Source organism: Salvia miltiorrhiza, chromosome 4, assembly GCF_028751815.1.
Source record: "Salvia miltiorrhiza cultivar Shanhuang (shh) chromosome 4, IMPLAD_Smil_shh, whole genome shotgun sequence".
Classification (NCBI taxonomy): domain Eukaryota; kingdom Viridiplantae; phylum Streptophyta; class Magnoliopsida; order Lamiales; family Lamiaceae; genus Salvia; species Salvia miltiorrhiza.
In genome coordinates this window covers 5,624,438-5,682,060 of record NC_080390.1, presented here as the reverse complement: position 1 = coordinate 5,682,060, position 57,623 = coordinate 5,624,438, and the positions used below count along the sequence as shown (strand labels likewise).

At 35.4% G+C, this 57,623-nt stretch overlaps 4 protein-coding genes across 16 annotated transcripts; 2 read left to right on the top strand and 2 right to left on the bottom strand.

The window, feature by feature from the left end:
* Positions 1-8,727: 8,727 nt before the first annotated feature.
* On the top strand, positions 8,728-11,304 carry LOC131022397 (DNA-directed RNA polymerase V subunit 5C-like). The gene is made up of 4 exons (XM_057951853.1): positions 8,728-9,139; positions 9,818-9,994; positions 10,394-10,507; positions 10,954-11,304. Exons 1-4 carry the CDS (start codon positions 8,906-8,908, stop codon positions 11,077-11,079), a joined length of 651 nt encoding a protein of 216 aa, XP_057807836.1. The 5' UTR covers positions 8,728-8,905; the 3' UTR covers positions 11,080-11,304.
* Positions 11,305-12,788: 1,484 nt separating this feature from the next.
* LOC131022395 (kinesin-like protein KIN-1) lies at positions 12,789-17,185 on the bottom strand. 4 transcript variants are annotated; one of them, XM_057951849.1, is made up of 16 exons: positions 17,043-17,185; positions 16,799-16,923; positions 16,053-16,155; positions 15,908-15,951; positions 15,613-15,642; positions 15,402-15,524; positions 15,295-15,320; positions 15,111-15,192; positions 14,454-14,495; positions 14,346-14,379; positions 14,123-14,198; positions 13,842-14,049; positions 13,671-13,762; positions 13,334-13,448; positions 13,082-13,261; positions 12,789-12,986 (listed from the first exon to the last, which is right to left on the bottom strand). In XM_057951849.1, exons 2-16 carry the CDS (start codon positions 16,910-16,912, stop codon positions 12,939-12,941), a joined length of 1,317 nt encoding a protein of 438 aa, XP_057807832.1. In that variant the 5' UTR covers positions 16,913-16,923; positions 17,043-17,185; the 3' UTR covers positions 12,789-12,938. The 4 variants fall into 4 exon arrangements, with proteins under 4 accessions (XP_057807832.1, XP_057807833.1, XP_057807834.1 ...); XM_057951850.1 differs by having other exon boundaries at positions 16,799-16,952; positions 17,043-17,169; XM_057951851.1 differs by having other exon boundaries at positions 16,799-16,919; positions 17,043-17,167.
* Positions 17,186-24,627: 7,442 nt separating this feature from the next.
* Positions 24,628-36,391, bottom strand: LOC131022394 (protein LNK2). 10 transcript variants are annotated; one of them, XM_057951846.1, is made up of 9 exons: positions 35,907-36,391; positions 30,856-31,219; positions 30,652-30,781; positions 28,760-29,069; positions 28,532-28,618; positions 25,961-26,650; positions 25,726-25,877; positions 25,013-25,404; positions 24,628-24,914 (listed from the first exon to the last, which is right to left on the bottom strand). In XM_057951846.1, exons 1-8 carry the CDS (start codon positions 35,928-35,930, stop codon positions 25,047-25,049), a joined length of 2,115 nt encoding a protein of 704 aa, XP_057807829.1. In that variant the 5' UTR covers positions 35,931-36,391; the 3' UTR covers positions 24,628-24,914; positions 25,013-25,046. The 10 variants fall into 10 exon arrangements, with proteins under 10 accessions (XP_057807829.1, XP_057807827.1, XP_057807826.1 ...); XM_057951844.1 differs by having other exon boundaries at positions 25,961-26,668; positions 35,907-36,373; XM_057951843.1 differs by having other exon boundaries at positions 24,628-25,404; positions 25,961-26,668.
* Positions 36,392-46,666: 10,275 nt separating this feature from the next.
* Positions 46,667-47,917, top strand: LOC131022897 (uncharacterized). The gene has a single exon (XM_057952439.1). The coding sequence runs from the start codon at positions 46,667-46,669 to the stop codon at positions 47,915-47,917; it is 1,251 nt and encodes a 416-aa protein (XP_057808422.1).
* Positions 47,918-57,623: the final 9,706 nt, after the last annotated feature.

The following is a 57,623-nucleotide window of genomic DNA, read 5'->3' as shown; positions in this document are numbered from 1 at the left end:
CTTCCCAGTAGGTCACCCATCTTACTTGTGTTCTAAGTCAAGCACGCTTAACCTTGAAGTTCCTTTCGAGTAGTCGCCAATAGAGAACACTCGTATTATTGATATATATAATACCTATTAATTCATTTAAACTCTAATTCAATATAAAATATCACTAATCATTCATAACCTTATAATATGTCGAGATAATAACTAAGATTTGTGGTGTCCGCGAAACATTGACGATAAATATAAAAATAAAAATGAAATTTAAAATTTTTAAAATTGAAAAAATAAAATTAACGACCGATTATTCGGTCGTTAATAAAAAAAAAAAAATAAATAAATAAAATAAAAATAAATAAAAAATATAAAAAAATAAAAAATAAATAAAAATAATTTTAACGACCGAAATATTCGGTCTTTAAAAAAAATAATTAAAAAAAATACTTTTTTTTAAAAAAAATTTTAAAAAAATAAAAAATAAAAAAAAATAAAAAAAAATAAAAAAAATAATTAAAAAATAATATTAACGACCGTTAAAAAAATTAATTTTAAAAAAAAATTATTTAAAAAAAAATTTAATAAAAAAATAAAAATATATATATTAACGACCGAATTTTCGGTCGTTAAAATTAAAAAAATAATTAAAATATAAAAAAATAATTTTTACGACCGAAAATTCGGTCGTTAAAAAAATAAATATTAAAATATTAAAAAAATAATTAGCGACCGAATTTTCGGTCGTTAAAAAATAAAAATAAATAAAAAATAAAATCGATCGTTAAACGGTCGTAAATCGGTCGTTAAGGCCGCATAATTAACGACCGAAATTTTCGGTCGTTAATTTCGGTCGTTAAACGCGTGTTTTCTTGTAGTGATAGGGGAGCATTCCATAAGAACACACTTATATAGAGTCTTTAGTCTTAATCTAGGTCGTTGAATAGGAATCAATCAATGGACTAGATTACAGTATGTATTAAATGTTTAAATCAATTGATATACTTATTTTAATCAAATATGTATTCGCAGGGTTAAAATAGTAAAAATATATTGAACGAGATCTGGAAAATAATATGCTATACAACGAATCCCGCAACTTCCGAATACGTATGATATCTTTTTAATTTTTATATCATTGGAGATGATGATTTGTTTTTTTGTTTTTATATGACATTAGTCTCTCTGTAGATCTTGTTCATCAAATCCCTCTGTCGCCGATAGTCTATTCACAATCAATCATCCGTTTGCTCCATCTCGTTCATTGAAAACTCAAGGTACAGTATTATGTCGCATGCTATACGTGTTATATATTCCTGAATGTTGACCTTCATAGGTAAAGAAGATTAAAAACCCATTTGAAAAATATGCAAATTCATTCGTTATTAGGTTGTTTCATTCGTTAGTCTGTAATGTTTTCATTTTTTGTTTTTTTCATGATACTGTACTAGATAACAGGTTACATACATTCTGAACAAATATATGTTCATTGAATTTTTGAATTTACACGCATACTATTTTTTACGAACGTTCGAACATATATTCTATTATAAATAAAGATTAATTCTGAAGTTCATACAATTGTATATCTTAAATTATGGATCTATGTTAATTTTAAAAAAAAAGGATACATTATTTGCTTATTTTGATCTGCTTTTATCAGATATGGCTCATGTTCGACGAACTAAAACTATTGTTCCAGGTAATTAGGATCAAAATACAGGGATTTGTGCGATCTGTTTATTCTCTTTATTTCTTTAATTATGATAAGTTATGTTGCAGACACTCCAAGCGATTCGTCTATTTCTCCAGGTAAGAAACGCAAAATATTGGTTATTAATAAACGAACCAATGTAATCAAAGGTACAAAATATATTTGATATAAGTTCAATAACAACAAACTAAAAGTTCATTGAACTATATCTACAAGTTCAATAAAATTCAACACTCAATATCTAAAAGTTCAATGTTATTCAATGGTATGCAAGTAGCAGGGGAATAGACCGTGAAGATCAGCTCAAGCTAGAATAACATATAAAATAAGAATCTGAAACCTATACTTGCTGATTTGGACAATATCAAGAAAATTAACTATACGTTCATTGGACTATATCTACAAGTTCAACAAAATTAACTATATGTTAATTGGAATATATATAGAAGTTCGGGGGGGGGGGGAGGGGGGGCGACGATTCTCGCCTTTTGGATATTTGAAATATCATATTTTATTATAAAATTATCTAAGTTATGAATTATTAAATTCCTACATTAGAGACCAAGAAATTTTATATTGTATCGAACAACTATATATACAAGATATATTCGAATCACAGTTTCTTCAAAGTTCAAATTATGTTGTAAATATGTTCATGTTCGGGACACTAAGCTGATAAGTTCGGAGTATAAAAAATTATAAGTTTGCTGGCATAGTAATATGACGCTTATGGACTTTTAATATATTATATTTTATTATAAAAACATTAGGGTTATATTAAAGAATTTCTACATTGAAGGCCAATTTTCTGATTTATTTTATTTAAAATTTATATGTAGAAGATGTATTCGAATCATATATACTCAGAAGTTCAAATTATATTGTAAACATGTTCGAAAATAGAAAACATGAAGTTAGCTTTAGACTTTGAGTAAGGGTCCATCTAGTGTTTGCAATAAAGACACATTTATTATTACTTAAATACATTTGTTTAAGGTATACATAACTACAATTTTATATGATAGATTTAAATTTCATAGACTAATAAAAAAATGATTTTATTTTAATAAAGTTAATGACAACTAGGAGTTCCAATAAGGAACGTGATTTTAACAAATATTATTTCATTCGTTTTTTTATAAATAATTTAATACCTTTATGAGTTCAGGAGATTTTCGATGAATCAATAAAGTTGGTGGTTGGTATCGCCAACAAAATTATGATCATTAATTGCATTTATGTAATGTTATTATAATACCTTTCTGCAATTGTTCTTCAATGGAGTATGAAACTGCTATATGTTGTGAAAGACGGTAGGTTTACGGTTCGCACCGTATGAAATACGAGTTAATTGTCAAATGTTCAATACCGTATCTATCGAGCAAATCTATCATAAGAAAAAAAGATTTGATATGATATAATGATAGTAACTTACGGTTACATAAAATATCAAAATACCAAATTGTCCTTTAGCAAATAAACGTATGCATATAAAGAAATTTAATCACTACCGTCAGATCTCACGAAATCAACGAACGAGATTGTGACTCTATACTTTGCAATTACTTGTGTTCTTGTTGAACCCGTTCATATATATATATATATATATATATATATATATATATATATATATATATATGTTTTGTTAAGAAAAAGATTAATAATCTCAATATTGATAGAGATTTAAAAAAAGCTTTATGCAATATACTTCTTAATGAAGAAGAACAAGAGGACTTGTTATAAATTATAAACCGCTTAATAAAGCTCTCAAATGGATATATAAAGCATCTGTTAGGTCCCTTGGGGTCTCGAATAGGTGTATGGGAGGGGGGATACACCTATAGGCTATTTTTCAAACGAAAACAAACTGACACAATCTTTTTCAGTTAAAAGATATTAGTGAAACTTTGGTTGGCGACTGATACCGAACACTCTTCAGTAAGATATATTAGTTAAGTCAAAGACTTTAACTGATCCACGTAGGCTTCAGTCGAGTTTGTAAAACATATGAGTAATATGAATCTTACTGACTATTCGCAAATATATCAGTTCGATTAATATTACTGGCAGCGGAAAACTTTTCTTTCGAAATAGCCTTTGTGATTAAGCAAGTTGTCAAGATTTGAGTTTTACTTTGCTATTAATCAGTTTTAATTGATAAAACGTTTGTGCACAGATAAGGAAAGTAAATATTGAAAGCGATAAACAACAAACAGATTTTTAAGTGGTTCGGAAAACACTTCCTACATCCACGGTCAGTTGATCATACTGATAACTTCACTAGGCTTGTGCTTACGGGTGCACAACAAACCTAAACAACCGAAAATCCAATCTTCAGTACCAACACACTGGGTTGGATTTCTCACTCTTAGCTTCACTGAGACAACATTATGCCTTTCTGCAAAGACTAAGATCTCTTGGAGTCAGAATACTGGTCTGAACTCCTCTCGACTCAAACTCTCGATTCGGTCGGTTGAAAAGAGGTTCGAATACTTGCCAACTAGATTATAAAGAACAAGTTCTCTGTAATCAGCTATAACTAGGCTTTGGATATACAATATTCGCCTAAGTTCTAAGAGAATGTATGTAATCAACAGTGATTGATTTTTGGCTTTGTGATTCTCTTCTTCGATTCAAACTTTGGAATGACTTTGAATTACTGAATAACGAATTCGACAGCGTTTCAGCTTGTGTAGTTGAATCGGTGAAGATTGAATTGATCCTCGAGCTCTATTTATAGGAGAGGTCTTGAATAGATCCGTTGGCTGAAATGGTCTTCAAGAATTCATCCGTTGGAAATAGATTTGAACTTTGCTGAGGCTTCAATCTTTAAGGTTCCTTTGTTTGATGAGAACGGCTACTTTGAGAGCAAGAGATACGACGCCTCTAAAAAGATAATCACCAAAAGGGAAGGCTCTGCAGAGAAAGGACGATCTTTGAAATCTCTGCATTTAATGCGGTTGTACTTCTGGAGTGCGTGACTTCCTTTAAGCTTTGGAGCTTCAGTCCGAGGAAGAATGTTTAACTGATACTTGACTTTAGTATCAGTCCGCTGAATCCACGTGGCTCGCATTAAGTAATCAGTTGTAACTGATTCTTGTGCTAGTTAGTCAAATATCAGTATTTAACTCTGTCTTTCATCGTTACATCCACCGGCTTCAGTCTTCAGTCCACCGGCTTCAGACTTCAGTCTTCAGAACAACAGTTAAACTAGAAAAAGAACTCTAACAGTTGAGTTCGAGCAGTTCTAGTCTATTGCAATTGAAACCTAAGGATTTTGGTATCATCAAAACTAGAATTAGGATATTTCATTAGGTTTCCAACAATTTTCCCCTTTTTGATGATGCCAAAACCACACATCAGTTCTAAGATAAGAAAAGACTGAACAAGAACAACAAGTTACTAAACAGGGTGAATACTATTCCCCCTTAACAAGATAACCTATTAACTTGCATTCGAAGGAAAAACACAACAGTTCAAAAAGAACAAAATGAAAACATTACTAAAGTAAATAATCAGAGCCTGGACAAAAAGGTATTGTCTTAAGGTTGAGATCAAAAGGGAACTTCATTTCATTTCTTTTAAGATAACTGATGAGAAATCAGTAGAGGTACAGAGCAGAACATACAAATGAGTAAAAGCATAAAAACACATGGAAACCCATGGACTCCAGCAGTCTGCCTGTTTGCGCCTTGTACTTCGCCTTTGATCTTCATCTTCATCTTCATGTTCCTAAGCTTGTTTCTTTTTTACTTGTTTTCCATTGACTCGAGGTCTTACTGGTTTGTCATCCTTGAACTTCTGGTGATCCTTTTGCTTTACCAACTTCAGCCTTTCGAGAAGATGCAGAGAACCAACTTTGAGAAGATTTTTCTCTGACTTCTACTTTCCCTCTTTTTGGCAACATCAAAAAGAGAGAGCTAATGATGGAAGCTATGATAAGAAGGTACCCGACTCCGAGTCTCAGAATCTCGTGAGAGGATTCGAGATGAGTGTGAGTACAGAGATGTAGAAGAGGAAGACGCTAATGGAAAGGGAGATGATGAGGGAGGCGGAGAAGAGGAAGAGGCTTCGAGATGGAGAAGATGAGGGTTGATGAGGAGAAGAAGAGCGTGGATGTGGGGAAGAGAAGTGTTTGTGAGGAGAAGAGGGGTGGGGAAAATGTAGGTATGCACAACTCTTTGGAGATATTCATGTAAAGCGGCTATGCATACAGACCTTAAAGGGAGGAAGAGGGGCTTAAGATGGAGAGAGAGAGATAAATAGGATAGAGAAAGAGGGAGAGTACGTGAGATGGGTGTGAGAGGCGAAAATCGAATCAGTGATATTCGTGAGGACTAGCACTGTCGATTTTCCAGTACGAGGTCTATGTTGAGACGACCATGTGCGGTTGGAGATGCCGGCAGACAACGAGAGAGAGCTCGTTGTTGTTGCATGCCATGGAGGTGGGCAAGATATGTGAGATGATCTTGATGACCTCCTGAAGCTTAGAAGCTTCTTGGCGCCTGGCATTAGGATGGAAGACACTCTTGTCGCTGGATACAAGTGAGAGTAGAAACAAGCTTGACTTCAGAGAAGTGTTGTGATCCAGTAGAAAGGTCCGGCGTTGACCAAGTGTGCGAGCATCATTTTCCCACTCCATGACTTCGTAGTCATTGATCTCTCCATTGTCGGAACGAAAGTTTTCTGCAACTTTTGAAAAGTGTTCTCACATAAGTGTCTATGGAGAGTTGTTAGTTGTGATGAAGAAAAGTTGCAAGTGTAAAGTATATAAAATACTAAGTAAGGAAGATGAAATGTTGTTCGAATTTTGTGCCTAAAAGCATTTTGAAGAAATTTTTCACGTCTGCCGTCACTGCAGAGGACGAAAGCTTAAAAAAGGTAGAAAAAAGAATAAAAATCATCGCAATTTGTTAAATCAAAGAGATTTTCAAGATTTTAATTCCAGACGCACAATAGTTGGATTTGATCAAAATAAAGGATCAGGACAAGTTAAAATATTTTTAAACATAATTGAGGTACTTGTCCTTCTCGGATATTTCATTTTACTTTCCAACAATCAATTAAAGCATTTTAAAAGCAACTGATCAGTTAGAGAAATATTTTAAACACTCATAACTGAATTTAACTGATATATAAAGATACTTACTAGTCGACTGATCATTGTAGCCAGTCGATACCACGACTTTTGTTGACTTTTCTAAAGAGGTTCTCCCTCAGATGAAGACTTATCTTCTTTGGTTGCCACATCATCAGTTGAGGAGCACCTGTTGTCTGAACAACAGTCGTCGTGATTGCAGTTTGAAATCTTCAAGAGCATCGTCATTCTTCGAGGTTGATGAGGCCGATCCTTCCACAAAGATCGTTGAACCTATCTTTTGGAAGAGCGTTGGTCAGCAAGTCTGTCTCTGAATTGCGGTCGGAATCCATTCAACTGAAACGTTATTCTTTTCCACATGGTCACGAATGAAGTGATGACGAATTGCGATATGCTTGACCCTTGTGTGGTGAACTGGATTATGAGATATTGCAATAGCACTAGAGCTGTCGCAATAGATGGGAACTTCTTTTTCGTCGATCCCGTAGTCCTTTAGTTGTTGGACTAGCCATAGGAGTTGTGAGCAGCAACTTCCCGCAACAACATATTTAGCTTCAGTTGCAGAAGTGGTGACTGAAGTCAGCTTCTTTGAAAACCAAGAAATGAGCTTGTTGCCTAGGAACTGACATGTTCCTGAAGTTGATTTCCGATCGATTTTGCATCCTGCAAAATCTGAGTCTGAGTATCTGGTAAGCTTGAAGTCATCGTCAGCTGGATACCACAGTCTTATGTTGGGCGTGCCTTTGAGATATCTTAGAATACGCTTTGCAGCGTCCATATGAGCTTCCTTGGGATCATATCTCGCACATACCAAATTCTAATTTTTTTTCCCTCTTTTCATTCAAATTGTAATAATTTTTATTTTCTCTATTTTCTATTAATGTTGAACATACTTTTCTTTATTCTTTTATTATTAATTTTAGTCCATCTCCCAAAATACCATTCACTTCGTAAAAATTGTGAAATTTGATTTATGAAGTAAATATTCAATATACATTTTAAAGGTGAAGGAAAACATATTGATTCATTTTATAACATTCTTGTAAAAATATTTTTTTGTATTAATTTTAATATAACATTGTAGATTAATAATTATATATATATATATATATGTATATATATATATATTAAAAATATAATTTTAAATATGACTTTTAATTCATGTTGGTGTATGAAAATATTTATTTATTTATTATGACACATAATACTCTATACTAATAATGTGTAATGCTAATTGCATTATCAAATAATTTTTAATTGTTTGATTGCTATAATTATCATTAAATATTATACAAAGTTGAAAATTTACATTTTCAAATTCGGATTTTATTGAGTAGTTGATGTAGATTGTTTTATTTTATTTTTAAAATATATTTAACATTTGCTTATATTTTGATTCTGTTCAATATTTATATTTATTTATTTAAACATGTCGTTTAATTTTGATGATCGCCATGTATTGCACGTGAGAATGTACTAGTTGATTAATTAAAATATAGAGGATTTGAGGGATTTAGTTTGATTTTCAGTGTGTACATGTTTTATGAATTGATTAATTAAAATATAGGTTATTAAAAATTAAATTGATAAAGAAAAAGATAAAGTCTATTTTGATATTGGTAAAATAAAAATATTTTTTTTTGAAAATAAAACTAAAAATAATTAATAATTCTTTAATCACAAATTTAAATATTTGGACCACACCTTTTATTCACCTAATTTGATTCTCCTTAATTTCTGTATCGAAGAATAATGTATCATGAATAGCGGAACCGGAACCGGAACCGGAATCGGAATCGATAGAGTAATTATTATTTTTAGTATTTTTATTTAGACCGTAAATATAATTATTGATGTGGCATCAACGTGACACCGAATTGAGATACCACGATAGGGCATGTACTTAACTTACCGCCAAAAACTAAAAAAGCACGCAGCGAAATTTTTATATGGAAAGCTGAAACGACATACTCTGCAGTCCCGCCGTTGATCACCCTATCTTTCTCTACTGCACCTCCTCTTTTATACTCTTTCCTCTGCACACACACACAAATAGAGTGAGAAAGAGAGAGAGAAATCACGGTTTCAAAAAAAAGAGAGAGACATCAAGCAAAATGCAGAAAGTGTGCATAAAAAGTTTGGTGGAGAACGGCAGCGTAGAGAGCCGCCGCTACTACCTGGCGCGGCGGACTATCATGGAAATGCTGAGCGACAGAGGCTACCAAGTGCCCGACATGCACGCGGAACTCCGCCGCTCCCTCGCCGACTTCCGCGCCGAGTTCGGCAACCATCCGGAGGCCGACCGCCTACGCATCACCGCTCACCGTGCCTCTCATCCTTCCAGAAAGGTATATTACTTTCTTAGGTTTATTTCAAAATATTTGTCTGTGCTGCTTTCTGTATTTTACGAAAAAGAAGAAGAAGTTATCAATGTGTTTTTGTCTATGATTTTACTCATTTCATTTTTAAAGCTAGAGTTATGATTTTGTAATTTTTAAAAAAAAGTTATGGTTCTTAGGTTTGTAATGATGCTTTGTGTTTTGGTTGAAATCTGTTGTGATGATGCTTAAGGTCTAGTGTTCCGTTGTATTTCACGTTTATTATACACAGCCATGATTTTGAGAGGGAAAAGGGTGAAGCCAAACGGAATTGGTGATCTAAAAACTCTTAAAATAAAATAAAATCGCAGGATCTCAAATCGAAGCTTCTAGACAAAGATCCAGTGATTATAAATTATTAGTTGTATGTTTTTGGATTTAGAAGGCGTTAAAAATTTCAAGGTCCTATCACAAAATGTTTAGGATGGTAGTAAGCTTTTAGCACTCAAATGGAAAGCACATTTAGGAAATACTAAGATATTTGTAGCATGCAGTGATGCAGGTAATAAGTTCACTGTATGTTCATAATCTGGTAGTTTTTGTCAGTAAGTAATTAATAATTATTGAGCTCTTTGAGTAGCTTGTTTCGTGACTAGCTTTTTTTCTTGTATGGTGCATTTGCATTAAGCTTTTTCCTTTTTGGTTTAGATTCTGGCCATATTCTGTGAAGGTTTTCAGACGAGAAAACAACATGCCGTTGGTATATTGAGTCAGATTGTGAACAAAGAAATGCTGGATAAGGTGATACTAATCGTGCAAAGCAAGATGAATTCCTATGCTCAAAAGGTTTTGGACGAGTATCCGGTGAAAGTGGAAACGTTTCTGGTTCGTTAACTGCAACTATATACTATGGGTTTGAGTATGGTTTTAAGGCACAAATAGGAACACCAGTGACATCATGCAATGTTGATAAGATATACTCCTTCCGTCTCACAAAAACATGAACGTTTTTCCATTTTGGGGTGTCTCACAAAAACATGAACCTTTCCATTTTAGTACATCATGGCCCACCACTACTTTTCCGTAATTAATTCATTACTCTCGCAACACCTTTCAAAAGTGGGACCCATTTTCCACTTTAACTCTCAACTAACATTTCTTAAAACCCGTGCATTTCTCTTTGTTCATGTTTTTGTGAGACGGAGGGAGTATAATGGATAAATGCTTTGCAGCTCAAGCTGAGATTTGTATATCTATTGTCATGTGATTCATTGCCCTTTTCAGATTACTGATTTGTTGGTTAACATCTCAAAGCATTTTCTGGAGCCGAAATATGAGATTCTGTCTCTTGAGGAGAAGAATAAGCTTTTGAAGCAATATGAGATTGAAGATAAACAGGTATATCTTGGATTTTGGTTATTCTATGGTTATTTTGATACGTATAAATCCAATCAAGACGTGGAGTTCAAAATACTTTTGCTGGTTTACAACTTAGGGAGAAGATATTTACACACTTGCAAGCATTCTAAGTTTTCTTGGGCTTGATTATCATTGAAAGTTTTTGAGAGATGAAGCCTGCTTTGAAAGTATAGTGATTAGTGACAACACTATGTTGCTCGCTTAGGTGCGGTCTATCTTTTGTTCAATGTCAATTTAGGACTATCCCCAATATGCCTCAAGGTTGTTAAAAAATTGCACATCAAGAAATGGCTACGATATTTATTAACATAACAAGTTTTATATGATGATCAACTGAGTGTACATGTTTTGATGAATGTTTATACATAACTGTATAAGTGAGTTTATCATGGTGGCTAACTGGTTAGTGTTGGTGTGTTTGGCAGCTTCCTATGATGCTTGAAAGTGATGCAATTGCAAGGTACTATGGTTTAGAGAAAGGGCAGGTGGTGAAGGTGTCTTATGCTGATGGCATTCCTCATTCTCTAGTATCTTATCGTTGCGTCGTCTGATCCAAAATCTCGCATTTTGCAGTTGATAATTACTAGTACTATGAAATTTTAGTTGCAAACTAACATTCGTCTCTATTAACTATAATTTATAATAGATGGGTTTTGATGCTTGCTGTTGTCAACGGCTGTTTTGGTATGTAATTATCGGCCATATACTGTTTGGGCTTCCACATTACTTAGTAGTATGGGCAATTGTATTTATTGACTTGATGATCTTGTTGTTGCTATTATTTTGAGATGCTATTGTCACTATAAAGTATAAATCCATGTATGGAATACATGTATATGTATATAAGAATTTTCCACGTATTATATGAACGACGTCTTTTGCATCACGATCCCAACGATTTTAATCTAGGGGTATTAGTTTATAAATACTCCAATTTTGCTCAAATTCTGGTTCTACATTTGAACTATTGAATTTGTTTCAGAGGACTTCAATTTTAAATTCTTTCCAATTTTGCACGCGGTAAATATTTTCGATGAGTCAAATTTGACATGTTTATTACTAAGCACATTTATATGGTGTTTTGAATAAGTAAGAAACGATGCAGTTGCTTTGCTCTATTTTTTGCTTTAGTTCTTAGCTCAACTCTTTACTCTGTTCTGCAAAATATGCTTTGAATTGTAGCTTAAATGCTCTAAATACTGAAACTAAGAATTTAAAATAAAACGGCGTTGTTTCGAAAGTATGAAGCTACATTGTTTCTATAATCAACCAATCATGCAAAATCATAAAGAATATAAAGTTTAAGTATTTGGAGTTAGATTTTGAAGTTGGAATGCAAAATCAAAATTTGAGTAAAATTGAGATATTTACAAACCATTACTCCTTTAATCTATTAGGAGTAGTATTTATAAATGAGACCGTATTGCAATGTTCAAAATGTGAAACTACCTTCTCATAAGGGTGCGTTGTTTTTTTTTTTTTTTTTTTTTTTTGTAAATTTATCATGGAAAAATAAGAGATAATTCAAATTTTACTCTTTAAATTCTTCAGTTATTTTCCCTCATTTCCTACTTAACCCTTACTCATTTCTCATTTTCACTACAAATGAGAGATAATCCCTCTTTTGTAATGTAAATGAAGAATGAGTAAGTGTCAAATAGGAAATGAGGAAAAAGAAAGGAACGATTTAAATAGTGAAATTTTATTTATCCTTCATTTTCCCATGATAAATTTACAATCAAAGAGAACACACCCTAAAAAGAAAAAAGAAATAAGAAAAGAAAATCAAGACCAATGGTCTTGCAAAGTAGTTTTGAATGAAAAATATGCAATTTGACATTAGTCCTATTAAAATTCATTTTTTTTAATAAATCTATGCTCTCTTACTTCCAGCGGCGACTCTTTCGATACTTTAGGTTTTAAAATAAAATTACTGTAATTTTTAAATAAAAAACTTTTCTCTTTTTTTGGTAAATTGTTTAACATCGAAATGATGACTTCAGGCGTTCAATTTTTTTTTAGTTCTTATAGTAATTTATAGAAATCAGTTGTAATTATAAAAAGGAGAAAAAGAAAACGGATAACTTATTTGGTTGAGTCCCTAAGGAAACATAGACTTCAACCTGTAAACAATGAGGCTTAAGGTTTAAATTCTACTGCTCCCTCTTCCCAAATTAAAAAAAAAAAATTATTTGGTTGAGAAAAACACAACCATGCCTAAATTTTTCACTAGTGAAAATCATAATTCGAGCCGGAGAGAGATTTCTAAAGTTATTATTATTGAAGCAGATTCATCTATCATATCAGATCAGCCAAAAAAAAGCATCCTAGAGCTCTTGGAAGGAAGCAATAGATTCGAAATTCATACAAGCTACCGTGTTGAATAATCCCGGATTCAGCAAGCATGTAATCAGCAGGCTTTGATGAGGCCTTTAAGAATCTCGTTCTCCTTCTTAAGCTGTCAAGAATTTAGAACATCAAATCTCAATATTTTACCAACTTAGTTAATCATAATCTCGACTAGATGTGCAAAATGACATTCATGGGCCTCACCTCGTCAACTGCAGTAACAAGCTCTTCAACTGCTTTTTGCAGCGATGAAATTGTTCTTGATGTAACATCTTCATAAGCTGACTCCACTTCTTCCACTGAGTTGGGATTAAAGAAAATTCCTTCCAGAATGAATAGCTGCTCAAGTAGTTGGACATCTTCTGGCTCCAATCTCTCAGCCAACTGGATTAAAATGATGAAAAATGAAACTGCTTCGATACAGTAATGTATATGAATCTGCGACTCCAGATATACCTTTGATAATATTCTCTCAGAAGACTCATTTTGGGTCGAGGACACGTCTGCAGGAATGCTGGTATCTTCATCTTCTTTTACACTAACATGTGCTGATTGCTTTATGTGCTTTGCCCTGCTCAAGGAAACGTTACTACATACTAGGAAATGTGGAGCTAACACACAAGTTATAACCCAAAAATTCAAATCAATAACTTATACGGAAATTATCTACATGGTGAATTATATGAATTGCCATCTAGACTGGTCTACTTGTGTTTTTGAAATGCAATATTTATTCCTTGAGGACTAAGGATATTAACAGAGAATAGAAATCATTACAGAAATATTTGCATACCTTGCACCAAAGCGTAGAGTGGAAAGGGTTTCTGATGCATTTGAGGGACTAGGCGAGCAACAACAAAGTAATGCAGTCTGGGAGTTTCCTCCCTGCAAACTACTAGGTAAGTTTATCGGTCTGATAAATTGCCGCACTAACAATTAGACGAGGCTAACATGAAGAACTAACAAGAGCATCCTGTAGGATCCGCGTTAGCTTTGAATCACGATAAGGTATGTGGTTCCCCTTCCCTGGTGAGCTTAATGCATTTATCACGTTCCCAAGAGCTGACAATGATTTATTGATGGTTTTTGCTTCTTCAAGGACTCTTCCTTCAGCTCCAGTCCTCTCTGCTTTCTCTGATCCCGCCAAGTCCACAAGGATCAACTTTCCATACCTATGAGTTTATATGAGTACACATCAATACTCATGCCAATTATCTGGAAATTTGAATTTTGGTAGTATGTTACCTTCTCTCCTTCTTAATTTCCTGCTGGATTACAAAGATATATATGCAATGACTTCTACTGCTGGCCATATTCATTTCTATACATGTTAAGAGTTACTAAATACAGACTACACTAACAGATAGCAATTGTATCCAGAATTAAAGTGCAAATCTGCTCCTTTGAGGAATGTAAGAAGTTAACTTATGAACACAGGGACCAGATTTAAGTGCAAAGATAAGGATACGAGTTTCTCCCACAGCTCTGTTTGCTATGCCGGTCTGCATAGTGATGTCTTGTCAGATTTGTCTTATATTGACAAGGATAGTAGGGAGTTGAGAAACTTTTAACTTACAGAAAGAGTTCGTAGGGCCTCTACAGAATCTGAGATGGATATCTGCAGAGTTTGATGAAAGTTTTGAACATAAAAAATTAGATAGTCGATTATAACATCCAAAATGGATGAAACTCACAGGAAAAAAAATAAAATAGCAGCACAACAAAGAAAGCAATTGTTATCTTTCTTTGAAAGTATAAAGTATATACTTTGACTCATGTCACTCATTCTGCTTCCAGGCAGTTAAATTTGAGTTTGTTATCATGTGCTTAATGCTTTTCTTTAGATCCATATATATTGGTATTTTGCATATAAACAATTATATAGAACCTTTTTCTGCCCCATTCTGATATAATACCGTTCAACAACTTGAATGCTAATACATACATCTATATACCTAAACAATTCGAGAAATTAACAGCTCTGTCGCTCATGAATACCCCAGTATATAAAACCATCCATCTCAGTTAGTCGTCACAGTGAGCTAAACATGTGCTTGTAGGCAATACAGCCGTTCAGTAAGAATTTGAAGGTCAAACCACAGACAAATGATCTTTTTCCCCTTATCTCCTTGAAAAGAAACCCCATCACAGGATGGACCACCAAGTATGCAACCGGAAAAAAGTTAATCTTGTGCTAAACCAGTTGGGAGTAGGAAAGGGAAAGGAATACTACCTCTGTAACTCCATTCACAAATATACCCTGCAGTTTGTTCTCCTTGATCAGTAAATTGTCCTTTGATAGATCAAAAAGGTCCCTGAGTAATCAGAAGTACAGAATGAATGTGATTTCCATAATAAAGTATCCGAAAAAAGGAGGGCAGGGATGTGGTTGCTCATGCTTTGGAAGTAATGCAAACCTTACTCTCTCCATGTATATTTCTACCTGTAGGTGTAACAGAACATCAATAACATGACCGGGAGCATGTAGTAGTACTAAGAGAAAGTGTTTAATCAGGATTCATACCATTGATAATTTGATTGTGGACTTGATTTTATCATCTGAAGGCTTGATAGCATTGAAAATCCCATCCACCACTCTTGGTAGTAAACCTTTTCGTTTTTCATCACAGTCAATGATGTTTGGTCCCTGAGGGGTTAAAAAAGAAAAAAAGAGGCCAGCAGAGAGTATCATATGATGTATCATTGGATTTTCTGTGCATTATCAAACATATTACCTCCATACTGTAAGTCTTTCCTGCCCCTGTCTGATAACATACAAACAAAGATAAGCTTTTGACACATGAAAACAGCATAAAAAAATGAGTCATTGAACTATAATGAGTTGTCCGTTTTGGAATTCTATAGTATACCGTTCTGCTTTCCACCATATCTTCTCTACATTTAACTAGAGATAAGGAAACTAGAAGCGCCCAGGCCAGCTGAAAGGATTACGAATTTTCATTTATACCTAGACTGATATAAACAGAGAATTCCTCGACAAATTTTCCCATATCAAAGCAGAAAATATACCTGTCCGTATGTGATAATTGCCCCATTCACTCCACTAGCAACACCTGTTCCATAAGAGTTAGTGAAGGGATTTTGAAATCAGTTGTAGACAATGTAATACAAAAAGACGAAGATGTTTCACTAATAAAATTCAGTCATAGATTACCTTTAACTATAGGTAATGCAAGGAATTCATATATGTCAGCTTGCTCTGATCCTTGAAAGAACACCTTGTCGAAGTGGAACTCAGTCTCCTCTTCCTTCTCATCCTACAGTGGATTATAGAACGTAGCATATGTTCAGCCATGACTCATACTTATTAGGGGAAAAGATATAGCAGTATTAGCAGTATAGCACATCAATATCTGATGCACAACTGTTGATCTACAAAACGTTCAGAACATTTAGGATGCATAAACACAAATGTATCATTACATGAATCTAATAAAAGCAGGCCTTCTAAGCATAAAAGATAATCATCTCTCTCTCTCTCTCTCTCTCTCACACACACACACACACACACACACACACATACACAAACACACGCGCAGAAACTATTAGTTTTTTACCTTCATGATTATGATCCATATTAGTTCGCATCTCAAATTTTACAAGGCACACATGAGCATGCTAACATGAATAATAATCGCAGTTAGCATTCCAATAGCATCTAGTAACAGAAATAAATTTAGGTGCCTAACTCAAGCTGTTGTTTAAAAAGAACAAAGAGTGTCTATACATCTCTCTCTATGTATATACATATCTTTTGTGTGTGTTATCTCATCATGCATTCTTCCGTGACATAGAGATAAAAAAACTATAGAAGCAATTAAGAGAGGCGGTTACCTCACTGTTACAATTAGGTAAAGTAATATACAGAGGTAATCATAGGAAAGGTAACAACCGATCTACCTTGAATACAAAAGAATCAGAATCAATGCCGTGAATGCTGGTGGAATCGCCGTGGTCGGACTTTTCCTTCGAACTCAGAGGTCTGAAGAGAGCGCAGACTCTTATGCTAGGCATTTGCCTCCTTCCTTTTGGAGATCACAGATTTAGACAAAGACTATCATCGATCGACGGCGATCAGCTCGCCCTCAACGTGTTGCTTTTTGAACAAAAAAACTTGACGCTTCAATTGCTAAAACAGCCATACCTCAAATTCACTCGAAATTAAAGCACAACTACTGCTAGGCTGAGAGAGAAAGAGAGAGTTGATCTGCTGGAGGTTTTGGTGAAGTTTCCCGCCAAAAACTGGAAGAGTCGTCTTCTGAAAGCAGTTGTGAAGGAACGAGAATTTTGAAGGCGTATACACACACACACACACACATATATATATATATATATATATATATATTGATCGTAAATGTAAAATGCCGCAGCGGTGATTAAAATAAAAAAGGTAGATACGCCTACGCAAGGACTTCATCTTCTTCGAGTAATAAAGTACTATTATAAAAATAGTTTACTTTCTTTTGAATTGTTGTAAAAAAGTCTCTCTTAACTGAATACCATTTATTTTTAAAGCAACACTATCATAAGAAAAATAATTCAGATAAGTAAATAAATACATACAACAGTAATTCGATATAATAAAATACATGAATTACGATACTTAATAGTATTTAGCCTTTTTATCGTTTCAGAAAAAAAAAAAATTACTGTACGTTTTTTTAGGAAATACTAGTGCGCAACCCGTCGAAATTCGACGGGAAATTATTTTAACTTATTATATAAATTATTTTTAAATTTATTTAATTTAAGTTAATATAGTTGAAATTATATTAATTTAAATCATATTCCTCAATTAAATATTAACTTTTTGTTAGAATAATAAATATTCTTTTTATGTAGATTTTTACTTAATAATATTTTTAAAAATGTATCGATATTGAAAATTTTATTTCATCTGAGCATCATCTCGTCTGAACCTTGTAGGATCATATCATAATCTAAATTTTGGAAGACGACAACTAACATTTGAACATTAGACTTTTGATTATCATCTCGTCTAGACCTTAAAAAACAAAAAATGAACTTTTATGCGTCAAGTTTTTTTAACATCACTATCTGGAGCTTTAAAAATCAAAATTGACTTGTGAGATTGTATGATTTGGAGCTTCTAACTTGTAAACATCATTTTGTATGGAACTTGAAAAAATATTGACAAACTTTTATGCATTATTAGTTCTAAATATTATAATTGTGTTCCAAGAATCATCTCGTTTGAAGTTTAAAAAAACAAATTTAACTTGTGAGTATCATCCCATTTGAACTTTGAATGACCACAATTAAGTTACAAGAATTATCTTGTGTGTAGCTTTAAAGATCATTATCATCTTTAGCTTGTAAGATCATAATTAACTTCTAAACATCATCTTGTATGCAGCTTGAAAAATCATGACAATTTTTTGTGCATGATTTTATGTGGAGCTTGAAATATCATAATTGAGTTTCGAGCATCATTTCGTTTGAAATTTGAAAGAATAAAATGGACTCGTGAACATTAATTATCTTCAAATCTTGAGTTTTAGCATCATTCCGTCTGAAAATTGAAAGAATAAAATTGACTCGTGAACATTATCTCGTTTGAAATTTGAAAGACCATAACTAAGTTTTCAAAATCATCTCGTGTGTAGCTTAAGAAAGTTGACACAATTTCAAATTGTATTAATTTATTTAGTAATTTAATTGATATATTTTCATAAAAATCTATGTTGAATCCAAATTTTACTTTTAAAATTTTATACACAATATATATATTATTTATATGAATTCTTCACTCGATTGAGATTATTATAAATTTGATACATGATTAAAGATTTCTAATATATTTTAAAATCATATCCTCTATTGTTCTTTATCTATTGTTCTTTATTATTATTATTATTATTATTATTATTATTATTATTATTATTATTATGGACGAACAGAAACAAATAAAGTATGCAGAAATGAAAAATATATTTTTCTTCCCTATATAAATAAAATCTATGGATTTATTTTATAAAAAATAAAAATAAAATTTTAATTATTTTGATAGACATAAAATAAGATTTTGTTTTAAAGTAATCAGTTTATAGAATTTGTGCCTTATTATGCAAACATGTAAATCAATGATCGGACCCGTTTATAATTTACATATACGTGCATGTCTCAATTCAAACTTAATTTAAAATTAATTTTATTGAAAATTAAGAATATAAATATTACTATATATATATATATCTATATATATATATTCATACAATATAATATATTGCAACATATACATATAATATGTACGCTATTGAGAAATATAAAATTAATAACAAATATACATCTAATCACTAACATTCAATTAAAATAATTTATCGTATATAGATTATAATTTTTTTCTTATCAGACATGTAAATCTAATTTTTATCTAGAAAAAATAAATAATAAAATTTATTAATTTAAATTATATGTAATGTTAATATTATTATATATATATACATTTATTATTAATTATATTTATTATGATTAATGAATCTTTATATAGAATGTAATAGTTAATTAATTAATAAATGATGAAGATTATTTTTTTTTTTTTTTTTTTTGAAATGTAAATTTTGAAATGGTGAGATTTTAGATATGCCACATAGGTTAAGGCTTAATCTTATTATATAATAGACTAGTGATTAAAATCTACGTTAACTTCAGCGATTAGTGTATCTTGTCCGATACCATTAAGAACTCAAACCATTCTTTCACACTTTGGATATCAACAGATGTCCTACCAGATTATTTGAAAAAAACTTGTTTTATTAATTTCACAAGTTTCTTTTAAATTTTATTCAATACTTTTTCATCTTATATTTTTCACAAGTTTCTTTTAAAATTTATAAGATATTAGATGTTATTGATATAAATTGTTGGAGTTTCGTTCGGAAAATGTGCAGTAAGATGAAATAGCTGTTATTTTACAATCATTTAAAAACAATTTATTGTTTTTCTTTTGAGAAAAAAATACTCCCTCCATCTCCATGTTCATGGCTCATTTATTTTCGGCATGAGTATTAAAGAAAATTATAAGGTAATTCTATTCATAGTCACCGTTTTACTCAGTATAGCCCTCCAGTTAAAATAATAATAATAAATAAATATAAATTTACTATTTCACCCAACAACCCATAACTCCTAAATTAAAGTGATAAAATACTAGTAGTAAACAATTAATCACCCTGCTCGACACTATCCTTCTCTACAAGCACTACCATTCTTCCTTTTCTCCACCACCGATTTTCTTACTAGTATGGGCTCTGGAGTCTCCTTCCTTTCAAGAAAGCACTACTCCCTACATCACGACGCTTCCAAGAGTAGAGTTACAAATGCAAACACAATCTCCACATTTCTGTGTGATAAGAAATATGTGTTGATCATGGATCAGGTCTCCAAATCCATCCATTTAGAGGACCTCTGAGTGAAAGAAAAAAACAAGGATAAGAAGGTGATGGTTTGTTCATCGGAGAAGGAGGTGCTCCACTAGATGACGGAGCACAAGGTGGAGATACGGAGGCTGGAAGAAGGCGAGGCGATGGCGCTGATCGATTACGTATATGGGAAGCTGTACGGCCGGAAAAGTGAGATCACCAAGACAATTATCAAGTGCTGCGGAGGGAAACCACTGCTGATTCACCTTGTGGCTGTTGGGTTCAAGACAAGAAAGATGATTACTCATGGAATAATATGGGCTGTAGGACATTTAATTTGGGGCTATGAACTTTAGTCTATAGGGTCAAATAGTAAATTTATATTTATTTATGAGTAATTTTAAACACAGCCCCCAAATTTCTTACTATAGCCCTTTATTTTAAAAAATAATACAGATAATTATGATTGTACTATTTTACCGTTATAAACTCATTTAAAATTTATAATGAGTTAATAACTTTATCAATATTAATTTAAAGGAATTATGCGTATAATCTAGAAGTCATAGCCCCCATCCTAAATCTAATCTAATCTATCTATATATATATAAAAGTAAAATAAACTCTATCCTACGTGGCGGCATATAATCGCTTTATTTCAATTTTTCTCAATTCTCATTCATTCTTATATTTTTCAATATCTCTAATCAATCTCCAACTCTAATCAAACTCCATCTATTAAAAAATTTATAAAAATCAATAATATATAAATCTATAAAATCAATCAATAGTATCACTTATATAAAATATGTAAGTTACTCCAACGAATATAACATTAATATGCATTTTTTGAGTTTCAAGTTGTACAATTAATAACAATATAATGCTCCAACGAATTTTACATTAATATGCAGAATATATACATCAACTTATTCCAACGAATTTTAGATTCATATGCAGATCATATACATCATCTATTAAAAAAATCTATATATATATAAAAGTAAAATAAACTCTATCCTACGTGGCGGCATATAATCGCTTTATTTCAATTTTTCTCAATTCTCATTCATTCTTATATTTTTCAATATCTCTAATCAATCTCCAACTCTAATCAAACTCCATCTATTAAAAAATTTATAAAAATCAATAATATATAAATCTATAAAATCAATCAATAGTATCACTTATATAAAATATGTAAGTTACTCCAACGAATATAACATTAATATGCATTTTTTGAGTTTCAAGTTATACAATTAATAACAATATAATGCTCCAACGAATTTTACATTAATATGCAGAATATATACATCAACTTATTCCAACGAATTTTAGATTCATATGCAAAAATAATGGTCGTGGTTGATAGTGGTGTAGGGAGGATTTTTCTTTCTATATGGATATAGTGGTATAGGAAAGATACATATTTGGAACACCTTATACTCGATCATACGTAGGAAGGGTAGTACTCCAGGTAGCTTCGAGTGGTATAGCATCAATAATGTTGTCTAGGGGCAGTACTACACGCTCTAGATTCGGTATACCATCTGTTGTGACATTATCAGAAGACATTCTTATACGTGATGCAACAAATCTTATTACAGCTATAGTGAAAAACACATATCATGCATTTGACCTATAAATGTTTAAGAATAGAGCTATCTTGGCCCCCACCAATGAGATGGTTGATACGATAAATGATGACGCCATGTCTTTAATGTCTATCAAAGAAAGGGTTTGCCTAAGTTCAAACAACATTTGCAAAAAAGATGGACAAGTGGACCTCGATGAACAGGTATTCTCGGATGAATATCTAAACACGATCAAGTATTCACGATTGTCGAGTCATGAAATTAAGAGGGATGCATAATCATGCTTTTTAAAAATATTGATCCATCTAATGAGCTTTGCAACTAATAGTAACTAAACTTGGGAAACGCGTAATTGAAGGCAAATTCATTTCAGGAAAAAAAGCGGGCAAATAGTTTCCTATAGCTGGAATGATTATGAGTCTATCAGATTTCACTAAATTTTCAATTCGATTTTAGAGAAGACAATTCTTTGTGAGTGTTTGTTTTGCTATGAAAAAAAATCAGGGACAATCTCTTTCAAATGTAGGATTATATCTACCGAAATCTGTTTTTAGTCATGGACAACCCTACATGTCAAATTTAATAATTTATTCAAACTTTGATAGTTTAAGTCATTAATGATTTTATTTATTTTATTTATTTTTCTTATTTTTTTTCAGTTATTGGTTCCAGCTATAGGCATCTAATTTAGGTACGTTTCAAATAATTGTTACAATTTCTCTTTTAATATCTTGTGGGTTGAAACTATGCTTACATATAAATTTCATAAAAACATTTAAATTAGATCAATTTCAAATAAATATTACAGCCTTTTACTTTAAAATAATTTTATTAAATTCTCTATTTTAGTGAAAAGAAATTCATAAAACAAAAAATATAATATTAAACAATTTTATAAATTTATATTTTAATAGATTCCGTCGAAATTCGACGGGTCATTTACTAGTACATATTAAAAACAAATGAAATATATTTCATCTGTACAGCCCCCCATCTCAAAATCTAAGAACATCAAGGATGGAGAAGAACATGAATGCTCAATTCCACCGTTTATCACGTTCTCTCTCTAGCAGATGTGGAAAAAATTGAATATTCCACAGTTTTCATATCATGGAATGAACATCAATTTCCACAATTCTAAAATTCTGAAGATCCCCCAATGTTGTCCATCCCTATTATTTAACTACAGGAATCTAGAGGCATGCCAATTGTCCAAAACCAGTAGCTCCGACAACGGCGCCCGAAACGAAGGACTCAACGAACCGATCCGGATGTTGCAACCCGATAAAGAAGTCGAAGCCTATGACGTTGGACAACATTTTCTCCGTCTTGCGCGAGAAGAAGGAGAAGCAAGAATTCAGAGATGTTTTATCTAAATATATTCCATTCCTATTTCTCACCTTGTTGTCATCCCAGTAATTGATCTGGTAAGTTAGAATAAAAAAATAATTATCCATAATCACAATCTTAGATGAAATGTTGTTTTTGAAATCAAAATTTAAACACATAATGGGGTTGTGGATGACCTTAATACATAATAAAATGTCAATACTTGTTAGCTTTTAGTCGTGAAGGAAGCCAGAAGTAATGGTTGAGTGCCTTTGTTGATCGATGAAAATTGGGTAGAGAGCGATATAGGAAATTTGACTATTTTAGCGAATCACAATCTTATGCAAAATCATGTTCTTAAATTTTTGTTGGGGGCTATACTGATGGAGTTATTAGGGTTATTTATTTGTACTTTTAGATCAGGATGATGTTATATGATTTTATCTGTGAAAAGATTATATGTATTATGTTTTCAAATTATTTTTTATAAACTTATAATTTGTTATAAATTTTTAATGGAGGCTGTAGGGGTAAAATAGTACAATTATAATTATCTTTATTATTTTTTAAACCAAGAGGCTATATTGATAAAATTGGGGGCTGTGTTTAAAATTACCCTTTATTTATTATTAATATTTTAGTTGGGGGCTATGAATAGAATTACCCAAATATGATCCATATGTTTATTGTAATTATTAATTGATCTTATATATTGTTAATAAAGAAAAATTTCAATTTCCTCTAAAATTCTGCTGCCGCCACCACCGCTCTCAACTCCGACGAGGCCACTGCCTCGCCTTTCCTTTGCCACATCCGTCCTCGTTGTCTCCCTCCACCCCCTACACACCATCATTCAAACAACCAACAATTATCGAACAGTACTTCAAATTAAAAACAACAAAGCAACCGCTTCCTAATTTCTGGGGTGAAAAAGAACAAAGTAACCGAGCCCTAATTTCTGGCGAGGGTGGAGGCAGGCAAACCAGTGGAAGAAAGGGGAGGCGCCAAGAAGAGTGGAGGAGAGGAAAGGCGGTGGGAAGAGAGCCGGCTATTGTAGAAATACTAGCTTTTAAGCTCTTGATATCTTTGTCGCCAACTATTGCTGATCAGCTTTTTATATCAATTTTTTATCATTGATGTAAATGGATTCTTATAGATCCATCCCCTCACACAACTGGATACAATTCTCTCTTTTATTATCCAAACCGAGCAAGATTGAAATGAAAGCAATGAATCAATAAATGAAAACTATATATCTATGACTATACGAATGCTTCAGGATAGGATGTGTAACATAGCCACTAGAAGTTGGACAAAACCACATAAAATAAAACAAGGATGCTTCACAGACATAGAAAGTGATGAATGTGTGCTAAAGCAAAAACAATACAGATTCACACACCATAACAATTAACACAGAAGCTAGAAACGACAAAGCCAGGCCCTTTGTGAAATGAAGTTTTAGTAGCTTCACATATCAAAGCCTTACCAGACGACGTACAAACTAAAAGACGCACACACAACATAAGCATGGCTGGTTGGCTGACTCCTCAAGACAGGTCAAACAGAGAGCAGTTTCTCGACAGAGGTGTAATACGAAAGCATAGACACAAAGACTTGTAACTGATACTGCCTGAAATGATACATAGATTCTTTCACAGTTGCCAAGTGCCAGGTATTCTGCAACCACGCTTGAGTAAAACCAAGTGGCTGACAATGAGAAGTAAGCACCTCATTACTAGAGTATTGATATAGTAAGGTGTAAATTACATATTCAAATTGGTGGAATAGATAAAGGAAGGAATTACCCAGATCAAATGGGTTTTTTTCCACAGTTTTTCTTCAATTGGAGGTTTCAACCTTTCCCCGTACCCCATCTGTATTTTCAGTGTTGGACGCATTCTCAAAAGTGACAAAAGCAGGACAGTTTTTGGACTGATTGCCTTCAGAAAATGTGCCTGCTGTTTTCGATCCTGGTGGAGATGTAATCTGAGTGTTCCCAAAGCTCTCAGCAAAATGTCCCCTGGTTAAGCTTTCTGTCGGATTTGCTTTCTTTTCAAATGAGAGCTTGGGAGACAAAGGCGAGTCAGGTGCATCAGAAGGTTTTCCAGAAAAGTCAAGCGGCCTATGGAAGAGCAAATGCGCCACCATCCGATCTATTGGATTGGTGTCTGTCTCTACATCCGCCATTGTAGTGAATCTGCAGTAAAAATGATTAAGTAAGAGAATAAAGGCTCTAAAGCAGCCAACTGAATTACTCTGCAATACCATATTATGCTTGCTTGTGTATCATAACAGTAACAAGCTTAGGGGTGAGCAACAAAAATTAAAACTTAAATCTGTATGTCCCACTTTAGTTGCCACATTAACCTACCTAGGCATTAGGCAAAACATTCTTGCTGCCTTTAAATTATCCAAAAGAGGTAAGAAGCAAACCTATGATATTTTATGATTTGAGTCATAGTATTACTAAATACAGTGATAGGAAAGATTATTCATGCTTTGAGATGCGTGCAATGACCTCTCATGGCCGACTAAATCTTTGTTACCAAGAACTTCATCTCTGCTGCTTGTGCAGGTACTGCCTGTATCATTATGGTATTGCCTCTGAAAAGCACTTTGGGCAAGTCGAGACAAGCTGTCTCGGATGCAAAGTCTTATTTTATTGTCCAACTGTAGAAGGGTCAATTATTGTTGATAAGTTTTCCCAGATTGTCAAGAAAATGACGAATATTCAAAGAAAATGTACGACTAACTTTAGCTATGGTATCTTGAAGGTGATAGAGCACCGATTCCTCCACTGAGCAGTTGTCAAAGGTCGTGCTGATTGTATTAGAATCATACTGTTCAGCAGGCGAGCTTGGTTCCAGGGAAGGAAAAGTCCCAAGACTTTCATTAACTTCGTTTTTCCCTCCTTCCATGCCAGTATTTTCAGAAACAGATACCTGGTTACCAAATTGCAGCTGCTGTTTCTGAATTGCAAGTATTGCTCGCATTTGCTGCCTCCTCCTTAACTTTTCAATTTTTTCTCTTGGTGTCATTGCTGGAGGCTTCACTGCAGCATCGTCTGAATTCTTTATTGAATTTGAACTGGAAGGTGGGACTTCATAGCTAGACGACATTAGTTCATGGTTTTCATCCCCAGGATGAAACTGTGGCAAGACAGAAGTCATAGGATAGTGATTTACCATACTCCCATACAAAGGAGTACCTAAAGGTGCCCCTGAGAAGTATTTTTGTTGAAACGGCTCAGGCCTTGGAAGTGAGCTTTGCTGAGTGAGCACCAAAGGTGGACCTGGGTTGATCACTGATGGTGAACACTGGCCATTAACTTGTTGCAACGTGCTTCTGGATGATGACCATGTACCACTTAAGTTATGAAGTTGTCTCACTTCGTTCTTTTTGTCCAACTTCTGTCCCTTCAGAGACCTCTTTTGCCTATTAGCCTGAACACGCAAAAACAACTAAAACAAGAGTTTGATGTTCAAGCTAGAACAGAGTAAAAACGAAAATGGACAAAGCCAGATCAGGTAAAAAAATGTGTTTTGTTGAGATACTCAGCAAGAAGAGAGCACCTTAACATAAAACGCACTCCAAATTTCTAGCCATGATAAAACCATTTCATTGAGATTGTTACTGATGTGGAGTTTCAAACTACCAAATAAGTTTTAAGTCAATATAGTGTTTATGTTTGGTTTCACACAGTTCAAATGCTTTCTTAAACAGCTAAGATGTTGAATATATTCAAGCATAGGATATCTTGTCCTGTTCAACCTATCTGACAGGAAAAGCTCAAAGAATGAAAAGAATTTCATGAACAAAATGGAAGTCCTTCTAGATATTGAATACTATAGAGTGAAAAGGCTCGAATATATATTATGATTCAAATTCACAGACACAAAAGAAACGAAAAATGTTCCAATTCTTTTCTGAAAAAAACAAAAAGTAACAAAGATTATTCAGATCATAATTAAACAACTAAATTAGAAAAGTTACAGGAATAGAAAAGAAAAAACTAATGGCAGAAACATTAAAACATTAGAAGAACTGTTCTATAGTCACTTTTAAATATGTTCAATATGTAAGGTTCAAAGTAAAGTATAGTAAGTAGAGAAAATGAGATTGAAAAATATAATGAAAAATTAAGAAGGTATCAGAATGAGGGAACGGAATTAGAAGTGAATGGAATGAATTTAGGAATGGAATCATGGTATGAATGGAATGATATTTTCTTTGATCGGTATACCCATGGAATGAAGTATGGATTCAAATATTAGTTTATATTGTTTTATCTTATATCAATAATTTTTTTATGATCAAAGTTTCTTGTTATTAAATAAAGTGCAGTGACTAATATCTTGCTTTTTATGATCAAAGTTTCTTGTTAGTAAAATCCCCCTTACATGTCTAGACTACATTTGTTGCTTTGTTTTTTTATCATCTAATGAACCCCAAAAAGTTCATAGATTTAGATAATATATATGTAAATTCTTTTTTATGATATGCAAATGAATTAGATTTAATGAACACAATTTCATGTATTGAAATTATTTTAGAATGAAATCAAAATAAATAGTAAACTTTTAGTAAGAAAAATAAATAACAAAAGTTTGAGATGTTTTTCTAATTTTATTTTAGCAAAATTATAGTTTTTCAGTTGAACTACGAAAACCAATACAATTTTATTCCATAATAGCAATGCTGAATTAAAATTATAAAATAATACTAGTATTTAACTACAGTTTCATTTGAATATATTAAATAATTAATAGATAATTATTTTTAAATTTTGATAAGCATATATTATTACTTCATTTATTTTGGGAATATTCATTTTTTCTTCAATAAAACTAAAAAATATGAATTTTAATAGATCTTTTTTTTTCAAAGAAAATAAGTAGTATAAAATTAATCACCAATAATATTATAAAATTATTATTTAAACTATTTTTCAGAATTTGTTTTTGATATAAAAAATAATATACATAATTATATGCAAAAATATGATGTATTAGTTGTTTTTTGACTCAAAAGGAATGACTAAACCCATTTGGGTTGGAAGGAATGGCTATTCTCTCATAATTAGGAACACGGATTCCATTTGAAATGGTAATTCCCAATTTCAAACATACTAATCATAGGAATGACCATTCCATTCCTATCGCATTCTATCATACCAATCAACTCCTAAGAAAATAAAAGGAAATTTAAAAAATGTTTTGGAATGATAAACAAGAATGTATGGAAACTTGCACATGCAAATGATAAAATGAAATCTTAGCAAACTAAGAGTGCCATTGTACATGAAAATGTGTGGAGAAAATTACTTTGCCCGGGAATTTAGTAGGGGTGGCAGCAGTTCCATCATTATGTTGTGCTAGGCCTGCTTGGACTATCCCACTTGTTGCTGGTGACTGAATAAATAAGCAAAAGGAGAAAGGTGAGTCCATAACTAAGTCAAGAGTAAAAGCTAAAGGCACCCAAAGAAGCTCGTGAGTTTGTGAAGTAAAGAGAGAAAAACTACTAAATAATATCAAAGACCTAGTCCTCTGTACCTTTTCTTTCCCTAATAGGTTACTTTTACCTCCGAAATGTTCAATATCTAAGCTTGCCTGTACATCCTGTGGAGCATGAGATGTGATCTCGTTCAGTTTTTTGTACCCGAGTGTCTGGCTGGAATCTAGCATGTATTCAGCCTTAACCTCAGATTGACCAATTGAGGCTCTTAGTGCTCCAAACTGTGGATCAGAGGAGTCTCCAGATAAAGGAGTAGTGCCTAGAGGGCTGCTGGTTACATCTTTGGAAGGGGACCATAGTTCATCAGCGTGTCCAGCGCTCATATTCCCAAATAATGGATCTTGGTTGCTGCAAAATATCACTTGTGAGGATACTAAGTCAGATGGACATAGTTGAGGAAAATATGAAACCTATGTTAACATTAACAGAGCTCTATGTAAAATACTACATACAGAATGGTTAAAAGTCTGACTTCATGTATCCTCAGCTCATAGTTAAATGGTCAATTTTATGACAGGCTACATAACCAATCCAATCCATAAGCCAGGGAATTGTGCAACATGTTGAAAAATATATGACACTGAATACAAAAGATGGAAACTAGGGCTCTAGGAACTCTGAATAGCTGTTTGACTAACGAATTGCATTTACATACCATTAGTGCCAATCTTGGCATGTTGGAAGTGATGAAAGAAATACTAACAGATTAATCTTTCTACTTAAAATCTATAATCTATTAACTTTATCTACTATAGAAAAAGGCATTATTTTTACTTCTTTTCAAAAAATAATTAAGAAAGCTCAAGTTTTATGTATTCAGCCATAAAGCAGGCCACACTTGTAGTACATATTTAATAATAAAAAAAGTAGCTAGAAATATTTTCATGTTTCCTTAAGAAGCTAACTGTCATTTGAAAGCATAAATTCCATTTATAAATTGCACATTTGACCAGATAACAATGAGAGAATAACATATACACAAACATATACATGCATATATATATAAATACAAAGGGAGGATATGATCAGCTTTATCCCACACCAAACATGACTGCAAAGAGTTTGAATTTATGATGATTTCAGGTGCAAGGAAAAAAGTAATATGTATTTTAATATGCTATGAAGATCAATTAATGAATTCAGCATTACTTGACATGGTCTAAGGTATTACTCTTTCAAGAGAAATAGTTGGCTAACCACAAAAGATTTTTCTACATGTTATGAGAATATATTTTGGAAAATGAATCAAGTATAGGCTTATGTCTGCTAGCTAAATCTATATGGATTGGAAGGGATGTGCATTGCTAGCTGAATGATATAAGTCCAGAATGTCACAATTATGCAATTTAATACGACATGCTTCTGTCACAGCTTACAGTGATATTAGCATTCTGACTTCTAGTTTTGCTGGTACGATCGTATCTGTATGTGGAAGACATCACTGCAACTTTTTCCAGTTCCATTCTTCATTACTTTATCTTGCTTGCTATTCCTCCCTTAGACCTTTTAATTTCAGTGTTTTATTCAGGGACGTTCCATCTACTAATGAATAGTCACAAGAACCAAGGCCATCCTTTTTCTCTTGGAAGAAACCTTCTGATTGATAATAAGAGGCACAAATTTCTATACTTAGTAGCAATGAGATCCTTTTAGGCAAACCTTTCTAGGTTTAGCATAAGAATTAAAGGGCAGTCCTACAGATCATGAATGGATATTGATTCATTTGCAAAGTCAGGACTCAGGAATGCTCCTTTGGGTTTTCCGTTCTTATTGTTACATACTTGATGGGTCCGCAGACTCTTGACCACAAGTACAGAAATTGAGATGACACACGCATCATGTGAAATGTTCTACTATAATAACAGGATTTGGTATAAATAATGCTAAAAATGGATCTTAATGAAAATATCAAAATAAAATTTCGAATTACCTAAATATCCTATCCAGATCATCAAAACTTCCAATATTGGCCCAGCCATAGTCAACAAAGTCACCTTGTTCTCCATCTTCTGGGGGATTTTCAAATATTTCAGAATCTTTCTTGAATTGAGCTGTCTCATCTGTTGAAATATTAAAAAATATCAGTATGAGGCATGTATGAATTAATAAAATCAACACTATTTTGATGCATCACCAATTATGGAGCCATGTTCTGAACTCTTTGCTATGTTTTTTGTAATCATGGCACCTGCAGTATCTGGTTCAGCTTTTGCAACATTTGATAATGATGGATCGGGGCAATCAGACCACGAAGTATGATCAAATCCTGTCTCGGGATCACCAGTATCATTAATGCAATTACTATCTAGTTCAACCCCATCTTCAGCTCTGGTGGGAGAATTTTTCACTTCAGGAGGGCTAGCATTTGAAATTCGCTGATTTTTTTCTTTCTTAGGGGGATCGCCAAATAAAATTGAAGGTTTCTCCTCAACTTGATCAGGATATGGAACAATATGATCATCACTTTCCCCAGCCTCATCCCATATTATGTTTGTTAACTGAAACAAAACGGAATAAGCAGAAATATAAGACCACGACTACCTAGTTCGGAGAAAGTAAAGAGAGGATGCAGAAGGGTACAGTTTTCAACAAGAAAATTTATCATGTGTCCAGTAACACAAGGGAACTCATGAACTGAGACCGCATAAATTAAATTTAGGTGTAGGCTTTTATAAGGACAGCCAAGCAGAATATTGCCAGTCAGGTAAGTATATTCAGAAGAGTAATATACTTCTTTTGCACAGAAAATTCGAACTTGTAAGCAACCAGTCATAACAAATAACATAATCATGAAACAGCCAGAATGAATTGTGACATAATACAAAACAAAAAAATGGGTCATAATACAAATTGGAACAAGACACCCAACATATTAATATGAGTTCAGAGAACAAGCCATTTGAGAGATTTGTGTCATGGAATTCAAAAATAGTGTAAAATATTGCACTCTGTCATCAACCAGAGTCCACTGACTTAAACTTTCCCCTTTCTTCATACATTACTATATACTATAAAACTGTTGGCTCCTCTTACCCTAACTTCCAAGCATAAGCTCAGTAAAAGGATGAAATTCGTCAAAAATACTCATGCTTTACTCCAAGAAAAAAGAGCCTTGTTGATTCAAGACTGCATTGCTAGAATCATCTGCCAAACTCATCCAAATTTCATAAGCCAAGCAAGGACATGACACTTCATTCTGTTTGGCTAGCAACAGGGTCAAACTGCACATTTATTCAAGATGATGTCCACAAGGGAAGAGAGGGCTGCACTATAATAGAAAGGATCTTTTGTAATTTAATATGAGCTATAAATTTTTATTAGAAGACAAACAAAAATAGTACAATGAACAAGCTGTCCCTTGAATGTTGAAACATTCTGATTCTACAATATAACTCCAAGAAATAGGCTTCAAACTCTATATGATTTGAAATTACCAAGCAACCCTGAACTTAACCTTTGCCCCACCTCCTTTAACTTCCTCTCTATAAAGTTCTTCTATTCTTCTCAAGCCAAAGCGACCAGCATAATGGTGGAACCGTCACTCCGTCACACATTTTCCTTTTGCTTAATAAGCCCCCAAGGATAGAAAGGGCAAGTCACTAATAAAGCGTGGTAAGTCCACTATAAGCCCAACTCCGTCAAAACTCTATGCTATAAGCCTGGTGAAAATGAACAATGCAAAAGGACATGGTCCAAGTCTTTAGACTGAGTCCTTCTCACTACACCTAACAGAAAGAGAAGTGCATGTAAACTTGCAAAAGATTACAAGTGAAGAGCTTACAAAACCATCACCCATGAAAAGTGTTGGACCATAGAAGGTCCTTAGAAAAGAAAAACTTGATTTAGGAGTTACATCTAATCTAAAAAACCAAAAGCAGGGACATGCTTATGATCCAAAAGGGACCAGAAAGAGAAATGAGAACAAGAGTGCTAGAGAATAGTCACCCACCCCAAAATACTCTGCTCGTAAACAAGCCTTTATCAATATATAAAAAATCAAGTGAACTCTAGGAATACATTTCCATGGGCTTCTAGAAGTTATTCGTAAATTTGCACCAAAACGAGTCCTTGTTCCTCTTGAACACACCACCCTAACTTCCCCTATAGAGTTGTATCTTTTAGCAACCCCCCCCCCCCCCCCGATTTAGGTGAAAATACCACTTTACAACAAACTAGATGAGAATTACTATCTCCGTGAAACCATCCCACAAGAGACCTGTTGACACAATGAACTTAAATCAATGTTTCAACGACTAGTTCCCGACAAAAATGTTTTTCTATCCCTCTTGGCATATTAGAAAGTTTACTTGCAACTCATTCCAATTATAAATCTTAAGAGGGTTAGCACCCAACAAAACCCTTAAATAGCTAATTTGCCATTTCCCACTTTACAAAAATCACACTAGCCAAATTTCCAACTGTCTCCTTACACTAATATCCAATAAGAAAACGTCTATCCATGTTAAAATAACCAAATTAGATGCTAGAGTCTTATATAATAATACTAGATTGGACTACTTTCTGCTCAGGAAAAATAAAGTATCATTTAAAATTTGTTTATGAGCAATTTCAACCTTATTCTTTCCCACTACCAACCCTCTCAATAATGATAAAACTTTTGCTTTATGAATCGTCCACATAATATATCAATTGAAATTATAAAAGGAAAAGAGAGAAAGATGTTTTATTGTTCACCATAATTCAGAAATTGGCCAAGTAAGACATCATTTAACATATTCTCCATCTATGACTAAAACCTTTTAGCAACAATTTTCGAGCTACAGTTTTCACAATTTTTATCACCTCATAAATTTCATCCTATTAGCTAATGTGAAATTTTTTCTCAACATTGATGCCTGGAAAAAGTAACTACATATAACGACAAATAGGCGGTGCACACGTCCTTGCATCCACAAACACTCCATGTAATGTGCCATGCTTTGGCCATTTAAACCAAAGTAAACTTACCTTTAGTTCTTTCTCAACCTTACCACATACTTAGGCATGAAAAAAATGTCTTAAGAACATGTGATGCATGGCCTAATTGTAATATCTCCCGACATGAGTGGAAAATAATCGTTTAAGCTTTTCGGAAACAAGTAATAGCTATTCAGTCCTAAGCAAATGTGCAGCCTCTTATGTAAGCATGTATCAAACATGATCACAAAATCCGCAAGATTCGAGGCATTCTAACATATTCGTATTCCTATGTTGATGAATAGAACAATTATTGGACATTTCTTAATATTCTATAGCTACACATAATAATAGACACTAACTAATATCTGGAACAACATCCTTCCACTTGATTCATTACTGTCCACATATAAAACCAAATAGATAACTTAAGATACAATCATTTGCATATAAAATGAGTTAATTTCCACTAGTGCAATCCCTTAGCAACATATTGCACGTGTTGTTTTGTTGCTTCATATTCATGACTACAAATATTGGAATTAGAAGTGTTTAAAGACCGTTAAAATAATTATTTAAACCATTTGGCAAAAACTCAAAATCTAGTTGTGCCTAAACTAGCAATTAAATTTAGAAAATGGCTCAAAATATATACAAACTCAACTATGTTGAATAAATCCCAAAATATTACCATAACTATTAAAACATTGAGGGAAAGCCCCATAGCTTTAGTAATTCACATTTTTAACAACGAGATCCTTTACAAGTCTAAATTCCCACAATTTTAGTCGATACTGTGATTTCTTGATCATTTGATACTCAGAAGTGTTCACTTCTCCACCACAATTATATATAGAAATTATCACTTTCAATGTTGTAAAGAAGCTCCTTATTAATGTATTTTAATTTTAGTCACTTGACCACATTGCTCCCACCACCACTACCGTGTCCCCAAAAGAAGTGGATTGACCGTGATGCCAAGTTGGTGGTCTTGGTTCCCAACATAGTTAGTGTCAACTGCCTGATTGCTGAAAGTGAGGTTGATTGTGGCAGATGCCTATGGCTTTTGTTTAATGAATGACGGAAACACTCAGGTAGTAGACTTCTGGTCAAAGATGGTTCTATTCAAGTGGGCATAACCGAAATGCCCAATTAGCCACCACAAGTTGCCCTCTGGCATTGACTTAAATGAGAATTGACCATGTTGAGATCAAAAGCACATAATTCGCTAAAGACTCAAAACTTCAAAATAAGCAAGATAGGAGGCTTTTCAAAAACTGGATATTCACAATGTTCATACCCCAAAAGATAACCATTCAAGAAGAACCAAGATTTTGACAATTATTCGAGTATGTTCAACCGTGATCCCATTTGTATGAACAATTAGAAACTAAAATCCATTGAACAATTGTATCATCAAAAGTGTATCAGAATTCATAACTTTTGAATGTTTAAGCATTAACAATTGCCCTTCTAGCTGGACATGTTCTCCAAAAAGAGCCCTTAAGTTTTCCCTCGTTTATCTCTCTATTGACGGATACATAAAGAGTGCAAAAGTTTGGTAATCTACGGGCCACGACCTCTATAAATATAGACACCAGTTCAGCTTACTCATCAGCTAAGTTGCTTTATGACGAAACAGCTTACAAAGGGGATGGCAGTGTTACTACCAAATGTCTATTGAGTTACCTTTGGTATTTCCACTTAAGTCCATCACAGAAATAGCAAGTACACCCACAAGTGACGGGTGGGGGGAGTTACCCTTTTGTATTTCTCAACTTCTTTTTCTGATCTGAAGACCTCTCATCGTCATAATTTTTTTATTTTTTTTAGCTAGTTTTCTGTATCGGCAAAGTCTCTACTCGTTAAAAGGTGAATACCCTATTAGCATAAAAAACCAGTTTATTCAAGCTTCAGTGGATCACTTCTATACAGGCTTCATAACACGTAACTTTAACGTCTTAACTAGGATCCCAAAAACTATAAGCGAATCATATATATATATATATAATTCGTTCTACTGTATCTCTTATTCATACACATATCATATATTCTCATTCAAACCTGTACATCATATACAAACAAGATAAACATAATTTCAATTCTTAAAATACAACCTCCAAAACCAGAAGATCTCAACGGAACCAGAACCAGAAGAGACCGAATTAACTATTCCAGATTACTTTCAGTTTCTACTATTCATTTTCTTCGTAGCCCAGCCCAGTAACAAATGTAGGACTACAACGTCCAAAATAATAATAATAATACCTCGTCGTCGTTCCAATCAAACATAGCTAGAAAACAAGGTCAAAATCGAATGTCCAATCGCAAGCGAGCGCAACGTCGAGGGGTACTGCTTCAAATTTAGTCCAAACATCGCCAACTGCTTTCCCGCTCAAGTTTTGGCCAGAAAAACACCGCTGAACTCGAAAAAGGAGAGCATTAATCAACAGAGCACAGGGTAACGTCCGATAATATTCTTGTTGAAACGGTAAAAAAAAAGAAAAAGGATAGGAATGCGGTGGACAGTTTGAAACAGTGAAGACAGTCAAAAGAAGAGGAAGAGATGATTCGAGATGGAGAGAAAAAGTGGGCAATGAGGGGGGAAAGAGAGAGAGGTGCAGCTGCAAGCAAGTGGACAGGTGGGGCCCAGAAGCACGTGAAGTTAAGCTCGTGTGACGCAGCGTATCTAAAGTGGTGGCTATGGTGCTTCGGATCTATTTGTGCCTCGCCATTGGTCATTTTTCATTTGTGGCCTAAAACCCATCTAAACTCCGCGCCTTCTATTTTCAAACCAACTAATCAATAAATATGAATAAAAAATAATACTCCGAAGACTAATATAATATTTTTTTTTGAAGAGGACTAATAATTTTATTTAGCACTCAAATATATATATATATATATATATATAGGGTGTGGTTCTAGAAAGAACTACATTATTTGTGAGAACGGGAGAACCATCAAATCTAATGCATCCATTGTAAAAATTAATGCATTCGCTGTTAAAATTAATACACTAAAAAAATTTAAAAAAAATGCTCCCTTCAGGATTCGAACCCACGATCTGCATTCATCCAACAAGATGATGCATCCACCGTAGATCTTGATAATCGAATGGCTGAAAATGGTTCTTCGGACTTCTTTTATTTATGGTTCTTTCTTGAACCTCTCCCTATATATATATATAGGGTTGGATTCCGGTAGTATCCAAGCTTATAATAGATCCGTAGATCCAAATCTAGACCACATATTTATGACATGTGGCGCATCAAGATGGTGACACGTGGCAAGAAGCTTCCAAGCATTTCAAGGCAAAATCTGGAGAGGGGTCAGATTGGAATGTAATTTTTGGATTTAATAATTAAAAAAAAATAGATTTTCTCAAAATAGATATATTTTAGATGCATAAAGTTTAATACGAAAATGCATGAAGGTTCATATAAAAATGCATAAAGTTTCATATATAAATGCATAAGATTTCACCCCACCCCACCCTACCCCCTCACACCCCTGAACCCCACCCCACCCCTGCCCCGCCCCTACCCCCCCCCCCCCCCCAATTTTTTTTTTCAAAAACTGATTTTCTGATTACTGACCCACCCCTGCCCCACCCCCCCCCCCCAATTTTTTTTTTCAAAAACTTATTTTCTGATTGCTGACCCACCCCCACCCCCACCCACCCTCCCTGTTGGATTTGTATACTGAAAGCAAGAACTTTATGCTTGTATACAATGATTCCTGTTATTCACTATTCTTATCTCCTATCTGTTTGGTTTTCATGATTGCATATGTATGTTCTTTATCTCTGTATAAGTAGATTATATGGTGTGTTGTAGATCACAGAAGACCATATAATTGGAATAACCTTAAGAGATATAATATATTCACAGCCGAAATAACTCTAGGACAAGTTATTGGTTTAGGCTGCAGTATTGATGGAAGTAGTTTGTCTTGGCTACTTGTCTATACTGGTACGTCATTACGTATTGATAGGACCACAGTTTGAGATGTATTCTTCTATCTGACTTAAGTGAAGAATCAAGATCTCGGTGACTCATAAATCTTAATACTAATAAGTATTCAGATATATATGTTAACTCGTATATCACTTTGACTTACTATGGGTGAAAGTTATATACTAACTCGAGTACTCTGTATCTTGGGTGATAGCGGTTAATATATGATATTTGATTATCTGTATTAGTACCCGTATCCGGTATAGGATAATGACATCCCCTTAAGGAGCTCAATAAGGTTTATTGCGCTAAACCCTGCAGGTTGATTAAGTTCAGGCGTAATAATAAAGTTTGAGTGGTACTGCTTAAGGAATTATTAAGAGATTAATTAATTTAAGCTGTCAGAGCTCTAATTAATTAATGGATGTCGGATATTTTAAATACGGAGATTTAATAAGTCTAAATACAAGCCCCGACTCATCACCGGCAATAAAGGGGTAAGTCAGTATCGGTTCTCTAGTGGAATGAACTGATATTTATAAATTAATTATGGTCTGGGCTGACCATGGATAAATTAATTTATTTGAGGCTCATCTTTATTCCTTGTATCTGGTCCCTGGGCTGGCCCAATGTCTCCAAGCCCTAGAAGACAGTAATTTTCGGCCCTCTCACTAATGTGGCGCCTCCTCCCTCTTTTCTGTATTTTAAATACAGCTGTCAGCTCTCAGGAAAATACACTGATAAAAATTAGGGTTTTTGAGAGCAGAGGGAGGCGCAGAAACGTGTGTGGCCATTCTGTCTTGGGAATTTCCATAGCTCGTTGTCCATCCAACGTTGGGAATTGAGCGGGATACAGTCGAGAAGATCAGAGCTGGAGTCTGAATCATTCGACGCGATCATCAACCACCTGTGCATCCGATTCTCAAGTAAGTTTTCCTAACACCTGTGTGCAGCTGTTAATTTCATAGGAGCATGTTAGGAATTAATCGTTGTATGATGAATTAATAATAATCCAAGAAACGATCATCGGGCAATCGAGTATTAATTCAATTTAATATTCCTTCAATTGGTATCAGAGCCCAGGATTAATTTCTTGGCTCTATTATTAATTTGTGTACGATTAATAATGTGCGTTGTTTTTAACTGTTGTTGTTCTTCGTGATTCGTTGATTCGTGGGATACGTCGTTTGACGTTGTAATCGTTTTTCACCACGAGAAAAACCGTGGTTAGATTAGGATTTCAATTGTATTTGTTTTTCCGTTGTAAATCTGTAAAATTGAAGAACGAAACGAGGATGACGACGAATCAACAACGGAGGATGGTGTAAGGACGAGGCGTGTGTGACCGAGAGCGAGGGGCCGCGGGCGCCGAGGGGCAGCGCGCACGCGGGTGCTTGCACACCGCGCGCGGCGCGCCTAGGCAGGCGACCGCGCGGCCGCTGCTGCTCCCTGGTCTGGACACGGGCTGATGGCGGGGCGGACTCGGCTAGGGCTGGGGCGAACGGCTGGAAGCAGCGGGCAGGGGCGGTGCGCGCCCGGGGCAGCGTCTGCGCGTTCTGCGCGCTGCGCGCCCGGCGGGCGGCGCGCTGCCGCTGCTGCCGCTGCTGTTGTCGTCTGCTGGAGCTGCTGTCGCCGGGGTTGCCGAGTGCTGCGGCTGGAATCGGGGCGAGGCGAGGGCTGGGCGTGCGTGGGCTGTGCACGCGCGTGCCTGCTGGCTACGTGCTGCGCGCCCAGCGCCGCACTGCTCGGCTGTCTGCCCGGGCCGCTGCTGCGCCTGCTGCCGAGGCTGCTGCCAAGGCTGGTGCTGCCGGAGCCGAGAACAAGGAGGAGACCGGCGGTGGGGCAGCCGCCGCCGTGGACTGCTGTTGCTGGCTGGAGGCGGCGGCGCCTAGGGTTCCAAGCCCTAGGTGGCCGATTGTTTCTCAACCCAAGGGGGCCCAAACCCTAGCTTGACGGGCCCATGTGTTCGGGCCAAGTTTTATTCAGTTTTGGGCTTGTTTTTCTATTTTATTTTGTAATAGAATAGATGTTGGGTTTCCACGAATGGGTCACGAAGAATTTTAATTCTTTTATTACTGTTCTTTGCATGTCGTGGTTGTTAATCCCTTATGCTCTTTACCTGCTTTTGCACGTCTTTGCTTGTTAATATTTGTTTATTAATTGCGCTTAGACGAGCATGATAGTAGGTTTACCGTTTTTCTTAAGCATGTTTTAGAATTCTGTGAGCATGTTTTACATGTTGGGTTCTAGAGAAGCATGTTTAGGTTTATGTGCTTGAGCATGAACAAACCTTTTGAAAGAAAAAGACTAAGCTGTTTGATAATTTTTATAGTAATTAAAAATTATTTTAGACCTCCACATGCGGTCTCTAGACAAAGTGATTAGCAATATGAGTAAACGTCCACCCCACGTGGCTTACTTCATATTTGTTTTTCATAAGTTTGTCAGAAGAGATTTCTATGAAAATATTTAAAACCATTAAAGTAGTGGGAGTTATGCAGTAAACGTCCACCCCACGTGGCTTACTTGTATAATTTTTCACAAGTACTTTGGAGAATGGTATTAAATAAGATAACCAAGGAAATTAAATTGAAAGCGGCATGGTCCGAGTGAGTATGCTAATTTCGAGAATTTAATTTTTAAGGTTAAAATGTGGTCATTGCTTAGATATCATATCAAGTACAATGTACAACTCCCAAAGGAGTCCCTTCTTGATGATGATATGGTCTAGTTAAGGTGCCAACTATTGATTTCTTTTGTCAAAAGGTTAAGTTGACATGGATAGAAATTAAATGACTAGGTAAATAGTCTGGTTGAGGAGTTCGTGTGTAAACGTCCACCCCACGTGGCTTGCACATGGAATTCTTTGAGCCGTTGGAGGTTTCATTAATATTGTTTTATCAAAAGGTTACAATATTATTGTTACGAACTTTATGTTTTTCATGTTCTTACATGTTTATTTGTTTACTTTCAGATATGTCTATGTCTCCGATTATTAACATTCTAGCAAACAATCCTAAATACTAAAACACTAAACTCTAAACATCATTAAACCCTAAACACTAAAACCAAAACCCTAAAATAAATACTACACACTAAAACCTATATACACTAAAACACTACACACTGAAACCTAAAAAATAAACCCTAAACACTAAAACACTAAAATCTAAACATCATTAAACCCTAAATACTAAAACTCAAACCCTAAAATAAATACTAAACACTAAAACACTACATACTAAACCCTAAACACTAAACCCTAAACACTAAACCCTAAACACTAAACCCTAAAAACTAAACCCTAAACACTAAACACTAAAACACTACACACTAAACCCTAAACCCTAAATCCTAAACCCTGAACCCAAAACACTAAATCCTAAACACTAAAAACCTAAACACTAAATCCTAAACACTAAACCCTAAACCCTATACCCTAAACCCTAAAAACTAAACCCTAAACACTAAAACACTACACATTAAACCCTAAACACTAAATCCTAAACACTAAAAACCTAAACACTAAAAACCTAAACACTAAACCCTAACCCTATACCCTAAAATAAAATATTATAAAACGTGTGTATATATAAAAAAAAAAAGAATGCATAATCAAGAACAATAAAATGCATATATTATTACATGAAAATGCATAAAACATTAACTACAAATAAGTTTTTTTTTTTTTTGGGGGGGGGGGTGGGGGTGGGTCAGCAATCAGAAAATCAGTTTTTGAAAAAAAAAATTTGGGGTGGGGGGGTGGGGCAGGGGTGGGGTGGCGAAAATACCAGATTTATTAAAATGAAATGCATTTTTTGTATAATTTAATGCATTTTTATGTAAAATCTTTATACACTTTTGTTTGATTTTATATGCATGTGAAACATGACTATTTTGGGGGTGGTAATGGGGAGGGTTGGAGGGTGGTGTGGGGTGGGTTGGGGGTGGTGTGGGGTGGGGTGGTGAAAATACCAAAACTGTAAAAATTAAATGCATTTTTCTGTTCAAAGTTATGCATTTCATGTGAAAACTTTATGCATCTTTGTGTGAAACTATATACATCTAAAATATATCTATTTTGAGAAAATCTAAAAAAAATATATTTTTTTTAATTATTAAATCCGAAAATTACATTCCAATTTTACCCCTCCAGATTTTGCCTTGAAATGCTTGGAAGCTCCTTGCCACGTGGCACCATCTTGATGCGCCACATGTCATAAATGTGTGGTCAAGATTTGGATCTAGGGATCTATTATAAGCATTGGATACTACATGATCTCATTCCTATATATATATATTAGAGTAAAATTTTGAAGTAGCCAAAATGAAGCATAAAACATAATTTATGGCCACACATTGAAAAAACACAAATTTTGGCCATTTTTATTGATTTGGACGTTTTTACCCTTAATGAGGTGGACCGGGTAGGATCAGGCACGCGGGTCGCGTGCCGGGTCGGGTTAGGCACTTATGACACTATTAGTGCCATAAGTGCCAAGATTTTACTTTGATTTTATTTTGGATTTCCGTTGGCACTTATGGCACTAATAGTGCCATAAGTGCCAATGGAAATTCAAAATAAAACTACGTAAAATGGTCATTTGGGCACTTATGGCACTAATAGTGCCATACGTGCAGCACAAATACAGAAACAACAACAATAACATCATTTAAACCCTAAATGGAACATCTAAACCCTAAATGGATAATTTAAACCCTAAATGGAATATCTAAACCCCAAATGGATAATCTAAACCCTAAATGGAATATCTAAACCCTAGGGGGAAGTGTGCACTTATGGCACTAATAGTGCCATAAGTGCCATACGTGCAGCACACAGATCAGATCAGATCTGCCATGGCTGAAATCGAAGGAGGCGGCGCAACGATCAGATCAGATCCACCGCCGCCGCCTCATCAGACCAAATCTGCCGCCGCCGCCTCATCCTCCGACGAATTCTGCCCAGGCGGCGCGCTGGAGAGAGAGAGAGAGAGAGGGAAATGAGAAAGAGAGAGGAGAGAGCGGCAGCCGCTGGAGAGAAAGAGAGAGAGGAGCCGCTGGAGCAGAGAGAGGAACCGCTGGAGAGAGAGAGAGGGAGATGAGAAAGAGAGAGGAAAGAGAGAAGGGTAGAATAGTCATGACATACAAAAAATGGCCAAAATTTATGTTTTTTCAAATGGTGGACAAAATTTGATGTTGTATGTTGAATAGGGCCATTCGGCCCTATTGTTTCTATATATATATTTTTGAGAAATAGTATTCAAATATTTTTACACGGGAGTAACTCTTTTATTATTAATTCTAAAGAAAGAATATTAGTTTCAAGAACATAATAGTTAGTATCTTCGTGATACTCCCTTCATCCCCTAAATAATTTTATACATTTTATACTTTTAGATCGTCTCCTAAATAATTTCTTTTGATCTTATCCATTTTGAGACATTATCTCACCACTCATAATATCTCGTTTATTTTTATTTTTCACATTTTCACCATTACTCTCAACACTAATTATAATATTTTTTTCATCACTTTCATTCCTAACTATAATATCTTTTCGCCACTTTCAATACACTCAAAAAATTTATCTTAAAACTCGTGTCCCTCTCTCCTAGGATGTTATTTTGGGGGGACAGAGGGAGTAATTACTTTACTTGACGTCTACAAATAGTATATTACTCCATCCTAAAGTAATTACTTCCTCCGTCCATAAATAACTTCCTACGAGGGAGGGGGCACATGTTTTAAGACGAAGTTGTTGAATATATTGGAAGTGATAAAAAAAATGTTATAATTAATAATGAAAGTGATGAAAATATGAAAAATAAGGGTGAATGGAGTATTATTAGTGATGATGTATAATCCAAAAATAGAAAGTGAAGTTTTTTTATGAACGGACCAAAAAAGAAAGTTAGAAAATTATGTGGGGCACAGAGGGAGGGAAATGTCTAACCTACACAATCTGCATTACACATTGTCGGTAGGATCGTTACACGTGTAATTTCATTAAAGTCATTAAAGTTCTTTTGGTTTGGGTTTTCTTCAACCAGTCTGAGTTTCTTAAGTCAAATACCACCTACCTTTTTTTTATCTGTTTTCTCAAATACCACTTTCCCCTTTAGATGATTACACGTGTCCCTATTAATATTGTAGCATTTCCTTAGTAATTTTGAATACTCATAGGATACGTTTCGCACATATGTTTGTTTAGATCTTTCCTCATACTTTATACCCACCGTTGGATTATAGTTGTTGTTTGGTGTAATAGCACGAAACCACAATATCATCTGAAATTATTTTTATTATTCATTATAAGTATTTAAAATTTTTAAATTTATAAAGTCACTGAAAATATTTTAAGATTAAGAAAATGTCTAGTCGCGCCCTAGTCAAATAGATAATTTTTAAGTTAAAGATTATAACTTGAGTAATATTTTTCTATGCTCAAAGATTGAGCTGTGAATGAACATTTACATAATCTCTTCTATATCTTGGACTGGATTTTAATAAAAAAAAGTCCAGCAAAGAAGCCCAGTAAGACCCCATCATCCTTCACGCCATAAAACTCTGTTTTTTTTTTTTTTCCTTCTTTTCATCTCCAGCCACAAATTTTGTACGACACACTTAATTTTGAGGAGTACTCCTCTTGTGCAGTACGAAACCACCGCCTCAGTTTTACTTTTACTTTTTATCATGTTGGCTTCTTCCATTTTCTGAAAGTAACTCAAAAACCCAGCAAACAACTTCTTGTCCTGTTGTTTTCGATTCAAGTGGTAATTTTAATTATTTGTGCAGAAGCTATGTAATTTTATTTCAGCACATCAATTATCTTCTTCATTTTTTTTTGCCAAATCCAGATTTTCTACAAAAATTCCTGTTCTTAAAAATCTAAACATGCATATGCATCAATAAAACTAGTATCTGCAACTCATTAAGAAATAAAAGTAGAATACATATTTACAGCTTTCACAGAAAGAAATGAGAAACTTAGATTGATGAAGGGGGTTGGTATGAATTGGGTGAGAAGTTGCTCGCCGGAGTGCAGAGGCGGCGGCGGAGAGAAGCAGAGGCGGCGGCGCGGTGGTCTCGGCCACTGCTGCGCTGTCCGGTCGGGAAGAGGGAGGAGGTGACTGGGCGGTTGCTGCTGTCGCGAGAACGGCGATGGCGGCGCTGCTGCCGGGCAGGAGAAGGTGGTGACAGGCGGTGCGAGGGTCGCCGGAGAAGGAGGGGCTGCGGCTGGGGGCAGTGAGGGAAGAACAGGGAGGATGGGGAGAGATGAGGGAGAGAGGTTGAGGATGGCAAAGGTGAGGCAGAACCGCCGGCCTCCGGCGACGGCGCGGCCGTCCGGTGACGGCGGCAGGAAGGGGGCCGAGGGAGAGGAGAGAAGGAGGGGAGGGAGTGGAGTGAAGCTTGTGTGTGTGTGTGGTGTGCGTGAGTTGTGGGTGTGTGTTGTGTGTAGGTTTAGGTTTAAAGTGGGAAATTGAAGAGTGGGTTGGGCCTAGGTTGATTTAAATTTCAATGGGCTCAGATGTATTTAAGTGATTGGGCTCCATTTTAAATTATTTTGGGCTGCAAAGTTCATTTTAATTAAATTGGACTTCATTTTAAATCATTCATCAATCCAAATTTTCATAAGAAAATACTCCCCCCGTCCCACTAGAATTGACACTTTTGAGTTTGGCACAAAGATTAAGAATAAAGTGTTAAGTGTGTAAAGTAGGTAGGGTCCACTTATTTTATGTGAGTAGAGAAAGTATGGATCACATACTATTTTGGGAAAGTGTCAATTCTAGTGGGACAAACAAAAAAGGCAAGTGTGTCAATTCTAGTGGGACGGAGGGAGTATATTTTACTATTTAATTAGGTCCTTATATTATTATTTGAATCTATTTGACTAGGTGCGGCGCGACTAGGACGTGAACTTTAAATTCTCGCAGTTAAATTTCAAAGTTCAAGTTACAGGTGTGGGATTTATTTCAGAACATGTTGTGGTTAATCTTTGTCCATTTTAATATTATGTGTTTGCCATATGTGTTGTAAATTAAATTATATCGCTAGGGGCCCGCTCAATGGGTCCAGGACTTCACCATCCTTGGTATGCCACAATGCGATTACATGTTACAGTTAAGGTTGCAACCTATTCGCCAAGGGCCCGCTCAATGGGTCCAGGACATTAAAGTCCTTGGTATGCCACCGTGCGAATTTCAGTTATCAGTATTACAGTGCAGTGCGTATGTGTTGACCATTTTATTAACGTGGACAATTATTGCATGTTCCCACACTGAGTATATTTCATATGTTCATCCCATATTTAACATTTTCAGGTAACTAAGGTTGGAGACGCGTAGAGGATCGAATGGGCGCGTCAAGTAAATATTTTTGGTAAATATAATGTTGTAGTTACACCTAACCTTTTGCTTTGTACAGTTTTCGAAGTCTCAAACTACTCTTGAGATTTTGGTGTAACTTATCAAGTTTAATGTTATCATATTAGCTTTCTACCATGGCTGGCCTTCTTTTCAAGTTATTTCAAATATTTTATTTAAAAAAAAATTATTTATTTGAAAATAAATCCAAAACTTTATTTTATGATATTTTCGCTGTCAAAAATTATTTAAATTCATATTTAACACTTTAATTAGATTAGGGTGTTACAGCATGGTATCAGAGCAGGTCTACTTTCCTGTAGACTCTGCAAAATAAATTGTTTCCTTAAAGATTTTAAAAGTCAAGTGTGACAAGGCCATTCGACCACTACGCGCTCCAACTTTAAGGTAAAGGTATTTCAAATAAGTTTTCAAGGGGATGAGTATAAACTGTTTATATTCCGAAAATTATGTTGAGATTTGCTGCAATAATTGAAGTTATTATCAGAAAATTCATGTTCAGTATGCAGTTACTATGTTGAAGATTATTGCAGCTATGAATTTTATTTCGGAATTTTACAGTTCATGACATTGAGATTTGATGAGTTCAAACTTTTCATGTCGAATATAGTCCTCGAATTAGGAATAACCTTGTTTTATATTCCCTCATTTTTGTGATAGTGCCTGTGAATATAGAACCATGAGGAATACGCGTGCACATTCCCACAACGCCGAGAACTCAAATACCAATAACGAAGCAGAAGCAGGACAACCTCATCCAACTAATGGAGGAGATTTCATGGGTCAATTTCTGAGTGCTTTACAGGGTTTTGTCCAACAGCAGACCCAAACTCAGGCTACGCAACGTGACCTAAACCAGACCTCTAACACTATAGATCAAGCGGTAGAGCGATTTCGAAACTATAATCCGCCACGATTCAATGGGCGCGATGGACCACTAGCAGCTGAAGAGTGGTTGGAAGAGCTTGAACGAATTTTCACTCACATCAACTGTACCGAGGAGCAGAAAGTTTCATGTGCTATTTTTCAACTCAAAGAGGACGCTCGACAATGGTGGAAGCATTTCTACCGTCTGTTGGCAGAAGAAGATCGCAATGTCCTAAATTGGAAAATTTTCAAGGATGTGGTAATGGATAAATACTTCCCCCTTTCATTCAGAGAAAAGAAGGAGACTGAATTCTTTGAGTTGAAACAAGGGAATATGACTATAGAGGAGTACGAGAGGAAATTTAATGAGTTGGGTCGTTTCGCACCACACCTAGTTGATACAGAAGATAAAATGATAGCTAGGTTCAGAAAAGGATTGAGAACTGATATCAAGGGAATTATGGCTGCACATGTAATTGAAGATTTTAGCGATCTGGTTAAGCGAGCCGAAGAGGTGGCAACTGCTCTTGGGTCAAACATCCCTGCACAGAAACCAGCGAATCAACCTATGAAAAGGAAGTGGGAGAACTATAATCAAGGCGGAGGAAACTTTCAAGATAAGAGGCCGAAGTTTGGTGGAGGCGTTAGTACGGGAACAACAGGGACAAAACCACAATGCCAGAAATGTGGAAAATATCATTATGGAGAATGCATGTGGGGTAAAGGAGTTTGTTTCTTCTGCCGCGAACCGGTACACACTACACATAATTGTCCTAAGAAGATGAACAATGCGCTAGAAGGGAAGAAAAATGTGGGACCAGACAGAAGAGGAGTCAAGGAGCCAGAAAAGAAAGGAAATGCCCGATTCTTCGCTTTAGCCGATCAAGAAGCAGCGGAGGATGAAGACACAATGACCGGTACGTTACTCATATCTGGAACACCAGCAGTTGTTCTATTTGATTCTGGAGCTTCGCACTCGTTCATTTATGCTAAGTTTTGTCAAAAGAATCATATCCCTTCTGAAGTAGAAAACTTAGCCTTGAACATAAGTGTTCCTTCTTGAGAATGCATTAAGACGAATAGGATTGCTCAGAGAATTCCCTTGAACTTTAGAAATAGAAAGCTTGAAGCCGATTTGTACCTCATAGAGATACACGACTTCGATGTGATTTTGGGAATGGACTGGCTAAGTCGAAACTTTGCGACAATTAAGTGTCACGAGAGGAAAGTTACTTTCAAAGTGCCGGGTGAGGAAGAATTTTCGTTTCAAGGATCAAAGTTAGAAAAAATACTTATGGTGATATCTGCAATGAAAGCGATAAAGATATTGAACAAAGGCTTTGGCGAGGCTTATCTCGTAAGCATTGTAAGCAAAGAAGATGGAGAACTTACTCTTGAAAGTGTGCCAGTGGTTCGTGATTACTCCGACGTTTTTCCCGAGAATTTACCAGGAATACCGCCAGACAGGCAAGTGGAGTTCGCAATTGATTTAATACCTGGAGCAGCACCTATTTCAAAAGCACCATATAGGATGGCGCCAAAGGAATTGGAGGAATTAAAAACGCAACTACAAGAGCTTTTGGACCTAGGGTTCATACGGCCAAGCGTATCACCCTGGGGAGCGCCGGTCCTGTTTGTCAAGAAGAAAGATGGAACAATGCGCATCGACTACCGTGAGCTCAATCGACTTACCATCAAGAACAAGTATCCTCTACCAAGGATAGAAGATTTGTTCGACCAATTGAAGGGTGCAAAGGTGTTTTCTAAAATTGATCTGAGGTCGGGCTACCACCAACTCAAGATAAAGGGTAGTGATGTACCGAAAACGGCTTTTCGGACAAGATACGGTCATTATGAGTTTGTAGTTATGCCATTCGGTCTAACCAATGCTCCAGCAATATTTATGGACCTGATGAATCGTATTTTTCACTCACATTTGGACAAGTTCGTCATAGTTTTCATCGACGACATCTTGATATACTCAAAGGATAATGCACAACATGAAGAACATCTTAAGATCGTCTTGGAAACATTGAGGAATGAGAAACTCTACGCCAAATTTAAGAAATGCGAATTTTGGCTAGACCGAGTAGTTTTTCTCGGTCATGTGGTGACTACTAATGGAATTGAAGTGGATCCCTCTAAGGTTGAAGCTGTAAATAATTGGAAGGCATCTACGAATGCTAGTGAGGTGAGGAGTTTCCTTGGACTCGCTGGTTATTATAGAAGATTCATCGAAGGATTCTCAAAGATAGCGGGTTCAATGACACAATTAACAAGGAAAGGAGTTGCGTTCCAGTGGACTGATAAGTGCGAGCAAAGTTTTCAGGAGCTGAAAAGAAGGTTGACGACAGCACCAATATTAACCATACCTGATGGATCAGATGATTTTGTCATTTATACAGACGCCTCGAAGCAACGCTTGGGATGTGTTCTAATGCAAAAAGGAAAAGTTATAGCCTATGCATCAAGACAATTGAAGCCACACGAGCATAACTACCCTACACACGATCTAGAGCTAGCTGCTGTGGTTCATGCGCTAAGATTTGGAGACATTACTTGTATGGAGAAAAATGCGAGATCTTCACTGATCACAAAAGTTTGAAATATTTCTTCACGCAGAAGGAGCTGAACATGAGACAGAGAAGATGGCTAGAACTCGTGAAGGATTATGATTGTACTATACAGTATCACCCAGGAAAAGCTAATGTGGTGGCGGATGCACTTAGCCGAAAAGGTGAAGGACAACTAGCTTTGATGATAACTCAACAGGAGACTTTGATAAGAGAATTTGAAAAGTTGAAACTCGAAGTGATAACTCCGAATGCCAAGGAAGCTATGCTCGCAGCGCTAGTTGTTAGGCCTACATTGCGAGATCGAATTAAGAAAACCCAAGAAACCAATGATTTCCTCCAGAAAATGAAGAATAAAGGGCTTAGAGACAATAAAATGGGTTTTTTGTTGGCAAACGACGGAACGCTTACATATGTAGGCAGAATTTGTGTCCCCAAAGACAAGCCATTGATAAAAGAAATTTTGGATGAGGCACACTGCACAATTTACACGTCACACCCCGGTAGCACCAGGATGTATCAAGATCTTCGAAAGATATTGTGGTGGAGAGGAATGAAAAGATCAATAGCCGAATATGTGGGCAAATGTATGACGTGCCAACAAGTGAAGGCCGAACACCAACGACCGTCTGGATTGTTGAATCCATTGGAGATACCCGAATGGAAATGGGAACACATTACAATGGATTTTGTAGTGAGACTTCCGAAAACAACACGTAGCCACGATGCAATTTGGGTAGTCGTGGATCGACTTACTAAGTCAGCACATTTTCTTCCTGTAAAGATGACTTATTTGATGGACCAATTGGTGAGATTATATGTGCAAGAAGTGGTGAGACTACATGGAGTGCCAGTATCTATTGTCTCTGATCGAGATCCAAGATTCACGTCCAGGTTTTGGAAAAGTTTACATGCAGCCATGGGAACGAAGCTCAACTTTTCAACAACATATCATCCTCAAACAGATGGACAATCTGAAAGAACTATTCAGATTCTAGAAGACATGCTGCGAACTAGTGTCATGGACATTGGAGGCAATTGGGAAACTCACCTGCCCTTGATCGAATTCGCATATAACAACAGTTTTCAAACGACCCTTGGCATGGCTCCGTATGAAGCGCTATATGGGAGAAGTTGCTCGCCGGAGTGCAGAGGCGGCGGCGGAGAGAAGCAGAGGCGACGGTGCGGTGGTCTCGGCCACTGCTGCGCTGTCCGGTCGGGAAAAGGGAGGAGGTGACTGGGCGGTTGCTGCTGTCGCGAGAACGGCGATGGCGGCGCTGCTGCCGGGCAGGAGAAGGTGGTGACAGGGGGTGCAAGGGTCGCCGGAGAAGGAGGAGGGGCTGCGATTGGGGGCAGTGAGGGAAGAACAGAGAGGATGGGGAGAGATGAGGGAGAGAGGTTGAGGATGGCAAAGGTGAGGCAGAACCACCGGCCTCCGGCGACGGCGCGGCCGTTCGGTGACGGCGGCAGGAAGGGGGCCGAGGGAGAGGAGAGAAGGAGGGGAGGGAGAGGAGTGAGGCTTGTGTGTGTGTGTGGTGTGCGTGAGTTGTGTGTGTGTGTGTTGTGTGTAGGTTTAGGTTTAAAGTGGGAAATTGAAGAGTGGGTTGGGCCTAGGTTGATTTAAATTTCAATGGGCTCAGATATATTTAAGTGATTGGGCTCCATTTTAAATTATTTTGGGCTGCAAAGTTCATTTTAATTAAATTGGACTTCATTTTAAATCATTCATCAATCCAAATTTTCATAAGAAAATACTCCCCCCGTCCCACTAGAATTGACACTTTTGAGTTTGGCACAAAGATTAAGAATAAAGTGTTAAGTGTGTAAAGTAGGTAGGGTCCACTTATTTTATGTGAGTAGAGAAAATATGGATCACATACTATTTTGGGAAAGTGTCAATTCTAGTGGGACAAACAAAAAAGGCAAGTGTGCCAATTCTAGTGGGACGGAGGGAGTATATTTTACTATTTAATTAGGTCCTTATATTATTATTTGAATCTATTTGACTAGGTGCAGCGCGACTAGGACGTGAACTTTAAATTCTCGCAGTTAAATTTCAAAGTTCAAGTTACAGGTGTGGGATTTATTTCAGTACATGCTGTGATTAATCTTTGTCCATTTTAATATTATGTGTTTGCCATATGTGTTGTAAATTAAATTATATCGCTAGGGGCCCGCTCAATGGGTCCAGGACTTCACCGTCCTTGGTATGCCACAATGCGATTACATGTTACAGTTAAGGTTGCGACCTATTCGCCAGGGGCCCCCTCAATGGGTCCAGGACATTAAAGTCCTTGGTATGCCACCGTGCGAATTTCAGTTATCAGTATTACAGTGCAGTGCGTATGTGTTGACCATTTTATTAACGTGGACAATTATTGCATGTTCCCACACTGAGTATATTTCATATGCTCATCCCATATTTAACATTTTCAGGTAACTAAGGTTGGAGACGCGTAGAGGATCGAATGGGCGCGTCAAGTAAATATTTTTGGTAAATATAATGTTGTAGTTACACCTAACCTTTTGCTTTGTACAGTTTTCGAAGTCTCAAACTACTCTTGAGATTTTGGTGTAACTTATCAAGTTTAATGTTATCATATTAGCTTTCTACCATGGCAGGTCTTCTTTTCAAGTTATTTCAAATATTTTATTTTTTAAAAAAATTATTTATTTGAAAATAAATCCAAAACTTTATTTTATGATATTTCCGCTGTCAAAAATTATTTAAATTCATATTTAACACTTTAATTAGATTAGGGTGTTACATTTGGCGTGGAGATACCAGAAGATTTACGCATCACATTGAGCTTACGTCGTTTTTTTGTTTATCGTGGGGAAGAATATTTTATAGCTTTGAAAGCTTTATTGCGAGGCATTTGTTTGGCGTTTGATGGAAACGAAAAGCAACGTTGACTCTGGTATTTGGTTTATTTATGTAATTGATTTCGTGATGATGAACTTAAGAATACGATCATGAGTGAGACTCATGACACGCCTTACACCGCCCACCCAGGAGGCACACAGATGTATCAGGTTGTGGAAAAAAAAAGAAGAGATTTTTGTGGGACGGAATGAAACGAGACATAGCTTTGTTTGTAGAGCGATGCTTAGCTTGTCAGCAAGTGAAAGCATTACACCAACGACCCTATGGGAAGTTAAAACCGTTGGAGATTCCCGAGTAGAAATGGGATCACATAACGATGGATTTTGTGACAGCTTTACCCAAAAGTCAAAGAGAAAATACAGCAATTTGGGTGATTGTAGATCGACTAACAAAATCTGCACATTTCATACCGATCCTAATCGCGTATGGACCAGATAAGTTAGCACAATTGTACGTTCGTGAGATTATAAGATTGCTTTGAGTACCGATGTAAGATCACCTCAGAAAGAGATCAATAAAAAAAAATTTACATCACGTTTTTGGATGAGTTACAGAAAGAGTTGGGTACAAGGATGAATTTTAGCATAGCAGACGATAGAAGATATGATAAGAACTATTATCCTTGATAGAGGAGTACATCGGGAGAATGTATTGCCACTAATTGAGTTTGCCTATAAGATGTGAGACAAAGTTTCGAGGTAGGAGACAAAGTTTTCTTGAAGGTTTCACCCTCAAAGGGGATGAATAGGTTTGGAGTTAAAGGACAGCTTAGACCCAGAGTTATAAGTCCTTACGAGACATTGCAAAAGATAGGTCCAATAGCGTATAGGTTGGCTTTGCCACCTAGCTTTGGAAATGTGCATAACGCGTTTCACGTGTCACAATTGAGAGGATATATATTTTCGACCCAAACCATGTGGTTTACTAAGAAGAAATGATCTTAGAACCAGACTTGAGTTATGAAGAGAGACCTCAGATGATGCTAGATCATAAAATTCGGCAATTGAGTAATAAGTCGATTGCATTGGATAAGGTCCAATGGAGATATGATAGTTAGAAAGAAGTGGAAAGAGAGCTTGAGGATAAGATGTGAGAGAAGTACCCGAAACATTTACAAGAGGTACAAATTTCGGGACGAAATTTATTTTAAGGGGGAGGGTATGTAATACCCGGGCTTTTGATGACGTGTTTAATTTCTTGAGTTTGAGTAATTAAGGTTTAGATCCCTTGTTTGATTTACTTTGTAAAGAGATGAGGAGTTATATGAAGTTTTCTTGTTATTTTTTTTAAGATGTTGAGATGTTCTTTCGATGATGTGAGAATGATGTGAGATTTTATATCCGTATTTGAGTTTGAGTATTTGAATAATTCGAGATAATTATTTGAATGAGAATGATGAACTCGGAAGTGAGATCTGAGTCCGTTAAGACGTTTTTCAAAATTTTGACTTTTTGACGATGAATAGTAAAATACTGCTATTTCGTCTTTTTGTCGACTTTCAAAATCTTATGTGCACGTCGTCGAGAAATATTCTTAGTTTTTCGATACGAGTCCAATAATGAAAGTTTTTATTTTTTTTGACGACGAGTGAATAGTGAATCGGGATTTCTCGATAAACGTGTAGATCTCGTTTATCAGAATTTCGAGAACGAGCTTGTATTTTCTATATTTATATAGAATTACGAGTGTAATGAAAGTGAGTAGAGGTTGAGAGGGCGAGTAACGAAGAGTATGGGTAGTTAGTCGTTAAAACGAGACGAGACGAGATATTTAACGACTAAATATCTGACCTACCCTACCCCTAACCACCCCCCAACCGCCCAAACCCACTCACTCACACTATATCACGTTGATATCAGCCACAACACACACACTAACACCTAAAACACACACACACTTCACGCATAACACCATTTTCTTTGGTGTTGGAGCTTTTGACCTCCGATCTGAGCACCGAGACGAGCGTCGATCATCTTTTCGATCACGTATCTAAGTAGGTAAGATCTCTACCTACGTTTTGATGGTTTTCTTTTCGATTTTCGTCGACGTCGAAAAACGTCGATTCTCGACTTTATTTTGAAACGACGTCGGATCGTCGTGAAATTTTAGTATGTTGTTCTTGGGTAGATGTTGAGCATGTTTAATGAAGGGAGTAAGAACGGAACGAACCGTAGCTATGAAACCCATGAGGGCAGCCCCGTTTTTCACATATTAGCTTGTCTTTCGATTTTTGTTTGATCGTTTTGACTTGATATTTGTGCTTAGGGGTATGCTAGAATCGATATATATTAAATTCGTATTTTTCCAAGCACGAAAATTGTATAAATTTTTAGAGTATGATTATTTAAATTCGTGAAGTTTGAGACGTTGCATAATGAATATTATTGCGTATATGTGTTCTACGATATCACATGAGCATGCTAATTGATTTACAATTTATGGATGATAATTGTTGAACGAAATTAAAACTGGAATTCTGTCAAAATTTTACAGCAGTTTCAAGCTTATGTTTCGATGAGTTTTCATTGCTTGATGGCTCTGAAATTTTAGTATGTTTATCTATGATATGTGTATTTCGTTGCTGCAAAATTTCATGTCTTTTGGATGATGTTTGCTATTTTAAAGATATTTTGAAAAATCCTTGACAGAATCTGTCAACTATTGGTAGACTTCACAAAAACGTTTATATCTATTAATCCATGAAGGATTTTGCATCACCGTTTTTTTTAAACGAAACTAGACTTCAATACTTTTCTAAAAACATAAGATTTCGATTTTTATGACCTCTGAAACAGAGCAGTTTATTATTTCAAAAATGCCCTGTTCTGCTGTCATATTTGTCCAACAGTAAAAGTGTATGAGTTTCATTGTTTATTTGGCAGATCATATGAACGTTTTCTCTTGTGAAATTTTAACCAAATCTTCAAGGATACCTTTAGTTTTGGATGATTAAATTTGATGGAATTTTATTAAGGTTTACCTTGGTTTCTAATGGCCTAAACAAAATTGGCAGAAACTGTCAATCTTTGACAGCCTGCACTAAAAGAGCAATATCTCCAAAAACCTTTAACCTTTTTGGTTAACTACCATTTTTAGAGTGAACTACACTTCATGAAGTTTTTGAGATCAATTGGTATGAGAGTTTATGATGATTGAGTTGGTTGTTATGAAGTTTTAAAGATGACACAAAAACAGCAAAACTTTCTAGAAAATAACTTGATTATATTTGTTTTGATGGATGATACGATATGACTAAATGGTGTGAGTTGTGAGAGTTATGATTAACGCACATAAATGTTGGTATCTGACACTCGAACAATTGGTGTCGAGTATAAATGATAGTTTACTGATAAAGAGTTTTGATGATTTTGAATTGTTTGGGTTGCGTTGAAAAGATGTCAAGATGTTAAGTTTTGAGTCGAGAGACGAGTTCACGTAGTGAGATTCACGCGTTGAAATCTCGTGGCTGACATGATATATGAATAGGTCATGCCGAAATTTTTAGTGAAATTAGAATTTGAGCATAGTCGATTCTTGTTGACCCGTGACTCAAATACATGCCTAATGGAAAGTTTAACTTTCTAATTGGTTAATTAGACGAGATGAGAGCGAATAGATCTGCTAAGAAAGTGGACTTTTCGATGTGTTAAATATTTCTTTTAATTGAAGCGCTGCTAATTATAACATAAGGATGTTATAATTAATGAGTAATGACGAGAGATAATAATTGTTATATTGATTAACAATCAAGAGAGATGAACATTAGAGATACTAATGTTTCATAAAAGAAATTAGATTATTAATCGAGGTTTCTTTTATAACTTCTCACCAATTCTTCATAACGATGAAGGTCCTTTTGGGAAGTAACGACTTGAGGGAGAGAGTGACGTTACTCATTGATACAGAGACACAACGAGGTGGGCATTACTTTTACTATACGTATATAGAGATCCCCTGCGTGTCGTAGGCCTCTTATACGAATGAATGCATGAGATGATTTAACTGTTAATTTTAGTTTTATATATATCTATCAAATGAGTTTAATGTTACATTTGAGCAAGTTATTTCGTTACAAAATATTTGAGTTAAAGTTATTTCAAGTATTGTCTTGCCATAAAATGTTTAAATTTTAGTATGATATCTATCTGCTTTGGCTTTGCCAATGATGCAATCGAATTCGGGTCCTGAGCAGTTGATAGCTATCCTGCCAGGGCTAGTGTACACCAGTGACCGTGAGTCATCTAGCGGGTTGGCCGGTCAAGTGACCGTGAGAGGTGGCCACCTCTCCGGCACACAGTTTCAGATATGATAGATTACAAAAGAACTTAGTCTGATCAGACGAACTTTAAGAATCACAAATGAACTTAGTAAGCTTGGGCCTTTTTAGCGAAAAACTCCCTTGCTGTACTGTTTATGATGGCATGACAATTTACAGTTTTGAAGCATGTATTTTTATACCTAGGCATACGTGCCCACTGAGTGCTTTTGTACTCAGCCCTGCATATGTTTTCTAAATGTGCAGGTTGAGCTGATGTGATGATGGTGCTGCAATGAGCGGAGTCTCCAGGGTTGTTAATAAATAGTTAACCTGTCTAGAATATGTCTTCATACATATGTCTAGCTACTTTCCGCTGCAAGATGTTGTTGATGTTATAGTATGTTATGTCATACTTTGAGTCTTAAGAGAATGGTTTCATACGATGTATAACTTGATTAATGATATTAATTAAGTTTTATGCTGTCTTTCATAGACTGTTTTCAATTGAGTATTAATGAATAAAAATGACGAGTTTTATTAAGATGAGTAAGTTTTACGGCTATAAATGACGCCCCTTTTCTTCCCCTTCTTCTTTAACCCCATCCCTAGTCGTGGATCACTCGGCCTAACTATCCATAGTTAGGGCGGGCTGTGACAGAGTGGTATCAGAGCGAAGGAAAGCTCTGAATTTGAAGTCTTGAGTTTAGTCTAGAATGAGTTACTAGGCTAATAGTTATTAACAACCGTGAGCTCAGCGCACCATCACACCAGGCTCAACGAGGTATGTAAAATTTCAAAGTTTATTTGACGTTAAATTTTGAAGAGCATGATGTTGAGGTTATATGATGAGTTATGATGTTACACTTTGAAGATGCATAATTTGAGTTTGAGGATGACAACATGATTAATAATGAGTTATTATGTTGTAAGAGTATGATGTTGATGTTACATGATGAATCATGAGAGCGTTTATATCATATGATGTTATATGATTGAGGATGCATAATTATGAGTTATGATGTGATGTATTTGAGATGTTTTGTGATGAGAA

Bases quoted from the DNA above. Each gene is read 5' to 3' on its own strand.
- LOC131022397 (XM_057951853.1), top strand. From the start codon at position 8,906: ATGCAGAAAGTGTGCATAAAAAGTTTGGTGGAGAACGGCAGCGTAGAG. The intron at 9,140-9,817 runs GTATATTACTTT...TTTTTGGTTTAG, and splicing joins CCTCTCATCCTTCCAGAAAG to ATTCTGGCCATATTCTGTGA. The intron at 10,508-10,953 runs GTATATCTTGGA...TGTGTTTGGCAG, and splicing joins ATGAGATTGAAGATAAACAG to CTTCCTATGATGCTTGAAAG.
- LOC131022395 (XM_057951849.1), bottom strand. From the start codon at position 16,912: ATGCCTAGCATAAGAGTCTGCGCTCTCTTCAGACCTCTGAGTTCGAAG. The intron at 15,952-16,052 runs GTAATCTATGAC...CTTATGGAACAG, and splicing joins TGCATTACCTATAGTTAAAG to GTGTTGCTAGTGGAGTGAAT. The intron at 15,643-15,907 runs GTATATTTTCTG...GTATGTTATCAG, and splicing joins CAATTATCACATACGGACAG to ACAGGGGCAGGAAAGACTTA.
- LOC131022394 (XM_057951838.1), bottom strand. From the start codon at position 35,930: ATGTTTGATTGGAACGACGACGAG. The intron at 31,220-35,906 runs GTATTATTATTA...GTTTTGTTTCAG, and splicing joins TTGATTGGAACGACGACGAG to TTAACAAACATAATATGGGA. The intron at 25,878-25,960 runs GTTAGTCGTACA...ACCCTTCTACAG, and splicing joins TTCAAGATACCATAGCTAAA to TTGGACAATAAAATAAGACT.
- LOC131022897 (XM_057952439.1), top strand. From the start codon at position 46,667: ATGAGGAATACGCGTGCACATTCCCACAACGCCGAGAACTCAAATACC.